This window comes from Bos indicus, chromosome 16 (assembly GCF_029378745.1).
Source record: "Bos indicus isolate NIAB-ARS_2022 breed Sahiwal x Tharparkar chromosome 16, NIAB-ARS_B.indTharparkar_mat_pri_1.0, whole genome shotgun sequence".
NCBI lineage: Eukaryota > Metazoa > Chordata > Mammalia > Artiodactyla > Bovidae > Bos > Bos indicus.
Window position 1 is genome coordinate 5303299 of NC_091775.1, and position 72089 is coordinate 5375387.

The following is a 72089-nucleotide window of genomic DNA, read 5'->3' on the forward strand; positions in this document are numbered from 1 at the left end:
ATGATGAAAATTGAATATTCATGTTTATTTTTACTCTTTCTCAAAATGCCACTAAAGTGACAAGAAAGGAATTTTTTTACAAGTTAGAAAAACACAAAAGATTCACAATGGGTGAGCAGAGGCACACAGGTGTCCCAATAGTAACTGATTTAGCTGAGAGTAGGAACCTAACTCCCTTCTGAGACAGAAGCCAGTATGTTTATGAAGAACCTTAGAAAAGCTGAGAACTGGAGGCACCAAGAACCTCTCAACTCATGGGAGTGAGTGCTTGGACTGAAAACAGAGAGTATGTTCCAAACATATATGAATTATACATGGATTCTTCTTATATACAGAGTATACAGGTGACTTATCTTGTCAGTAGGAAGTGGGTATTAAGTGGAAAAATTAACTCACAGTAATTTTCTACTTTAAGATACTTCAAAGTGAAAGAAGAGGAGTAGGAAAGGCAAATATTAAGATCCCAGGATATTAGTAGCCAGGCTTATGTCTCTCTGTTCCATCCAGGCAAGGCTTTGGAGGATTTCTTTCCAGAGAAACAAATGGACCTGTAAGAAATTATTTTCAGACAATAACATATAGAGCTACTTCCTCCACACAATAACCCTACAGTGAAGCCATCCATTCAGGAAATCAACCAGGACCACACACACACACAAACAGAAAAGTCTTACTCTTTGATATTAAAGGAAAATTACAAGTTATAAGAGAGTTGAGAAAAGACTCCAGCATGAGAAACAGAGGCCAAAACTAAAAAAGCAGAAAGGAAAAAAAAAAAAAAAAAAAAAACACACACACAAAAATTCGAACTCAGAAGACACATGCAGACAATGCAAATAGCAGAATGCTTATCCACCATCAAACCAAAATAAAATTTACATAATTAATATATCTATGAAATTAGAAAAGGATACTGGTAAAGGCAAAAAAATATTCAGAGAATAATTAAGAGATGATGGTAATTGAAAAGCCATAGCAGTAATACAAGTTCAATAGAAGAACTAAATGATATAACTAAGGCCATCTTTAAGAAAATATAACAAAAAGAAAAGAGATAAAAGATAAAAAGTTTAGAGAACTAACAGGAATCTCAGGACTAATGATCTAACTAATGGAAGTTCAAGAAAAAAGAATACAGAAAAAAAGTTATCAAAATAATAATGTGAGAATACTTCCCAAAACTGGAGGACATGAGTTTCTAGGTTGATCTGTCCAGCAGAGCGAATGAAAAAGTATAATACAAGGCATATTGAGATAAAATTTTGGAGATCCAAGTTCAAAGAAAAGAAAGTATAACTTTACAGAGAATAAAACTGGATCAGACATAAAGAGTTTGGAGTCAGAATGATATCTAAATTCTGGAAATTAGTAATCTTGAAAATAGAGATGCCTTTCAAAATTCTAAGGGAAATAAATTTCAATTTAGATTTAAAAAATGTAGACAAACTTTCTGTCAAGCTTGTAGGTAAAACCAAGATCTTCTCAGACATTAAAAAATTAAGAAAAAAACTACGTCCTATCCCCTCCTCCTTGTCCCGCATTTCAGGAAGTTAGCAAAATGAGGAGAAACACAAGACAAGAAGACAGGTACAGGAAGAAGGAAATCCAATAACAATAATAACATAAGAGACAGAGTTAATTCTCTCTTCTGGCAAAAGGAAGTCTCAAGATGACAGAAGTACAGATTGGCAGAAAATAATGAAGGACTACAAAAGTTTGTACTCCAAGAGGAAGAAAAAGTGGAACCCATAGTTTTATTTAATGTTTGACCATATTTTAGGGAATTTTATACTCAGTTGCTCAGTCGTGTCTGACTCTTTGTAACCCCATGAACTGAAGCCCACCAGGCTCCTCTGTCTATGGGATTGTCCAGAAAAGGATGCTGGAATGGGTTTCCATTTCCTTCTCCATGGGAATTTTACGGTACTGAGCAGTTAGTGAAAGGTACATAGGAAAACTGAGCAAACAGCAGAATGAGACAATTATCACTGGAAAGAAATGTTTTAAAAATTAATGCAAAAATTAATAATGTACTATATACCAATCTGTTAATGTTATAGTAATAATATATAAATATTGAATATTAATTCAAGTAAAGATTATTATATAACTGTATTGAGAGGCTGAGGGAGAGAAAAGAAGTAAGTATGGGAGGTTGGGGTGTAAGAGACTTAAATTCTAATCTTCCATAATAGGAAGTCAACAGATAAGGTCTAAAATTGATAAAGAAATAGTAAGACATGAAGAATAGAGTACAGAGGTATATACCAGAATATACATTAAAGACACTGAAAATTGCTACCTTTTAGAGGGACAATAGGTCAGGTGACTACTGTTTCATATCCTTAAGGAGTACTGTTTGGATTTTTCAATTGCATACACACACTCATAACCTAAAATTTGAATAAAAAGTCACATATGAAGCAATGTAGGAGAGAAGATTTATTGTGACTATTTAAAAAAATGTGTTATAGCATATAATATACTGTTGATACATATAGATTATTAATAAATTCCTAAAAAGGTTTACTAGTTGCTAATATAAAGGTTGTGTCATTATCAGAAAAATCAGCAAATACATAAACATTTTTACTCTTCATTCCCTAGTAAAACATTTTTTACTAAGAGTTGTGGATGATAAGAAATATGAAATATACTCCTTACACTAAACTAACAGCCATGACAGCTAATATTTAATTGGTATAAAATGTATACCAAGCATTATTCCAAGTACTTTAAATTATCTCACTTAATTCTGTGAGATGGATACTATTATTATCTCCATTTTATAGATGAGGCCCAGTAAAATGAAGTAGCTTATCCAGGTCACAGGACTTGTAAGAGATGGGGTCAGCATTCAAACCCAAGCAGAAGGCTTGAGAGCCAGTGCTATTACCCACGGTGTCACACTGCTTTATAACCTAGTTGAGGAAAAGAACAAACAGAACTAAACAACCTTATAAGATCTAAAAGAGTCCAACATAATGTTGGAAGAGATGTCTCAAATGCACGCAAGCATACTTTTGGGAAAATAAGTGTATTACTGTAGGATTCAGAAGAGATGGAGAATCTTTCTGGCTGATGGTCAAGGAAGACTTTTCTTGGACCAACCTGGGCAGGGAGGGCATTCTTTGAGAGAAAGTCAGGATGTAGAGGTAGGAACTGGATGCCAGAGATCAGCAAGGAAAGAAGTTTCACCAGGGCATTGCAAATTTTGTTCATTCATACATGACTGATGAGAACAAAGCAAGGAGGACCTAATGTCAAATTACAAAGGGACTTGTTGGTGTCAGGCTAAGAAGACTGGACTTGATCCTCTGCAAATGGGAAGTCATTGTTGAGCAGATGATAGTTTAATCTGGACATTGTACCCATAAGTAATGAAGAGGAGGTGACAAAAACAGGGAAGGGTTTATTGTGACAGTCTGGATGAGAGTGTTCGAGATCAGAGAGTGGTTAATGAGAATGCAAATAAAGGGCTGCATCCTGGATGGGAAGAATTTGACATGCCAAAAAATGTTGGAATTTGTCTTTTCTACCAAGGAGAAATTTTTTCAAACTAGAAAGGATGCAACTGATATGATGAAAATGGAATTAAATTGCACGAAGTTCAAGTAGAATGAATTCAAATCACTAGATTCAAACAAGTTACAACCGAGAGTGATCCAATCAAATACTGAGCAATTATGATCTTGAAGCAGATGATAGGATTTCTTTTAAAATAAGAAAAAATTTTCTAGAATTAATAGTAATGTATGCTCAATAGAGAAAATAAAAACAGAAAGAAGAAAAAATCAGTAAGCTTACTCCACAGGTATATACTTAGATGACATTTTGGGTTACTTTTTTCTTTTATTTATAACTTTTTTTCATGTTGATAAATAGTCAAATGGATGATGCTATTATATATAGAACTTATCATTTTTATCTTGCTCGAATAACATTGTAATAAAACATTCCATATTCTGTTAGAAATTTATTTGTATATATAATTCTTAATCATTATATAACGTTCAGTAATGTAGGTATACATACTAAAATATATTTAACCAAATATAGTTGGATATTTAAACACTTTCTAAAAAAATTTCTTTTTACGTAAGTGTAGTATCCTTTTATTTACTCTTTTCTGAATTGTGAACTGTGTCTATAGACTAGTATTCCAGATAAAGCTTTTTGGAAAAAACAGGAGAGTATGAAAAGAGCAGCCAGTTTAAACATAATTTCTATTTAGTCAGGGATGAAACAGTTAAACTGCAAAACCTTAGTGAGACAACAAAATGACCGTTTGTTTTAACCACACTGCTGCCCCTGAAGGACAACTGATAAAGACACATGGGAAATAGCATGTAGCAAACATCCACGGAGGCACAACTAGGGTTTGATAATTAACTGCAGAAGCACACTCTAGTTAGGTCTATATTTGTGTGTTTTCATATTCCATTTACATTTATTTATATGTATTTGAGGGTTTCTTGGACTGCAAGGAGATCCAATCAGTCCATCCTAAAGGAAATCAGTCCTGGATATTCCTTAGAAGGACTGATGCTGAAGCTGAAACTCCAATACTTTGGCCACATGATGAGAAGAACTGACTCACTCGAAAAGACGCTGATGCTGAGAAAGATTGAAGGCAGGAGGAGAAGGGGAAAACAGAGGATGAGATGATTGGGTGGCATCACCAACTTAATGCACGTGATTTTGAGCAAGCTCTGGGAGTTGGTGATGGACAGGGAAGCCTGGCGTGCTGCAGTCCATGGGGTTGCAAAGAGTAGGACATGAACAACTGAACTGAACTGATATATATTGGTTAAGTTAACTGGGAAGAAGAACATAGTACATTCTTAAGTATGGGTACAGTTATCCCCCAATTCATCCTCAGTTCAGTTCAGTCACTCAGTCCTGTCTGACTCTTTGCGACCCCATGAATCGCAGTACGCCAGGCCTCCCTGTCCATCACCAACTCCCCGAGTTCACTCAGACTCACGTCCATCAGTCAGTGATGCCATCCAGCCATCTCATCCTCTGTCGTCCCCTTCTCCTCCTGCTGCCAATCCCTCCCACCATCAGAGTCTTTTCTGATGAGTCAACTCTTCGCATGAGGTGGCCAAAGTACTGGAATTTCAGCTTTAGCATCATTCCTTCCAAAGAACACCCAGGACTGATCTCATTTAGAATGGACTGGCCAATTCATCATATTGTTGTTTAAAAACCCTGAGTTCATGGAAATGGTAAAGTTTATGGAAAAGTGATATCTGAGCCAGTTCATAACCCACTGACACTTACGAGTGAAAACAGCGTGTTTAGAGCAAGCAGACCAAATATACAGCACTCTGTGGTGTCTGCAGTTGTTTCATTCTGCAAGACTGTATATTGTGACGTGTGAGTGGTGTGATGATCACGTGCAAAATCTTTAGTACACTTGATGGATCAAGTGCAAAATCTGGTCATCACTTTTGTGTAACTTTGCGCTGGTTAGGTAATCCTTGAAATTCACTTAGGGGAGGATCATAACACTTTTGTCAAGGAGTGGATGGAAGACTAACTGAGATATCGGTGATGAACACACCAGAGCATCTGAATTACCTCCATATCATACTAGCACAAGATTTAGTGGGAACTCATAGGATAGGTCACTGGAGGACAGCCAGAAATCCTCCTCACTAACTCTGAGAAAACATTACTAGCTCCTCAGATGGAGCAGTGAGAATAAGTTGGGGTCAAAATTGGATGGATGATGGAATCCCCTAGGTTTTCACTTAATGGGAAGTCACACTTGGAACTTCCCATGGATGTACTGGTAATAATGAGCCCTCTGATTTGACCATCAGGCACCGAGAGTGCCTCTCAGAATATAGTAAACAACAAGGGTTATACTATCCAAATCAAAAGGTTTATCCAACATGCTTATAAGTGTCTATCATGTTGTCAGTTTTCTCACATATATAAAACACAGTTTTTTGGAAGTCAGCAAAGGTCACTACTGTTGTTCCTTATAGGCTAAGATTACTGGACAGGCTGAAATTATAGCACAAGTAAGGTTAACACTACTTAATTAAATCTGATCTATTAGATAAGGGGGCAAAAAGGAAAAAGATACTTTTGATTATAGGACTTCTATGGTGGCTCAGCACTAAAGAACCCGCCTGCAATACAGGAGACTCAGGTTTGATCCCTGGGTCAGGAAGATCCCCTGGAGAAGAAAATGGCAACCCACTCCAGTATTCTGGCCTGAGAAATCCCATGGACGGAAGAGCCTGGCAGGCTACAGTGCATGGAGTCACAAAAGAGCCAGACACACTTTGAGACTAAACAACAACACATTTGATTGTGCTGTTCTTGATATAATGACTTATTTGGTTCTTTGCTGCTAAAGCCCACCAACTCCAGAGCTGAAAACTCTGATCTCATTTTTTATCAACTTTATGGGGGTGCTATTTACATAAGCCAAATGGCATCATTTACAGTATTCTGTGTGATGAATTTTGACAAATGCATACACACAAAACCACCACCCCAATGGATGTTATACAAGCTTTTTTTTGTCGCTCTCAGAATTTCCCTGTTGCCCTTTTGCAATCAGTCCTCTTACCTCTTTGGCGTGCCCACTTTAGATGGTCATTAATTATATTTCTATCATAGTAAATATTTTGCTTGTTCTAGAATCTCACACAAATGAAATCATATAGTATATACTCTTATGTGTCTAGGTTCTCTTGGCCAAGCATGTTTTTCAGATTCATTCATACTGTTGACGGTAATCGCTGCTACTGCTGCTGCTGCTTAAGTCATATCAGTCATGTCTGACTCTGTGTGACCCCAGAGATGGCAGCCCACCAGGCTCCACCGTCCCTGGGATTGTCCAGGCAAGAACACTGGAGTGGGTTGTCATTTCCTTCTCCAGTGTATGAAAATGAAAAGTGAAAGGAAGTCGCTCAGTCGTGTCCGACTCTTTGCGACCCCATGGACTTCAGCCTACCAGGCTCCTCCGTCCATGGGATTTTCCAGGTAAGAGTATTGGAGTGGGTTGCCATTGCCTTCTCCCATGGTATCACTAATCTGTTCCTTTTGAATACTGAGCGCATATGAAAGTACAAGTGTATGCATGCACTACGGTTTTTTTAATCCATTCAGCTGTTGATGGACATTTGAAGTGTTTCCACGTGTGGCTATGATGAATAAAGCTGCTAGGAGCATTTATGTGCAAGTCTTTTGTAGATATGTCTTTCTTTTCCCTGGGTCAATACTTAGAATTGGAATTGCTAGGTCATGGGGTCACAAAGAGTCAGACACAACTGAATGACTAACATACAAGGTATCCATTTAACTTTTTAAGAAGTGACCAAATGTTTCCCAAAGTGGTTGTACTATTTTACACTCTCACTAGCAATGTACAAGAATTCCAGGTGTTCTTATCCTCACTAATAAAAGGTCTTTTAAAACTTTAGTCTCTCTAGTGGGGAGTTAGTAGTAACCTACTGCTTTTGATTTTCATTTCCTTGATGAATAATGATGTTGAACTTCCCCCCCCGCCCCATGCTTGTTTTGGCCATTCAAATATTTTTTTTTCCATAAAATGTCTTCAAGTAATAGGAGCAAGAGATGGGGAGGTACCTAGATCTGAATGGATAACGATACCATTCTTTGAATAAAGCAGATTTGAAGTAGAGAGAGGGGTGGCTGAAAGTTAAAAGAAGCTCACTTTCATGTATTTCTCAAATAAATTCAAAATCATCTTATCTTTTATCCTGGAAAATTCTTTACTCTCTTTTCTACCTATTGGGGTTCTAATCAGATACAGAGGTCATGGAAGATTTATCTAAATTATGGATTATGAGAGAGAAATGGCCAAAGTTGAATTAATGCTTTCAGTCCTTATCTTAGTGTATCTGCTGTGTTTATTAAACAAGTCAATAAATTCTAGGGTCATAAGGAAGATAGACTGGTAAATATAACAACCATGTATTCAATACTTACTCTGTGCATGAAATTGCACTAGGGAATAAAAGACAAAATGAAAAATTAGATCTTGTAATTGCCATAAAGAAGTTCAAACCTTCTTGCAATTTAGAGTTATCCTTCAGTGAGCCCATATGTGGCAGAATGTACTAAAAAAGAATCAGCAAGGAGAGGCAAAGGGCTTTGAAGCACAAGGATTAATATGTAGGAGGAAGAAGAAAGGATACTACAGAAGTATTAGAGGAGATGGTAAAAAATGGAGACCTCGAGGAAAGAGCATTTTCACCAGTGATTGCAGTCAATGTTTGTTTGAATCACCTTCTGTATAGCAGACTATTTGGGTTTACATGAAAAAGTACAATTTATTCCAGGGAAATGCTCATCTTTAGGTAATTGGCTTTTATTTGACAACTAAAAGTGAAGTAGTAAGAAAATATTTACCCACTAATGAATCCTTCTGAGAAATATCAAGGAACAGTTATCTTTAATTATGTATCAACAAATATAAAGTAATGCGTAGTGGACAGAGCACAATTTTAAAGCTACTGAGACCTGGATTCAAATCTTGGTTTTGCTATATGTATCTCTTGATCCAATCATTTTCTCCTTTGAGCATTTGTTTTGTGTGAAAATGGATGTACTAGTCGTTTGCTTGTGGCATTGCCAAGATGGCTAAGCAGTGAGGTTAGTCCTCAAACTAAGAGTAGCATATGTGATGTGATCCTTAAGTACACATTTCTTTTTTCTCTCCTTACCCTTGTGCAATTCTAATGAGCTCAGATTGTAATTTTGCTTTTTAATTTGCAAGATCATAAATCAAGGCAAACAAAATGCAGATGGGATTACAGGGGAAGTAGGGAGGGGGACAATGTTAAACAAATCTGAATCTTTGTAAATGACCTAATTTTGCCAATGGTGAAATTCTACTGGGTAAGGAAAGAAGAAGGGGAATAGTGGAATGGTCTCAACACTATTAGCATCTCCTTGATATTTCTGTTATAGATTTTTCAGATTCTCGGTCATGATTTTTTTGAAATACATTACATGAAAAGTGGGCATGTCCTGGTATATGAAGTGCTCATTCATGCCTGTCATTGTCACCGATTGTTGGTAATAGTCATTGAGTATTTACTGTGAGTCACACAAAGTACCAAGTGTTTTACATACATTACCTTACTTATCTTTCACAAAAACCCTATGAGGTAGGCAACATTATCACATTACTTGAGTTACAAATAAGTGATTTGTGTCACAGTGGTTGGCTACCATGCCACATAGAAAGTGAGGGAGCAATAGAGTCAGTATGTGAAATTAAGACAATATGACTCCCAAACTTCCCACTCAGCCTTTGTGCTGTGTTGCTTCCCATCACACATTCACACATATACACTAACACACATATACTCACACACACACATGAACGTACATACGCACGCATACACACACATACACGTTCACATACATTCAGAAGCACAGCCACACACACATTAATACGCATACACACATGTATATAGACACAGAGTCAAACACACAGATACATACACACACATACCACACAAGTTTCTGGTTCCTGCCACCACCTCTACTTTGGCAAAAATTCACTGTCGTCTTACAAAATCAGGGCTTGGCTAGAAACATTTGCTCATGTGAGTCAAGCATCATGTTTCCATCTGGCCTCTGAGCCTTTCCTCACACACAAGGAAGCCAGAGGCAGGGCAGGATGCCACCATGCCAAGGGCAAACATCACATGATATTAAGTCATTTTTATGGGGTACTGCTAAACCTGCCCCTAGTGGAAAAAAAAAAAAACAACTAAATTTGATGCAGTACACTGATATCTTGATTAGTGAATTCCTGAAGAATAAACTCCCCTTAAAAGAAGCAGGAGTCTGCTCTTCAGTTTTCATTTACTTTTTACAAATACACTTATTCTGTGCAGCACAGCTGCCCTGGTTTGCAACTGTGTGACAAAATATCTCAGAAAAAAGTTTTGATTTTCATTGGCGACTTTAAGATTGATGGGATAATTCTAGGCTGAGTTATGAATGCAAATATGAAATAGACTGATTTAGAATTGAGGAACTGAAAGATACTGAAAGGTGGTGGTCCTTTGGTACTGGGTCTGATTTTGTGAGCAGGGGGTTTTGCAGAGAGGGTGATGCTGAGCAGTGTAACAGAGGGGTTAAGGTCCTAAGCCCCAGCTCTACCCTTCACTGCAAAGTGATCTGGAGGCACTTAACCTCTGTAAACACCAACTGCCTCCCTGACAGATAGAGTGATAATATCTGGCTTAAGGTTTTGTGTCTCTAGGCTTCCAGGAAATGGCACTTCTTTTCTTTCCACTGTTCCCTCCTTCCCCTTTATTATTTGTACTGTATTGTGGAGGCAAGGGATTGATGGAGCAAGGCTTACACCTCAGGCCTCTTCGAGTTTCTGTCTACATTCTCTCCCTTGGTTACCATGCCTTCAGCCATATCATCTAAGCTCCAGCTCAGTTCTTATCTACATTTTCATCTTATGCTATAGACCTCCATGTGGACACCCTGTCAAGGCATTTTACTTTTAATAAGTGCACCGAATTTTTATTTCTTCCCTAAATTACCTCTTGACTTTGAAACAGTTCTTTCAAATAGGACCTCTAGGCTCAAACACCAAGGTGCTGAGTCAGCTTTAACACTTCCCCCACCTTGTTTCCTTATCTATGAGTCACCAAATTGTAAGTTCTTCCATTGAAACATGTTTGGTAAGAACAATCATAAAAATTCAAATGGCTATAATAATCATGTCAAGGGTTTTTTAGAGTAATAAGATTGTTTCCTTAACATACATTTATGAATCTAAAATTAAAGACATTTCTGTTTTCCAATCTTAAGTGGCTCAACCACTGCGCAGTTAGCTGTAAAATTGAGTCTTTGCTCAGTCACCCCATTGCAACATCCTACACACAACTGTGAAATTCACTCAACTTCCTGCTTAAAATCCTCAACAGTCCTCCAGTGCATCTGAGCAGCACTAAATGTGGAAAAGCCTTGCATTTAAGGTTCCCTCAAATCTATTGCCAGTCTATGTTTCAACCTTTTATTGCTCCAATTCAGTTCTACAAGCTCTCCTTAAATGAAACTCCTTACTCCTCTTGGAATAAACTGTGCTTTTCCTGACCCCAAATCTCTGCTCATACCATGCTTATCTATTTTCATATTTTCCCTATTACACTGATATTCATTTGTCGTATTTAGTTGAATCACTAGGATGTCAGCCTCCTCTGCGCCCAACAGCCATGTTCCTTTCTGTCTTCTCTGAACCGTCATAGCACATTGATTGTGGCATGCTCATGGCATTTATCACATAAAACCTCTCTCTTAGGTTACAGATTCTGGAACACAAGTATCACCACTTTCTTAGTGTGCTTCTGAGTACTAAGTGGCCCTCAGTGTATTGAAAACCTTTGATGTAGTCATTGAATGGTGCCTGGGACAGTGGTGGAAGCCATGTTTTCTAACCTCTGAGAAAATCATAGAGCTATTTTCTATTTTGTTAAATGTTTTTCAACCTAATTATATATGCTTTGGAATTGCAAAGCTCTGTAGAGCCTATTTTTGTCCCAAATCTTTCTTGATCAATGGGTACCTGAGTCCCTGAGAATACACAGATGGTTTTTTATGGATCAAGTATGAAGGCTCAGGACCACTGCTGTCATCAGATGTAGCTGGGTCTCAAATAATCTCCCCAAATTGCCTAATTCAGAGTCTTTCACATAGAAGAAAACTTTGCTGATTAATTCCGACAAAAAGAATATAGTGTGGTAGAGTAGGGTAGGTAAGTAGAGGTTTGGGAATAAGACAAACTGGATTTAGATTCTGGCCTGGTCACTTACTAGCTGCACAGATTTGGGTAAATTGCTTACCTTCTCAGCTTGCTTCCTCATCTATGAAACGTGGACAGTTATCTCCACTTTAAGAAGTTGTCACGGCAAAACAGTGTATAATGTCTATATTGGAACACAACAAATTGAGGCCAAAATAATCTTCAGTAAATAACAAATTTGAATATTTAATTTTTCTTAATCATGCATAGATTTTTATCATAAACCTTTTTCTAAGTTGAATAAGTGGATTTTTTTTTTTTTTCAACATTCTGAGGAAATGTTGAAATTTGGGAGTGTTGTTACTGAAAGTATTACTAGATTCCACTTAGTTACTTCTCATAAAAGTTCCTTTAAAAAAAGATGAATTATCAACTAAGTAATTTGGAAGGTAAATGCTTAGAGCATTTAGTGTGGTTAAGCTGGGTGATAGACATTTTTTCCCCTACATTTGCAGACTTCAATGTTTTCTTTGAATAAAAAGTTATCACATTCACTTAATAAACAGTTCTAACAGGCCTCATAGTTAAGTCTTCTAGCAACTCCATAACTGGCCTTGATCTCCAACTATTTTTTATGATGCCACCTTGCCTTTCACACCATTTCTATGAGCTCAAGCAGGAATGTACACTACCTGCCTATGATGGTGTAGCAAAAGGGAGTGGTAGTTAAAGTCAAGGGAGGCTCTTGGAAAAATAAATGAAGATCTGGTATAACTTCTAAAACACTCTGAGCCCTTATACACTTTGTGATTTTATGCCAAATATGGAAGTAAAAATAAGGTATTTTGGTATCAAGTTTGAGGATCACATTAGTTGGTTTTAAAAGCACTCCCTTCCCCTTCTAAGGTGAAGGGGAAAGGGTGTTTTAAACTCTTAAAACTCTAAGGTGTTTTAATACTAATTGGCTTCAATGAAAGCCTATAGGAGTTCCTTTCCTGGAATGGTCCTAGCACTGGGTGACACAGAGTTGTGTTCAGTACAGTAAGCATGAGTCAGAGAAAATACTGTTGTTGAAACTGTTGTTTTCCTCCTTGTAAAGCTCACACTAACCAATAAAGAGTGGTCAGAAAGCATTTAGGAAAGGATAAGAGGCATGGACTCCACAGCTGGTCGGCGGACCAAGGCATAATTTCAAGTTGGGGATTTCATTTAATCAGGTAAAGGGTCTGGGGGGATAGGAAACCCAGGCTAGGACTCTGCTAACCAGCTCAGTTAAACTATTGAAGGGAAATATGTTCTGAGTTGTTCCCAGGAAGGTTGAATAACTGACCCTTTCATCAATGTCCTTTCGTGTTTTTGACCAGCACTGTCATAGCTCTGTGGTTCTCAACCTGGCTGCAAAGTAGAACTACGCAGAGCGCTTTAAACAATCCTGATGTCCTCCCGGTCCCAGGGATTTTAACTTCAGGTGTAACTTGAACATTTGGATTTTAAAAACATCCCCATGTCATTTTAAGGTGTGGCCACCCTGGCAAATCTCTGGCATATACTTAAGGTTTTTCTAACAGTTTCCTCTTAAAATCCACCCTCTTACTATTTAGCTTTCGAGCGCTCCGTTTTTGTTTTTACAACTTTCTCCCAGCCGACACATGCTTACAGCACAGGACGGTGACTTTCTACTTGCAGTCACACTACAGCAGTCCCTAAGTAGAATCCAAGAGGTGTCCTTGGTTTATAAGGAATACCCCTGGCGATGAAAGCGATTCTCATGCAGACATGCTAAGAACACTGTTCACTCCCTGCTGTTTCTCGACCTGTTTTCTCGGATGGTTTCCCGTTTGCTGTTTTCAGATTACAGAATGTTCAAGGAGACAGAACGCGGTGGTTCTTCCCTCTCATCTTCTTGTTGCCACTTGACAGACCTCCAAGTTGAAGACGCCAGGTCCCTGGGTGGGTCCTGTTTCTCAGCTCCCGGGGAAAACTCCAAGCCTGCCGCACCTACCGCTCAGCTTTGCCGCACTCAAAGGCGCTTCATTAACACTTAAACTAATCCAGATTCCGGGAGGAGGAACGCCTACCTACGCCGCTTAACCATTCCTCTGGCCTCCTTTCCCCCCATTATTTTGTTTACGTAAGAAAGCAGATATTTACATTTCCACTCGGCGGCTCATAGCAGGCCCCACCCTAGCAAAGAGAAAGCAAGGGTCCCAGCGTCCGGCGCCGACGAGCTGCTTTCCCTGCCTGGGGCCCCTCTTTTTCCTCTTTTTCGGATCCCAAGGGCCCGTGAAGATGGGGCTCCCGCCCTTACTCCGCCCAGCACCTGGTGTGAGAAAAGCCCTCGCCCACTCATCTCGTTCTCAGTCCTTTGGTGAGTCAGAGCCCCGGCCCCGCCCAGGGCGCTAATCTAACTGTTATTGCTTAACTTCAGAGCGCTGCCCCGACTTCAGCTCCGGTTTTCAGCCCGCTGTGTCTTCACCGCGGAGGCCCACGCCGGGTCCCCGTCCCCGCGCGCCATGAGTCCCGTGCGCCCGCGCGCCCGCGCGGTGCTGAGCCTCCTGGGCGGGCTGGGCCCGCAGCTGCTGCTGCTACTCCTGCGTCCTCTGGCTGCGTCGGGTGAGTGGGGGTCCAGGGCCGAAAGCCCAGCCCTGCGGCTCAACCTTCGGGCAGGGTGGAGGGGGTGGAGGTCGTCGGCACGACAGCCGAGGAGTCCGCGGAACGCGGCGGGTGAGCCACGTGGGCATCCCTAATCGTTCCTGGAATCCTCCACCTGTAAGGGTCAGCCCTCCTACTGGCACGATCCCTGGGAACGGAAAGAGGCTCTTCGCTGCTCACCTGCCACTAGGAGGTTTACTATGCTGGACCCCAGCTGGCAGGGTTTTAGGAGTGAGCCTTCGCGGGGAGAGGGGGCAAACATGGAGAAGCCAAAAAGACAGGCAGAGGTCGAAGAGAGTGAATCTTTCGCGTCTCCTTAAGGTTGGGAAGCCAGATCGTTGACCACCACAGGGTCCAGTCGTGCACAGACTTGGCACTACAAGTTTGTGCGTCGTCTCCTCCAGGTGTAACGTTCCAAGGGGGCGTCTGTCTGTATTGTGTGCCTCGAAACAGTATCTCTGTGAAACTCTAAAGCTCTCTCTATGTATATGATAACGAGGGGCAGGAATTTCTTTTAGTTTTGAGTTAATTGACAGACAGGAAGCCTTGCAAGTTCTTGATGTGTCAGCTCAGCACTGGATGGAAATATGTAGGCATCAAAAGCCTTTGCTGCCTCCCTTATTTGTCTTGGAAAAGAATGTTGCTATGAATTGAAAAGTGGTATTTCCTTCAGTTTTGTTTATTCCTTCCTAGGTGACTGCAGCCTTCCCCCAGATGTGCCTAATGCCCAAGCAGCTTTGGGAGGTCTTACAAGTTTTCCTGAAAAAAGAACAGTAACCTACAAATGTAACAGAGGCTTTGTAAAAGTTCCTGGCAAGGCAGACTCAGTGATCTGTGAGAATAATAAATGGTCAGAGCTTGCAGTATTTTGTAATCGTAAGTTCTTCATTTCATTTTAGAAAAGTTATGGGAATGGAATGTTTCTTAAGTTTAATTTTATCCCTCTTTGGAATGACTGGTAATTGATAGTTTTCTAGCATTATTAATCACCTGGGCATACCTGTTGGCAATTCACAATCTAGCTAATTGATGGCATTACTTCCTGGAATAGGTCCTGCTCTTCATTAACAGGTTTATTTTTTTTTCCTAACAGTGTAACTCTTGAACTGATTAATAGCGAAAATAAACAATAGGTACTGTTTAGGGAGTAAATTATCTATAACTATGTTTGGTAGTTACCTTGAGACACATAAGAGAGTCCTCTGTAGGATTTGCCCAGTACAACTCTGTGGTGATATTTTTAAAAATTCTCAATCTTTAAATATAAATCTATCTTTATAGTCATTGCCCTAGTTTAGCCTTGACATGTACAAGTAAAAATAAAAATTTAATTCCTGTGTTTGAACAACTTGGAGCAATAGAAACTACAGTGAACATAGAAACTGCCACAAGTACTTTTTGAAATCAGGTGTGAAATCAGTGTTAACGTTTTGTTTTTATTTATCCATGATCCCAAGGCAGGAGGTTGAAGGACATGTCTCTACACATGTATCACGCTTTAGTGTTTACAACTGAATAGAGTTATTCTGCATAGACTACTTTGTCTAATTCTTCAAACAACTCCCTGAGGTTAGTTAAGGACTTATCCACACTTTACAGTTGAGAAAGCAACTCCCAGTTAAACAATTTCCTTGGGATCAGGAGCTCCTTATGCAGAAGAGCCAGTGAGTCTGTTGATCATAGATCTAATGCCCCTTACACTATATGATGCCACTATAAATTTGCATTTGTCTAGATGATTCCAGTTTTTAAATACTTCATGTGCTCCATTGGCTCATCTGATCCTTGCCTCCATAGGTTGTCCTGAGGATTAAATGAGTTTACATGTGTAATACATTTACCAGTACTCAATAAATGTTAGCTATCATTGTTAACTATTATTATTGTCCAGGACACTAGCCCAGGGATCTGGAAATGCTGGTTCTTATCTATCCCTATGATACATGGGACAGGGTAAGGGAATTGGCCTTCATTGAGTCAATGCCAGAATGATGCCAGGCAACTGAAATAAGTTACATTTTCTGAATTGTGGACATAGTGACTTTGGTGTACCAAATCTACTTCACAGGGCTCTAGTAATTAGGGAATGAAAATTTCTATGTGAATATGCTGATACACTATCAATGCCATAGTGACATTAATATGAATACTATGTACAAAGAAATACAGATAAAGAGTGATCTAAGGACCAGATAATTAGACATCGATTATAACAGCAAGTGATACTCATTTTTTGTTGTTGTTGTTTTGTTAATACTTTTAGGTAGCTGTGATGTTCCAACCAGGCTACTTTTTGCATCTCTCAAAAAGTCTTATAGCCAACAGAATTATTTCCCAGAAGGTACCACTGTGGAATATGAGTGCCGTCAGGGCTACATAAGGGACCCTTCTCTCTCAGGAAACATAACTTGTCTTCAGAATTTTGTGTGGTCCAAACCTGATAGATTTTGTAAAAGTGAGTATGGTTTTAAAGAGTAATCTTAATCATATGGTGTTTGGGGAAAATGATGTTTCTTCCTTCACTCATAGCAGAAGTCTATGTGTACATATTATTATTTAGAATGTTTCTTAAATGAACCATTAGAACCAATTTGTTTTAAATTAGGCAAACTAAATACTTGTGAGCCAGAAATATTACTTTGCTCACTGATTTCACATTTAAGGTTTCAGTTCAGTTCAGTCGCTCAGTCATGTCTGACTCTTTGCGACCCTGTGAACCGCAGCACCCCAGGCCTCCCTGTCCATCACCAACTCCCGGAGTCCACCCAAACGCATGTCCATTGAGTCGGTGATGCCATCTAACCATCTAATCCTCTGTCATTCCCTTCTCCTCCTGCCCTCAATCTTTCCCAGTATCAGGGTCTTTTCCAATGAGTCAGCTCTTCGCATCAGGTGGCCAAAGTGTTGGAGTTTCCAACATCAGTCCTTCCAATGAACACCCAGGACTGATCTCCTTTAGAATGGACTGGTTGGATCTCCTTGCAGTCCAAGGGACTCTCAAGAATCTTCTCCAACACCACAGTTCAAAAGCATCAAGTCTTCAGTGCTCAGTTTTCTTTATAGTCCAACTCTCACATCCATACATGACCACTGGAAAAACCTTTAACCTATGATTAAATTTAGTTTAAGGTTACCTAAAAATGCAATATTGGTAAAGAACTCTCCTGCCAATGCAGGAGACTTAAAAGACGTGAGTTCGATCCCTGGGTCGGGAAGATACCCTGGAGAAGGAAATGGCCCACTCCAGTATTCTTACCTGGAGAATCCCATGGACTGAGGAGCCTGGCAGGCTACAGTCCACAGGGTCGCACAGAGTTGGATGTGACTGAAGTGATTTAACATAGCGCAAAATAACTTAAGTGTATATTTTAAAGAAAGTGAAAGTTGCTCAGTTGTGTTTGACTCTTTGTGACTCCATGGACTAATACCTTGCTTTCTTGAAACTGATAAAATGAAGGTACAATTTTAATAGTTGGATAAGTAATAGCAATGGTTCAGATGGTGAATTTGCATAGACATGCCTGATAATTTAATGAAAAAAATAAATTTATATTCTTTCCTAGAAAAATCATGTCCTAAGCCTAGAGAAATAGAAAATGGTCATGTCAATATAACAACTGACATACTACTTGGTGCAACCATCTATTTTTCATGTAACGCAGGGTAAGTCTGAGCATATGAAACACTATATTTAACAACTGGAAAGACAAATTAGAATTTAAGATAGAAACTTTTAGATTTGTGACAAGCAATAAAACCACCCTCTGCTCAATGATGAATTCATTGCAGTTAAAGTTAGTAAAATGGGGCAAGAAAGGAATATTTTTTATAATACCACCAAAATTCTCTCAATCACTAGATTTCATTATAAAGTTTTAACTGTGACTTGTAGATGAAAAAACTTGTGATAAGTTGATGATCCTTGGAGAAATTAAATCTTTTCAGTGTTGAAACCAGTCTTTACCTAAATAATGAGTTTGCATTTGTTTGTTTTCTTTGTACGCGAACAATCCGTTATAAGATATCAAGGGTTAAAAACAATCATTCCTAGTGTAAAAATATCATTCTGACCTAAGATCTTTTGTGAGTCCTCTATGTATGGGAAAGGAGTATTATCATTGAGGATTATCAGTGTTTCAAGTGCTGCTAAAAGCTTTATGTTCATTTTCTCATTTAATATCTGTAAATTGGACTATGATATTTTATTCTGTGTGTGTGTCCCTGTTATTTATAAAGCTACCAGTATCATTTGTCTCCTGTACTAAACACAGATATTTGGATCATTAATAACAAATCTGGGGATACTTTGAACCCTTTAAATATAAGTACATTCTACTATTCTATGGAATCTGTATTGATCTTTTATAACTCAGAAATAGAAAAGATTTAAGCATCTGTATTCTTTAAAAACGTTTTAAAATATTTTAATATTTTCTAACATATGCCTTACCCAAATAAAAAATATTTTGCTTATCTTACACTTTTTTATCTTTGATGTCACCCTTTTAGATATAATTTTTTCTTTTCCTTTAAACTGCCAAATGAGCTTTTATCAACTATTGTTTTGTCTCTATCTACTGGTGTAACAAATATTGTAAGGCGCTATTCTGAAGGATTTAAGGGAAGTCAAATATGTGTGAGTGGAACTTAATGTTTTTTTTCTTCCCTCATTATTTTAGATACAAATTAGTTGGTGCAACTTTTAGTTTCTGTGCTCCTGTGGGAAATACTGTTGGGTGGACTAATGAATTTCCAGAATGCCAAGGTAAGACTGAAAAAATCTAAGCACTCTGCTGTGGGACTGAATAATCAATGATAAATTGCTTTTTGCTCTTTAGAATTACCGTCAGTATATGCTTGTAGTACCCTCACCTTCCAATGTGTGAATGTTTTGCCTAGTTTATATAACTCTATTAGTAATACGTCTTAATTTATTAACCATGAGGATAAAGGATTAAAAAGTTAACTAAGGTTTATATTGTGCTTGGTCATTTATTATCTTATCATTCCTTCTAACAGTCAAATAAAATAGATTTGGGATTTTTTTCCCCTCCTTCATAATTTTTAATTTTTTGGTGGTTAAATACTATTCATTAAAAGGTCTGTATGACTTGACCCTATATGCCAAAATAAGTGGCCAAAGTAGGCACTTAACCCAGACCTCTTGATTTCAAGCCCATCATTCTTCTAAGACCTAGTGTTACCTTACACTAGATTCCTTTAAGGATTGTTAACTGAGCTAATTATGTTGAAATGTTTTAAACCATGAAATACTTTTATCTTTGGAGAAATAAGCATATATCGTAATGAAGAAATATCTGCACTTGAAAATTCTGTCTTCTCAAGAGGGAAGAGGGCACAGAGGCTAGTTTCCTAAAAGGGTATATCAAGTTAAATATATGTGCATTAGAGACATATGTCTCCTGAAAACAGAGAAATATATATGTGCAGTGTTTTAAAAAGTAGGCTTTATTTCTCTCATCCTCATTGAAATTATTGCTCATTTCAAGTTTTGGTGTTATTAAGCGCAGGAAACTTGAGTAGAGGTAGTGTAATTTAACAAGCGTCATGCTCTCTGGTAGGGAATGTGTGGGGTCAACTGATAACAAGACAAATGAAATGAAGCCTTGCCAACAAGGAGTTTGCTCTTGCCACACCCGCCTTGGGCCCCACCTCCTATATCTACTATTTCTTCCTTTTTTTCATTATTAGTTTCAAATATCCATCCTTACTACCTACCATCACCTTTCCTATGTCATCCAGTTAGGAATGCTGTAACTGATACTAAAGCGAATATGGAAAGCAAGCAGGAGCTAGACAGTATCTTTTTTTCTGACAGAGGCAACAACTTGTCACAAAGTCTGGACAAGCAGTCTCCCAGTTGAGGCCAACATATTTACAAGCAACTGCTGTCATGAATTTCACAGAAATGTGTACACCAAGCATGCATTCCAGCACAGAAGAGCTTTTGCGCTGCAAACCCAGTTTCTCTTTGTGTTTGCTTACAGCTAGTCCAGGTCCTGCTCTCTGTCTAATATCTTCAATTCTGTGGTAAAACTCCTGATGTTCATATTTTTCACTCTGACTCTCTTACCTGGCTCTGCAACTCTGCAATCACTGACATCTGTATTCTGTGGGAAAGAGCCCTTTTCATTCAGCAACCCCATGTCTTCAACTATCCCTATTAAAGCCCTACTTCTCCTAATGTAGACTTTCCACCAAAGACTTCAAGTAGAAAGTATAAATTCTTAAGCAATGAGGTTTTTGACCTCAACTGAGCACACAGCATATCTCAAGTATGCACTCTGGGCTTTTATCAGCACATGAGGCAGCACTGATGTCCCTTTGTGAATGTGGATATGGAGGTGTGGATCTAAAGAAGGAAGGAACAATGGACTTATTCAGAACTTTTCCTCAGTCATACGCCAATCACAGGTGATACTTGTTCACCTCTGAAGAAAGCCTCAATGTCAGAAACACCTGTTTTCCTATCTCTCTGCCAATATTTTCTTTTCAAAAATAATTTTAGTTGACTGCTAGGACACACTAGCCTAGAATCAGTTGCTGCTCTATAATATCTGTCATTCCAGTCCCCTCTCTTTATCTTAACCTCTCACTTATAATCACCAAATATTTTTTCCTTTATCTCCTTAATATATTTCTCAAACCTGTATTATCTTCTATATATAACACTTTTAATATGGTTTACTAGCTTTCATTTAGACTTTGCAATAAGAGCTATTTCTAACATTTTCAGGGCATAGGACAAGAGTATAAATGGAGGTCCCTAATCTAAGATTCATCCATTCTCAAGTTGGTGCCCCCTTCTTGCACTGTGAGGGGTCTCTGATGCCTGTAAATGGATAGCTCAATCTACACACCCAAATCATATCCCCTATAACCCTTAGCCCCACTCCATTGAATTCTGGCCTAAAGGTGGACACATCAGCAGTATAGACTATTGTCAAGAATATGGACAGGGAGAAGCCCTGAAAGGAGTGTTGGCCCAGGGAGTTCTGGGCACCGGTTCCTGGAGCGTGATTTAGAATGGGGTGGGGAGGAGCTGTCGTTGAGCATACTATCTCAGCCCTGCAGATTCCCCATCTAATAGAGAGAGGCACACCCAGAGGAGGGCAAGAGCGTGGCCTTTCCATGTGGGAGCTAGGCAGGAGCTCCACTTGCTCAAGTGATGCTGACTGCAGTGGCCTCCAGCCTCCATTCTCACACCCCTTTAGTGTTTTATCCAGCCTCTACCCTGTCATGCATCTGAAACACAAATGTGACTGGTCTCTTCCCTTCTTGAAAGAGACTTGGTAGTATCTCCTCATCACGTCCAGCGCACCAGGTCTAAACCCCTGCATACAGTGTACAAGTCTAGCCACGGTCTATCCAATTCTCCACACTTTACGTCTCACCCTCCTCCTTCACAAACTGCTGAGGTTGTCTGGATACCTCAGACTTCTTCATGTCCCTGCATCATTTCTTACGATACTGCCTTTGCCAGGAAATCCCTTCAGCGCCCCCTACCCCTTTTATTTTATTTTTTAAGAGTTTGCTCGTGAATTTCTCCTCGAAGCTTTCCCTGACTGTAACTGTTCGTTCTTTCCACACCACTGCGCGTGCTTCTATGATAATCCTCACCATTTCGTATGGAAATGATCTCTTTGAATGTCTCTTTCCACTATAGTTTAAGACAGAGGAACTGTATCTTACTTGGTTATACTTCTATTTATAGAGCAATGACCAGTATGTATTAGATGCTCAGAAACTGCTGGGACTGAACTGCTGTAATGTGTGTTGTCAATACCCACTCAGCCCAGTGTAAATCAGATTAGCTTGTTTTTGTCCCTTGCTTTGATCAGTGGCCTAAAAGTAATTCATAAATAGCTAGTATTGTCTGGGTACTTAAGAGTATTTGATGTAATTTGACGTCCCCATGTGATCACATTGCTTTCTTGCTTAAAAAAAAAAAGACAAGAAAAACAGGTTCATGTCTCTAGAGAATGTGGAACCACTGAATCAGGGGAGCTGCCAGGGAGAGGCCTCTTTTTATAATATAACAATCAATACTTTGCTTGTATTTGTTTTACAAATTCAGCTGCTCAGTAAGATTTACTTCAAATAAAAGGCCAAGAGTCAACACATGCTTTAAAAATTTTATCCTGAAAATCAAAGTCTAATTTTGACTTTTAAAATCTTTTGCTCTATCCAAAATTTCTGTTTCCCATGCATGCCACTTACATTCCCAGCTCCTTTCATTCGGTATTGTTTCTCCCTGGAATCAAAAGCAGAGCCCTCTTCTCTGCTCTAAGGAGGGTACATCTTAGGTTTAAACTCAAGTCCTTTTACTCCTTAAATGGAAGCCTCTGCCTTGCTTTCTCTGAGATGAAATGTTTAATTTAAAAGAATGGTATATTTTTATTTTTTTAAATAAAATATTTAACATATTTTAATCTTGTTTATGAAATTATCTTGGGGATTTAATTAACTTAACATATGTTATGATGTTTTAAAAGAAATTTTATGTCCAGAACCACCAAAAGTTGACCATGGAATGATTCAAGAGAAACAAAACAGTTATGCATACGGACAATCTGTAACATATAAATGTATGGAAGGCTTCACCCTACATGGAGAGAGCTCTATCTATTGTACTGTAAAAGATGACCAAGGAGAGTGGAGTGGCCCCCTACCTCAGTGTAGAGGTAATCCATTTGCAAAGTTACAATTCTGTTTGTTCTTACCCTTGGGTCTGTATATGGGCTTCAGAGAGTATACAGACTCCCTGAGAAATGAATGTAAAGTGTTGTACTTAAGCATATTTGCATTTTTCTGGGGAATAGACTCTACGAGGGGGTCTATGACTTCCAAAAAGGAAGAAGCACTGATGTGGAGAACATATGTTATTGCTGCTGTTGTTTAGTTGCTTAGCTGTATCTTACTCTTTGCAACCCCATGGACTGTAGCCTGCCAGACTCTGTCTATGGGATTCCCCAGGCAAGGATACTGGAATGGGTTGCCATTTGCTTCTCCAGGGGATCTTCCCAACTCAAGAATCAAACTCGAGTTTCCACTTCTCCTGCATTACAGGCAGATTCTTTTACTGCTGAGCCACCATATGGTAAAATACAAATAATACACACATGACCTCTGTGAATATCTGTACATATATAATAGCGCAAGTATGTTCGTACTCAGTCATGTCTGACTCTTTGCGACCCTATGGATTACAGGCCACCAGGCTCCTCTGTCCATGGTATTTTCTAGGCAAGGAAGTGGGTTGCCATTTCCTTGGGATTGTCCTCACCCAAGGATCAAGCCCATGTCTCCTGTGTCTCCTGCATTGCAGATGGACTCTTTACGGCTTGAACTGCAGAGTAGGATGGAGATGTATAATTATATATATATATATGCACACATATATGTCTCATGTTTTTAGTGAATTAGCTTATATTTGCTGTTTCTTACCATGTTACTTTCAATAAGTTAATATAGATATATTCTTGTTTTTAAAAAAAGTGTATAAAGTGGTTTATTTAATTGAGAGGAAATCTTAGATTGAACTGAGAGATCTAAATAATGATCTTATATGTTGTGACAACAAAGAGAAACTCTTGCCCACCTGTTGACTTCATTGAATTGTATTGTTTTCTGCCTCCAGAATTTCTCTCTTATTGACAATGCTCTCTTGTTTACATTTCTAGAACTTTCCTAGGAGGTGGCATTTATTTAAGCAGTATCATATTCAAATGCCAGTATAATTCAAACAAATAATTACTTTTATAATTATACTTGAATTGTATTAGCATGGTTTTTAAATAGCATTGCTTATTAATAGTAGTTTTTTCATATAAGTGGTATACATGAATATTATGAAGTAATGTTAAAACCAGGCTTCCCAGGTGGCTCAGTTGGTGAAGAATCCACCTGCAATGCGGAAGACCTCAGTTTGATTCTTGGGTTGGGAAGTTCCCCTGGAGAAGTGATGGGCTACCCACTCCAGTATTCTTGGGCTTCCCTGGTAGCTCAGACAGTAAGGAATCCACCTGCAATGCAGAAGACCTGGATTTGATCCATGGATTGGGAAGATCCTGTGGAGGAGGGCATAGCAACCCACTCCAGTATTCTTGTCTGGTGAATCCCCATGGACAGAGGATCTTGGCGGGCTACAGTCCATGGGGTCACAGAGAGTTGGACACGACTGAGTGACTAAGCACAACACAATGTTAAAACCATGTTGATGATTATATAAAATGAAAAGCAAAAGTCTCTTCTAGTCCTATCCTCAGAAGTAGCCACTGTTTACAAATTTTTGTATTTTATTCTAAGAAATAAATATACATACACATATTTCTTTTAAAAATCATATTAATGATATGGATACATTATTTACTTAACCAGTCTCCTATTGAAGGGAATTTAGTATCTGTTATAGTTTTTTAAAAAAATATTTTAAAAAAAGTTCTACAGTAAATATTATTGTGTTCCTTGTATCTGTGCAAATACATTATTTGCAATAAATTCCTTGAAGTGTAATTACAATATCAAAGATATATGCATTTAAACTTTTGATAGATGTTACCAATATTGTTTCAAAAGAAACTGTACCAATTTACTGTCCTAGTAATATTGCACATTTGTTCTCTGTACCATTAATGATAATGGTTATTATGATGTAAAGATGTGATAGGTGTAAATTTCATTTAATGGTTTGAATTCATTTAAAGTGAGTAAATTTTGATATTTTAGATTTTAGCCATATGATCAATTCATATTTATTTCCCCTATTTTATTAAATAATCAGCTATCTAGAATTTACAACTCTATGGTAATGCTCAAGGATGTCATGGCAGGCCAGTGCTGGCATGACAATAACTACAAAACCTGGGTAGATTTTTTTAAAACCATATTTTAAAGGCAAAAATTGTTCCCTCAGGGGAATAACTAGGGCTGAATGACCTAAAATTCTGAATGAAGGCAAATGATTCTGATGTGCACCTAGCCTGAGGATCCATCTTGAACCAGATAAAAGACCATTGGTCTCAGCAGTTGTGGTTAGCTAGGATAACACACTGGAAAATGGAAATCCTCAAATGCTGACCCAGTTTTTCCTAAGAGCCATTTGCTGATTTCTAGGAATGCAGGTGAGACTGGGGAGCTAGACCCCAAGCTGCCAAAGTACAAAATGAGATCTTCCTGAAGCTTATGGTATTTGGACAACAAACCCATCACAAAAACAGGCTTGTATCAAACATACAGTCAGTGTCCTTCTTACAACATTTAAGCTCATTTTGAAGCTTTGTGGAGAGAGAGGGCACTGCTGAAGAATAGACTTGGATCTCCCACAGTCTCTCAGGGCTGAGGAAAAAAGATGCACTTCCAAGCAGCAAAAGTAGACTGAGTCATATGGAAACTGTAACCCAGCTCAGTCCTCATAGGCTGAGGATGTGATCACCGCAAACCAATCTGCCTATCAGAAAAGGATACCCTCCCTTTGGAAGATCATATCATCTGAATTTTATACAATGTATTGCATACAATAAAAAATTATTAGATATGGAGAGATGCAAGAAATTATAACCAAATTAGGAGAAATGAAAAGCAAATAAGAAAAATCTAGATAATTGAGTTAGCAGACAAGGATTTTAAGTGATTAATATATTCAAGATACTAATGGAAAAGATAGAGAACTTCAACAGAGATTTGGAGTCTATAAAATGGAGTAAAATAGACATTCTTCAATGGGAAAATATAGTATCTGAGCAGTACAGTAGACAGGTTTAACAGCAATTCGGACATAGCAGGAGACGGTATTGGGAACTGGAAGAAAGGTTATTTAAAACTGAAGAACAAGGAGAAAAATGAAAGTAAAATACAGACCAAATTTAAGAGACATTTGAGATATGACTGTTCTAATTATGATTAAAAAAATAGAGGAGAGAAAGAGAGAGAGGGAGAGAAGCATAAGAAATATACTAAGAGATAATGAATGAAAAATTTCCCAAAGTGATGAAATTTTTCAACCAAGAGATTCCAAAAACTTTCAGGACTCTAAGCAGAATAAAAATAAAATCATCTCCAGGCACCTCATTAGTAAAACTTTTTGGAAACTCATTCATTTTACAGATGAGAAAACTAAAGCTTAGAGAAGTGAACAGCAATCTCTAATATCTGGTCAAACAGGCTTACACACTACTCAGTACTGCCTTATGAGGGAGATTGGATCAGCAACCCAAAGTCAAACAGACCTAAAATTTTAATGTTAGATTGGTGACTCTCAGAATAATCTGCACTTCAGATATTTGTTATCTCACCTAAAATCCAAAGAGGAACTAAACTTTTTTCTGTTTAAGGTTGGTAACCAACACAAGAGGAGAAAAGGGATTTACTGTAGTCTGATTGAATTTATTGCTTTAAAAGAGAAGTGAAACAAAATAAGTTCCCAAGGTCACTAACATGTCCTGACCACTTTGGAAAAAGTGACTCTGTTGTGCTTATCTTTTTTGCTTCAAGGTTGCATCCTGTTCTTCTTTGGTCTTGGCATGAGGGAAAGAGGACACTTTATGAGAAAAACTCTTTATTTGAGGGGTATTAAGAATGAGATCACTGTCAGTTCTGACTTTGATTTCCTTTTTCAAATAGAAAACAGTTTTAGGAATCTCAATATTACTTTGGTGTAGATCCACTTTAGTTGCCTATAGGTGCAACTTATTTCAAAGCAAAGATAATATATAGCGTTTCAGTTCCTTGGGAAAGACATGAGAATACTTGGTTTCCTAAAAGTCATAGTTAGATTTTTGTGGGGAAAGAGAAGAGTCAGAGCAAACAATTGGTTCCTAAATCTTAACTTGGACAGCATTATTTACCTATTTTTATTATAAAATTTTTCTTCTACAGAAACTGATGTCACACCAACAGTTCCAAAATCCACTGAAGTAAATGTTCCAGGTACCAAAGTCCTATCAACTCCTCAGAAACCCACCACAGTGAATGTTTCAGCTACAGAAACCCCACCAACTCCTCAGAAACCCACTACTGTCAATGTTTCAGCTACAGAAACCCCACCAACTCCTCAGAAACCCACCACTGTAAATGTTCCAGCTACAGAAACCCCACCAACTCCTGAGAAATTCATCACAATAAATTCTTCAGCTACAAAGCCCCCACTAGTTTCTCAGACATACACCACTGTAAATGTTCCAGCTACAAAGGTCCCATCACCTCCTCAGAAACCTTCCACAGCAAATGGTTCTGCCACAACAGCCTGGAATTCCCCAATATCAAACACTGTCTCTACAGCCGCTCAGAATCTCCTCATGGCAAATGCTTCTGCAACCACACCAACAACCCAAAGATTCACCCCAGCAAAATCTTTACTTATACAGAATCTTAAAACTACACAAAAGTCCACTTCTGTACATACGACTAAGGGTCTCCATATAACACAAAGATTGACCTCTGCTCGTGTTACAGCAGCAAAAAGTACAGCTGTTCCCAGGACAACCCCACGTTTTCATGCAACAGGCACACCTCAAGGAAGAGGAAGCGCTCCTTCAGGTCAGTTGACTCAGTCCAGGTTTCCACATATGGATTTTATGTGCCATGGTAGAGATTTCAAATTCATCAGGGTTAAAAAATTAAGTAGCCTCTGGTTTATTGTAGGCAGAGTTTCTTCATAGCAATGTTCTGACTTTCTTCAGAGGCTAACTTTGGATTGTGCCAGAGCATACCTTTAAGAAAGAAATATTTTTGCAATGATATAGAAAAAGGTTGTGGTGTCATAAAAGCAATTCTAAATTAACGTCAGTAAAAAAATGCTGCTTTTCTTGTTAGCTTTAGGGAGCCACTGAATTCCTCATGATCCCTCAAAGAACCAAGTGTGTATAATCCTTTAGGTTGATTTCTAGGTCTGATTCAATGACAGAGACTCATCCCTCAAGCATGCTAAAGGACCTCTCCAGATTCCCTAGAGTTGCTGATTTGGTTAAGTACCTTAATAGTGTCTTCTAAGTAATTAAAAACACAGAGTTCTTTGAAAGCTTTCAGGTTAACTCTTTAAATGACTTTTCATAGTTTTTATGAAAGCAGAGTAACATATGCTTTAGATTTCAGGAAAACCTACTGAGTGAATGAAACCCATCTAATTAATGCTTTTTCAGACTACCAGGATGTCTTCTTATTTTACGACTTGCTTAATGAATAGTCATTTTTATAGACACTCTTGTTCTTTAATAGAGGTATGTGGATTTTTGGTTGTTTTTATCCGTTTGTTTTTATCTTTTTTTTAAATCTCAATACGACTAAGCCAAGAGGTAATTTTTAAAATTATTTTAACTTTTCATTGACATCAACACACAGAAAATTGTACAAAATATACATATAAGGCTTAATAACTTTTCTAAAGCAAATATCAGTGAACTACCACATATGTCAAGAAATAGAGCAGCATCAGCTGCTCACCTTCCAGATGCTCTGTGATTCTGAACTCTGTTCCCTGACTTCTCCAGCCAGTGAAACTGTGGCTTTCTGCTCTCTGTGCCAAGTGGCCTAGGGATTTCTCCCTGCTGTGCACAGGCAAATCGCACTCCCTGCAGCTCATCTGCTGCCTGAGCTCTCTCAGCTTTGATTTATTTCTGCCTGAGTTAGTTTGTTCTTCCATGTCTTCAAATAGTTATCATTGTTGTTTTTTCAGTACATTGTACAAATTTCATAAATTTCCATGCTCAAGCTCATTTGGCCATTACCCAGAATCTTTAAGAACTTAAAACATTACAGATATTATTGTGGAAATTTCCTTTGTATGTTTCTTTATCCTTTAGGTAAAAGGTCAAATACATAAAATCTCACTCCAATTAGTTCCCTTTTAAAAAAAGGGAACCTCAATTCCTGCCTGCTTTTTTTTTCCTGCTTATTTAAAAAATTTTTATCAAAGTATTATTGATGTACAATGTTGTGTTCATTTCTTTCATACAGCAAAGTGACTCAGCTTATATCTATAAATCCCAACCTTCTAATTTATCTCTCCCTCCAACCTTTTCCCATTGGTAACCATAAATTTTGTGTTCTGAGTCTGTGAGTCTGTTTCTGTTTTGTAACTAAATTCATTTGTATCATTTTTTTCTTTTTAGATTTCATAATACATGATATCACATGATGTTTGTCTTTGTCTGACTTACTTCACTCAGTGTGACAATCTATGTTGCTGCACATGGCATTGTTTCATTCTTTCTATGGCTGAGTGATACTCCATTGTGTATATGTACTGCATCTTCCTTACCCATTTCTCTGTTGATGGACATTTAGGCTGCCTCCGTGTCTTGTCTATTGTGAACAGTGCTGCAGTGAACATTGGGGTGCATATATCTTTTCATATTAGAATTTTTGTCTTTTCTGGATCTATATTTAAGAGTATTAGATCATGTGGCAACTGGACTATCTTGGTAGCTCAGCTGGTAAAGAATCTGCCTGCAATGCAGGAGACCCTGGTTTGATTCCTGGGTTGGGAAGATCCCCTGGAGAAGGGCTAGGCTACCTACTCCAGTATTCTTGGGCTTCCCTGGTGGTTCAGGTGGTAAAGAATCTGTCTACAGTGCAGGAGACCTGGGTTCGATCCCTGGGTTGGGAAGATTACTTGGAGAAGGGCATGGCAACCCGTGCCAGTAATCTTGTCTGGAGAGTCCCCGTGGACAGAGCAGCCTGGTGGGAGTCCATGGGTTCGCAAAGAGTGGGGCACGACTGACTGACTAAGCACACACACACAGCAACACTAAGTTTTTTAAGGACTCTCCATACTGTTCTCCATAGTGGGTGTACCAGTTTACATTCCCACCAACAGTGTAGAATGGTTCCCTTTTCTCTACGTCCTCTCCAGCATTTATTGTATGTAAACTTTTTGATCTTGGCCATTCTGACCGATGTGAGATGGTATCTCATTGTGCAAGCTCCCTCTCTGTGTTTTTATTCTTATGCTACACGTATGTCACCATAAGTAGTACATATTATAGCTTTGCATGTTTTTTTTTTTTATAATTTGCGTAAACAGTATGTCATATGTTTCATTACCTAACTTGACTTTTTGCACTCAACATTGCTTTGTGGCTTATATTGATCCAATTAGATTCAGTTCATTAATTTTAACATTTATATGTGGTTACTGACTTCTTAAAATTTTACAACATCTCTGGCCCTAAAAATTTTAGGTTGAATATATAGGTTTAATAGGGCAAGGTGAAGAGAAACAAGTTCACTTAGTATAAATTTGTTATACAGCTAACTGTGTTGAAATACTTTTTTCTTCATGAATATGATAATTTAACAAATTTAACAAACTTTTCAATTATTTTAAATTGATAAATTATGATAAAAATACAGTGAATATTTGGGATCAAATTTCTCTCTTATATACAATTAATTTATCCTTTAAATATTGTATGCCTTTTCTGCTTTTATTGAAAAAATAGTAGTAGCTACTACTGAGTGTAATCCATAGTGCATGTACCATGCACCTTCCATTTGTCATTGTTAGTCCTTACAGTAACCTTGACTTGCCATAAAGTCATATAACCAAATTTACATAGTATTTGTTTCACTATTCAATAACCCTTTAATCACATTTTATGTTTCTATTGTTGACTGACTTTGTTTAATAGAAAGAAAAGAAAGAAAGTGAACAGTCATGTCCAACTCTTTGCGACACCATGGACTGTAGCCTACCAGGATCCTCAGTCCATGGGATTTTGCAGGCAAGAGTACTGGAGGGGGTTGCCATTTCCTTCTCCAGGGGATCTTCCCAACCCAGGGATTGCACCTGGGTCTCCTGCATTGTAGGCAGACACTTTACCATCTGAGCTACCAGGGAAGCCCTTGTTTAATAGAGAGAGATACTAATGTGTGTTACTTGATTGTTAGTAATATGATTGCTTTCATTAATTTATTTATAATTGTTTCTTTTTAAGTACAGTTGATTGATAAACTTATATATTTATTAAATTGCTAGCAAATCAATGATTTTAAAACAGTTTTACTTTTGTAATTCTTTCCTTTTTTCCTTCTTTAGTTGCTAGCACCGTTGCATCGGGTAAGTGTGACTCTCTGAGAGTTCGCAGAATTTGTCATCGCATTCGGATATATAATTCCTGGAAAAGAATATTGTTTTTTTACTGTCTTTGTTGTTGCTGTTCAGTCACTAAGTCGTGACCAACCATTTGTGATCCCATGGACTGTAGCATGTCAAGCTCCTCTGTCCTCCACTATCTCCCAGAGTTTGGTCAAATTCATGTCCATTGAGTTGGTGATACTGTCTTAGGGATACTATCAGAATACAGTATGTGTGGGTGCCAAAGAGAAAAGAGGTAAAGGCATCTTATCGACATGTTTGTGGGCACCATTAGGTACTCAGTATGTTAGAGTACTCACTATGTTAAGAACATTTCCCACCATGTTCTTGTTCCAGGGTAATTTTAGGAGAACTTCAAGTCATTTGGCCAATCAATCAAGTATTATTGCATGCCTAGTGGCTCACTGCATCTCATTTTAGTGCCTAAGAATCACAAGAGGAGAGAGTTATCAGTACAGTTGCTATCTTCAAGTGTTTTATAATTAAATGTAAACTACTCATTGACTATTTCTAGATTTGTCCTGTCCCAAGTAAAACAAAGAATGTTACTTTTGGCTATATCTTCTTCCTTTTCCCTTCCCTGTCAGTGGTTTAAAGTAAAGTTTCTCCAGAAAATGCTCTGTTGCTGTAGGCATGAGACCAAAAACATACCTGTTGCAGTTTCTTCTATCATTTGGTCCAGTCCTTTTTTGTTTGTAAATATATCATCTGATGTTATGTATTAACAAGAATAATAAGATGGTAAGAGAAATGTCTGTTAAGAAGCTATACAGCTAAATTGGCATATTGATAAGTAATGTCTAATGGAAAATACACATAAAAATTTGTAAAAAACACTTTGATTTATGTGTTTATAAGCTGAAAGCTCATCTTATGCATGCATGAATTAGCCATGTGACTATGAAACTGAAAGTAATACTTGCTTTTATTATTTTCATTGTTACTTATTATAGTTTTTGTGTTTTAGGCAAAACTTTTTTAAGCTAAAAGATATATTTTGAAAGATTCCAACAGTTGCAATTCATTTTGTCCATTCTATATTTTAAATAAAAATAAATGTATTCTAAGTGAAAAATCTCATGATCTAATGGCTTAATGACATTTTTAATAGATGAAGTTAAAATTTAATAGATACACTTTTTCTTACCAGCTCAATGGCATTCAGTGAAGATTTGAGGTGCTTATTATTTTCCCTGAAATTCTTTAAGTATATATTGTGTGATTTTCCAGAAACTTTCCCTTAGGGTTAGTTGTAATTCCAACCTGTGCTCAAAAATAAAGAGGAATTCCTTCCCTCTTATATCAGACATATGGTAATATTTTTCTTTGGGATCTTACACTTATAAAACATAAACCTGAAAATTATCTTTACTTCTTAAAATGTATTCTGTGAATGAGGTCACTTTTCTCATTTTAAAGATAACCTCTACAACAAGGAAATTGCTTTTATTGATTCCACTGCAATGCACATGCGTGACACAAATGATACTAGAACTTTGCATTTGAATGCAAAAACTTTGAATTTTTTCCTGTTTAATTTTGCCAAGAAATAGACACTGACTGCTCATCTCAGAACTTGATCTGCTGTGTAAGTGAAGCCTGCCTTGTGATTTTCTTTAAAACATTTTATTTATTTATTTTTGACTGTCTTGGGTCTCAGTTGCCACATGTGAGATCTTCGTGGTGCAAGGGCTTTATAGTTTGCTGTCCATGGGCTGTCTGATTGAGGCCTAGTTGCCCCAAAGCATGTGGGACATTTAGTTCCCTGTCTAGGGATTAAATCTGCATCCCCTGCATTGGAAGGCATATTCTTAACCACTGGACCTCCAGTGATATCCCTGCAAGGTGATTTTTAAAGTTATTCTCTGCTGTGTATTAGTGTATTTTCCAAAAACAATGTTTTTTTTTTTTTTTTTATTACCCTCTCCCCCTCAAGGATCTTGTAAGGCATTTTTTCCTAATCATCCCTATAAAATATTAATATTATAGATATAATATAAATCTATTTGTGTACTGTATGCACATCTGTACTTTATATGTAAAAAGTAAAAAAAACAAAAACAAACTTTTTCCCCTTTAGGGATGATACCAACCCCACTGAGAATACATGCTGTATATAGTTGTGGGGTTTTCTGTTTGTTTTTGATGACAGTATTTTACAGAAGGATGACTTGTGCTTTGGAGTCAGTCAGATCTTGGTTTCAATCTTGTTTTGGACTTTTTTTTTCCATTTAATAATTACTCAACCCAAGTGGTTTACTTAATCTCTCTGAGTCTCAATTTTTTCATTTATGAGATGGTGATCATGATTCTTATTTAAAGTCTTGGAAGCTTAATGAAATATGGGTTGTGAAAACTATTGGTATAGTGCTAAAAATTGGGTAAATCTCAGCTTTAATAATTCTTTATTATTTTTCACTATTATCTTTCTGAGATGGATTTCTGACAATTTTATCGTTCCCTCTGGCCACACCAAAGAATCAGATAGCCCTTTATTAGAGTGACATGTGCATCTTGAGTCGGTGGTAAGGACTGCATTGAAACATGCCTGTGTATTATTTCATTTACTTCTCACAGCAGTCCTGTAATGTAGCTGTATCCCACCTTGTAGCTGAGAGGAACTGTGGCTGTGCAAGATTCTTAACTTGCCCAAGGTCACACTGCTATTAGGCAATTGAATAGAGGGAGATGATTAGTTTCTTTAGCACTCAGTGCTTGAAAGGGTAGAAAAATTCTTTTCCTAGATCTGTACAACTCAAATTTAACAATTTAGTCCTGATTCTTTATAAGTGTTGCTTTTTTTCCCTTCATTGCTGAAATCCTATGTTGTGACACTCATAAGCTGCTTGTAGGAATTAGTAATAGTAAAGAAAAAAAAATTAAGAGAATGCTCAGTGAAGTATCTAAAGTACTTTTTCTTTTAAATATCACATGCTTATTTACTTATGCTTTTATGTTAAATAGGATTATAAGGAAGAACAAAACCTGTTCACAGCTTTCTTAGTTTTTCACAGTACAGAGAGTGCATTTCCACTTTATGGCATGTGTGTAAGTGAGACCTTTTGAAATGACTTGGATGAATCCACATTTCTTCAGGAAAGGAGGCAGCTTCATTCTGATTTGGGTTGTTCAGGAATGGAGATAATACTCTATTAATGTAATACCCATCTAATACAAATTTAGTTTGAGTAATCTCAGGTATTTTTATGGAGAAGATTATGAACAGTTAAAATCATGGATTTTTACTATTGACAAGTACCATGCCAGTTATTGGAGATAATGTGCTAATATGTGACAAACTGCTCTGCACTGTTTTAAGGACTAGGTAAATATATTTCTACCTAGTGGGGAACATTACTAAAATACTCCTTTTACTTAGAGAAAAACATTTCTAAAATTCTGTGATTTTCCTACCCAAATGCTCCTTAATGACACTGGAATCATAATCTTAACTTCATTTATAATATTACAGTTTCATTTATCTCAGGTTGTTGTTGTTGTTCAGTCGCTCCTACTCTTTGCTGCTCCATGGACTGTAGCACGCCAGGCTTCCCTGTCCACTATCTCCTGAAGTTTGGTTTGCTCAAGTTCACCTTTATTTAGTCAGTAATGCTGTCTAACCAAGTTGGCCTAAATTGTTTTAGTCTTAAATCAGTACTGATTCACCTTTGGGTGAATTTTAGATCATAAACTATTGCCTTTATAAAGTTTTCTTTGTTTTAATTTGCAAAATAGTATTCTCATTAATTATTAATTGAGGAATTATTTATTTAGAATTATACTTCTCTCACGGAGAAGGTGATGGCACCCCACTCCAGTACTCTTGCCTGGAAAATCCCATGGACGGAGGAGCCTGGTAGGCTGCAGTTCATGGGGTCGCTGAGAGTCGGACACAACTGAGCGACTTCCCTTTCACTTTTCACTTTCATGCATTGGAGAAGGAAATGGCAACCCACTCCAGTGTTCTTGCCTGGAGAATCCCAGGGATGGTGGAGCCTGGTGGGCTGCCGTCTGTGGGGTTGCACAGAGTCGGACACGACTGAAGTGACTTAGCAGCAGCAGCATACTTCTCATATTTCTGTAGTTTGCATTGGTTTTCTGTTAAAACATAAATGTTCACACTTTCTTTTAGAATCACATATATGTGCTGACCAGTGTTCTAAGAATATTCCCACTTTTGTCATCCAAACATTTGGGATCACTTAAAAATTTTTCGATCTTCATTTATCATTCAAATTGAAAATGGGATTTTTCTGCAACATTTGAAAATGGTGGGATTAATGGGAAGTGGTAAATCAAAAAGAAACCCCAAATTTTAAAGGATCCATGACTTATTTTATTAGTGTAATCTTTCAAACTAATGCTATGGTGCTAAGGAATCAATTAAAGAAATTGGGTAAAATACTGTAAATTCTGTGGTAGAAACAGCTGTTTTTAAAATTATGTATCCACGTGGCAGCTCAATTATGCGACATTTATCGTATTTTGCTGATTTAAAACTGGACACACTTGTTAGTCACATTAGCTTCAGTTGCTTTTCTAGTATCATTATACTTTGTAGTACAGATCAATAAAATAGAGTTCAAGGATTTGGGAGGATGTAGACTTAGCAGCAGCAGCAGCAGCAGCAGCAGTAGGGAGGAAAAGGGATACTCAGGTGGTGAGGAGAAAGGGCAGTGACTGGTTTTAAGAAGAAAGTTTATGTGTAAAAATCAAGGTATAAAAATTTTTTTTTTTTACTGTTGATTAAATTATTTCATCAATTATTTGTTGTTGTTCCACTCAAAATAGTGCATTTAATATTGAAAGTAAATACCAGTTTCCCTAAATGAAATTTTATCTGCAATAGACTAAACACTGGAAAGCATTTCTGTAGTTTTACTCTCCGTGCCCCGATACTGATGCCTTTCCTATGATGGAGAAAGGCCTACATCTCTGTTACCTTTACTATGAACTGAGTAAATGGCCTTGCCATTAACCGCATGTGGAAGCTTCACCTTTCTCAGACTCAATTTAATTATCTACAAAATAAATGTGAACTCCAAGACATCTTCTAGTGCTGAAATGGTACATAGTACAGACAATGTTTAAATAATCAGTGATCAAATAATTTAAAATTAAGCATGGTGGGGTTGAAACATTTTAGAATCCTCTCAAATCTGTAAGATTTTATTTGAGCATTGTGATCTTCATTTTAAATATTTCATTTTCCCTTGAAATAAAACAGGATAAAGAACATGTAGATCTTACTGTCAAACTTGTGACATAAGCAAACAAGCAAAATATAATTCAAGTCTCCTGTTTTTTCTTTAACTTACCTGATAATCAGTATGTTTGTCATTGTGAATTACACTGTATATGTAATTGCTCATTTCTATATTGGTTAACTTACCATTTTTTCCCCCTCAAGGATGTGTTGCCGTTACTGTAATAATTGGTATCATAATTCTAGTCAAAATTTTCTGGGACGGTGGAAAATCAGGGTGAGCAAAAATTCTGATGATTTTAAAAAATTTGTTCTTACCTTTTTTCCAGTAAACCTTGACACTATAACAGTAGATAACTTTCTAAGCTTAATTGTATTTTTTGACATGCTATATCTTTATTCCTTTTGTCTGTATTTACTATCTTTGATGAATAGCCTGTCTTTTTAAAAAAATTTAGTTATCTCAGTATATACAAGAACATTAAGTGATTTGAAAGCCAAAGTCTCATCACAACCTGTTGATCAACTCATCTTTTTTCTCTACATAGTAAAATTTATGAGTATCTGTGTGTTGTACAGAAGTGAAAATGTCTAGAAAAAGAAACTCTAATGTATTGCTAAATTGCATATGATTAGGCCTATGAATAAATCGGATTTATTAATAGATGCCAGTCTAGCCAAAGTCAGCCCAGTGGTTAAGAGGGCAGGTTCCAGACCCTAGCTGCTTGATTCCAATTCAGGGTCTACTGTTTACATGCCATTTGACTGTGAGGAGCTTCACCTCTCTATGCCTCAGTTTTCCCATTTGTAAAATGGGGGAAATAATAGTACCCACTTCATGGGATTGTAGTATCTGATTTGTGGGATAAAATGAATCACCACCTGTAAAGGGGTTAGGATCTTACTTGGCACACAGTAAGCACTCAGGTGATAAAACAACACAGAAAGAAAAAAAAAAATCAGTACTTGAAACGTCTGATCTGCATTGAATATACATGTGTTAAATATCAAGTCACGGTTGGCTCTGATATATCCTGTAAACAGAGTACTATTTAAATTGACCTTCTGTTTCGTAGATTTTATCATTCAGAAAACTAACTGCGGAGTTCACAGAAACTGAATTCTTTCTGAAGTGCCCTAAAGCCTGTCTATTTTTTCATTGCTTAAGAACAATTATATTTTAATGCTGTTACTCAATTGCCTTTTCAATTCTTTGGATGATGTATCTCCTTTTTAGCCTTCATGGCTCTTTCCCTTGTCTTTAAGTGAACAATATTATTTAAGCCTATTATAAGCTAAAGTATGAAAACATTCTTTAAATCATTAAGCAGTTCAGTCTTTTGCTAAAAGCATTTGGCCACTAGGTCCTGTTTTTTTTGGCAGGTTTTATAGATATTTGCTTACTGTCGATAAAATAGATGTTTTAAGAGCAAATGTAGTAAAATATGACTTCTTCTTCAGATTTTTCTGAAACTTTTAAAGAATGTGCTTTATAGCTCAGTATAAATAACAGAATTCTAAGTCATATAAAGTGAGTTAAGTTGATACAGATGCCTCCTCAAGACTATTTTGGAAAAAAGAATAAAGCATGTATTTTCTGTACTTCCTTACATTTAGTCCAGTCTGCTTTTGAATTGGAGCATTATCAATATAATTCTCAAGCCAATATTCCAGGGCTTGTTAGGTTGAGGGGGAAGGAATGGAATGAGTTTTCTGGGGGCTTTCTCTTGGCTATCATCAGTTTCTTCAGATATTTTGGTAAAATAATTGACCATGATATTTTTAATAGAATGAAAAGTGCTGAAATGTAGAAGGAGGGAATATTTATGTTTTATTGGGATTTTGCTGTAAACCTAATTTTTCTATTTCTGAATGAGAGAAAATTCATGCAAACCCCTAAGAAAGAATTTGCCTTTTTTTTTTTAATGTCCACTTAAAAACACTCCACTTGCCTTATTTTGAAAGTATAAGCTGTTGAGAGTAAGAGCTAACTTTATACATTCTTTGTTATTCTCTCAATTTTATGCTGATTTAATAAAATTTAATTTTCAACGAGACAGGGGAAAGAGCAAGTACGTGTGAAGGTGTCTCGTACCTTACCTGTTGATCTTTTGTGTTTGCCTGTCCAAGGATTTATTTACATCTTTTAGAAGTGTTGGTATATATGATACATTTTAGCTTATAAAAAGAATGTGATTATAAACAAATGCCCATGTTGCTTTTTAATTGAGCTTTAAACTTTCATAATCCAATCACTATTTTCCTTCTCTACTATTCAGCTCTTACTACACACATGAGAACACCACAGCACTTAAGTTTCATGATTCACTGTAACTGGTGATGCTGCAGAAGTAAGACCTCTGGTAATTTACAAAAGGTATATGGTTCAGTAAAATTACATTTCTGTGTCTTGGAAAATGTCCATTAACACAACTGGCTTGGTATCTATCTGTGACTATTAAAGGATAATAGAGGTTTAAACCTCTATTATTGTTAGAATTGTTTTTCTTTGTTGAATGATTGACTAACACATTGATCTTTGTTAATGTGACATGTCTTCAGCCTTCCACTCTTCAGCAATTTACCTATTATCTCATTCTGTGGTTTTTACTCAGTTGATTGAAATGTTTGGATGTTCACAATCCTGCAAATAATCTGGAAAAAGCAAAAGATTGATACATTAGGGCTTACAAATGGGAATGTTTTCATTGTGACTACGTGCGTCATGAGATGGTTGGCTCATACTGTATTTGTTTCTCCCATTTGTAATATTTAAGAAATATAAAATCTATTTTAAAGAGTCTTTTATAAGTCATGTTTATAGATCTTATCTCTATTATGTTGAGTCAAAATTATCAAACAAAACTGACTTAATATGTATGTGTGAAACTTTCTAGGTATCTTCTTCTTTTGATTAAACTTTCTTCTATTCTAGGGACTTTTCATTGATTTTTAATCTGAAAGTATCTTAGTTGAATTTAACTTGGAAATTAATCACAAGAAAATAAAAACTCAAGTGTCATATTTTAGTTGGTGTTGCTTAAAGAATCCACCTGCAATACAGGAGACCTGGGTTTGATCCCTGAGTTGGGAAGAACCCCTGGAGAAGGGAATGGCTACCCACTCCAGTATTCTTGCCTGGAAAATTACATGGACAGAGGAGCCTGGCAGACTATAGTCCATGGGGTCACAAAGAGATGGATATGACTGAGTGACTAACACACTTTCATATCTGCTGCTGCTGCCGCCTAATTGCTTCAGTCGTGTCCAACTCTGCAATCCTATGGACTGTAGCCCACCAGGCTCCTCTGCCCATGAAATTCTCCAGGCAAGAATACTGGACTGGGTTGCCATGCTGTTCTCCAGGGGATCTTTCCAACCCAGGGATCAAACCCAGGTCTCCTGCACTGCAGGCAGATTCTTTACCACTGAGCCACCAGGGAACTATACTGGGTGGGATTGTCCATGCTCTATAACTTACTAACTTTGCATTTTTTTTGTACCTCAAATTAACCAACTATTCTAGTTCATGATTTATCACATAGTAATTAAAAAATGAATATATATAACCAGTAAGTAATTTTGGTTTTAACTTTTTTTTTTCTTACTTTCAGGACATATGTGTATAACATTGACAATTTTGCTTATAATGCTAGAAACCATGGCTAACTGAGCCAAAGAAGTTGAGAAGAAAGTGTTTTGCATATTATCTTGTTTTTAAGATGCATAGGAATGTCCACGAAGCAAGGAAAGATGAATCTGTCCTGGAATCACATTCTCAACACTCCTAAGACCCTTGAAAATAGAACAATTCATAAGATTAAGAGTGATTACTTTCATAAAAGTGTGGGAAAGTGGAGAGATTTGTTCATGTTTAGAATGTGAGAAAGAAGAAAAAAAAGAATTTTTTTTCATCAAATATGTAATGTTATTTTTATTTATAAAAGACAAAAAATTAAAACAATTGGATATTGAAAACAAATGAACCAGTCTCTTATAAGGAAAACTGTCAAAAAGATAAAACACATTATACAATAATTTTCCTTGACTAAAGGGCATTTTCTACTTTTCTTATTCTACTAAAATGAGCCTGAATTAGTTGGCAAATTTTTTTAAAGGAAAAACATGATGATGATCCAAGAGTGTTGAGTTTCTTGGGTTAGTTGGTGACAAAGGAAGAATACATAATGAAGGAATAATTCCTCCTTTTTCATTAATTGCAGATAGTGAATTAGCCCCTTATTTGTAAGATAGTTAGAACAATTTTTTCTATTTAAAAAAATGCCCCCATGAAAGAGTGAAAGTTGTCTTAGATTGACTTAATGTCTTTAAAACTCTGTAGAGATATTGTAATATTAGTATAAGAAAAGATGCTATATTTTTGAAGTGAGATATTCATATTCAAATTGTAAATCTTATTCTTTTGTAATATTAAGTTTAATTTATATTTATTTATGTTTTACATGTATATCAGAAAAAGTTCAAGGAGATATGTAAAGCAAAATTTATTTTCCCTAAGTAGCAATAACCACATTTTTGTCTCATGTATTATTTGACATTTATTTTCTTGTGTAAATTATTTATAAATAAGGGAGCCCCTTCCTGCCTTTCATAGGAGTTTAGAATGCTGCCCTTTGGCCTAGTGAGAATCACTTTTAATGTGTTACTTGTTGTTGATTTAACTAAAGGCAATCACATCAGTTTCCAGATTCTTAATATGTTCTTGTCGTCTTGCCACTTACATGTTAAGTGTTGGAATAGACTAGAATATATACATAAATAAATTTCACAATAATTATATTGTCACATTGCTTCATTGACTTTGTTGTTCAGTTCAGTTCAGTCGCTCAGTCGTGTCTGACTCTTTGTGACCCCATGAACCGCAGCACGCCAAGCCTCCCTGTTCATCATCAACTCCTGGAGTTCACCCAAACCCATGTCCACTGAGTTGGTGATGCCATCCAACCATCTCATCCTCTATTGTCCCCTTCTCCTCCTGCCCTCAATCTTTCCCAGCATCAGGGTCTTTTCAAATGAGTCAGCTCTTTGCATGAGGTTGCCAAAGTATTGGAGTTTTAGCTTCAACATCAGTCCTTCCAATGAAAACCCAGGACTGATCTCCTTTTGGATGGACTGGTTGGATCTCCTACAGTCCAAGGGACTCTTAAGAGTCTTCTCCAACACCACAATTCAAAAGCATCAATTCTTCTGTGCTCAGCTTTCTTTATAGTCTAACTCTCACATCCATACATGACCACTGGAAATACAATAGCCTTGACTAGATGGTCCTTTGTTGACCAAAGTAATGTCTCTACTTTTTAATATGCTGTCTGGGCTGGTCATAACTTTCCTTCCAAGGAATAACCGTCTTTTAATTTCATGGCTGCAATCACCTTCTGCAGTGATTTTGGAGCCCAGAAAATAAAGTTTGTTACTGTTTTCATTGTTTCCCCATCTATTTGTTGTTAAAGTGTTTTAAAATAAATTCCATAAGCATCATGACATTTCACTATAAATATTTAAATATGTATTTCCAACAATGAGGACTTCTTCCCTAACTAGCCACATCATCACAACTAACAAGATTAATGGTAATTTCCTAATAGTTTCTAGTATTAGGAAATTCTTTTAACTTCCTTAGAAGTTCTGCAAATAGGCCAATGTCTATCTACTAATTCATTCATTTGTTAAATAGGAGAACCTACTCTACCTGCTGTGACAGCCTGTGCTTCCTGGGGTAGTAGCAAGGATAATGCTGATTTAGTTACTCAGAAAAATACCTAAGAGCCTACTCCATGCAGGTTATCATGTGCTAGGTGCTGCAGCTACCAAATGACTGTGCAGTATCTACCGACTTATCTACATAAAAGAAGACCAAAACCATACACTTATTGAGAGAAAGAATGTAAAGTTATAAGTGTTACACTTGTACAGAATATAAGGAGTGCCTAAGCTATTTTTGCTAGGTGGTGGGCTGGGATCATTCAAGACTGTGCAAACTGAGAAAGGACAAATAGATGAGATTCACATGGCAGGATTGGGGACTGCAAACAGTGTAGCAAGCTCAAAGTAGGAAAGGCTTAGAGAGAGGACTATGGTGTGTCATATGTTTAGTGTAAAATAATAAATTCTGGCTAGTTTATTTTGATGTGATTAAATTAAAAGTTGGAATCAATGGTCACAAGTTTGTAGCAAGAGTTTTAGATACTGGGAAACATTAAACTTTGACAATAAATTATACTGAGTTAGTCTTTACATCTTATTACTTAGATAAAGGTATAAGCTGAAAAATATCTAACAACAAGTTACACGAAGAAAATAATAATAGAAATAAGTATGTTAAGTATAATGGGATTTTCCTGTATGACTTATAATTTATATCCTGTAATCATGAAGGTGAATAGTTTTATATTTTCCCAAGGTAAGCTCTTCTATAATATTATACTTTAATTGCCAAGATTGTATTATTGCTTTTACTCTTGAGACTGGTGCTTATTTGTTATAGGAAATTATACTTGCTCACCACAAGAAAGTTGTGTTTTATAGTATTTAACCCACAATTGCTATCAAATTTCTTGGAACATTTGAACATTAATTATTTTTGTCTTATCACACCTTGGCACTGTTTTTTAGTCAATGCCCAAAGTAGACATGCCTTATTTTCCACACACCCACTTTGACTGTTCCCTTCACCCCCTTGCCTAAGTTAAAAACTGCCTCTTCCCTAAGGTTGGTGAGTCCTTTGCAGCCCACTGCAGTGGTGGCTGGTTTATTTTCAGATTGCAGATGCTTCAGTGTGCAGAGGTCATGGTGTTTTCCTTGCTTCCCCTTGCCACTACTTCCATCTAAGGTCTCCCATATATTCTTTAAAAAATAATTATTCTTTTTACTCTGATTAGGTAGTTAACTAAAATGTTAACTTTTTTACCTGTAGTTTTTCCTCTCCCAATTTCAAACAGCTAGCCAAATTTCAATCTTCCTTGCCACAGGGAACAACATGGAAGCAGAAAATGTAAAGAAGCTTAAAAACAGTTTTCTTTCTTGTTTTGTTTTTTTCTCTGAAATTCTGTGTTTGCATCATAGACTAAGTTGTGTGAAGGAAGGTAGAATCAGAACCAGGAAGAGAGAAGATCCTTGTAAACAGCAAAGAAGACAGATGTTGCTCACAATCTAAAAGTTTCCAATCCAAGCATCCTGATGGTTTCTGGGGTGGGGAGGTAGGGGCAGGAAGTGAACCTTTTGAAGTTGGATATTTTGAAGTTAAGGTTAGCAGAATTTCTTAAAGGATTAGGTGTGCAGTTGAAAAAAAAAAAAAAAGGAGTCAAGGATGACACCAAGATTATTAACCTGAGCAAAAGAAAGGAAGGTTGCCACTTACTGAGCAAGGAAAGATTTTTGTAACAGATCAGGAGTTTGTTTTTATACATGGTAAGTTTGAGATGCCTTTCAGACATCAAAGTGGACGTGTATGAATAGTCCAGTTCAGTCACTCAGTCGTGTCCTACTCTTTGCGACCCCATGAATCTCAGCATGCCAGGCCTCCCTGTCCATCACCAACTCCCGGAGTTCACTGAGACTCGTGTCCATCGGGTCAGTGATGCCATCCAGCCATCTCATCCTCTGTCGTCCCCTTCTCCTCCTGCCCCCAATCCCTCCCAGCATCAGAGTCTTTTCCAATGAGTCAACTCTTCGCATGAAGTGGCCAAGTGCTGGAGTTTCAGCTTTAGCATAATTCCTTCCAAAGAAATCCCAGGGCTGATCTCCTTCAGAATGGACTGGTTGGATCTCCTTGCAGTCCAAGGGACTCGCAAGAGTCTTCTCCAACACCACAGTTCAAAAGCATCAATTCTTTGGTGCTCAGCCTTCTTCAGTCCAACTCTCATATCCATACATAACCACAGGAAAAGCCATAGCCTTGACTAGAGGGATCTTTGTTGGCAAAGTAATGTCTCTGCTTTTGAATATGCTATCTAGGTTGGTCGTAACTTTCCTTCCAAGGAGTAAGCGTCTTTTAATTTCATGGCTGCAGTCACCATCTGCAGTGATTTTGGAGCCCAGAAAAATAAAGTCTGATACTGTTTCTACTGTTTCCCCATCTATTTGCCATGAAGTGATGGGACCGAATGCCATGATCTTCGTTTTCTGAATGTTGAGCTTTAAGCCAACTTTTTCACTCTCCACTTTCACTTTCATCAAGAGGCTTTTTAATTCCTCTTCACTTTCTGCTATAAGGGTGGTGTCATCGGCATATCTGAGGTTATTGATATTTCTCCTGGCAATCTTGATTCCAGTTTGTGTTTCTTCCAGGCCAGCGTTTCTCATGATGTACTCTGCATATAAGTTAAAAAAGCAGGGTGACAATATACAGCCTTGACGTACTCCTTTTCCTATTTGGAACCAGTCTGTTGTTCCATGTCCAGTTCTAACTGTTGCTTCCTGACCTGCATACAGATTTCTTGAGTCAGGTCAGGTGGTCTGGTATTCCCATCTCTTTCAGAATTTTCCACAGTTTATTGGGATCCACACAGTCAAAGGCTTTGGCATAGTCAATAAAGCAGAAATAGATGTTTTTCTGGAACTCTCTTGCTTTTTCCATGATCCAGCAGATGTTGGCAATTTGATCTCTGGTTCCTCTGCCTTTTCTAAAGCCAGCTTGAACATCAGGAAGTTCACAGTTCACATATTGCTGACGCCTGGCTTGGAGAATTTTGAATAATACTTTACTAGCATGTGAGATGAGTGCAATTGTGCAGTAGTTTGAGCAATCTTTGTCATTGCCTTTCTTTGGGATTGGAATGAAAACTGACCTTTTCCAGTCCTGTGGCCACTGCTGAGTTTTCCAAATTTGCTGGCATATTGAGTGCAGCACTTTCACAGAATCATCTTTCAGGATTTGGAATAGCTCAACTGGAATTCCATCACCTCCACTAGCTTTGTTCGTAGTGATGCTTCCTTCCTTCCTTTCTTTCTTTCTTTCTTTTTTTTCCCCCCGTAGTGATGCTTTCTAAGGCCCACTTGACTTCACATTTCAGGATGTCTGGCTCTAGGTCAGTGATCACACCATCGTGATTGTTTGGGTCGTGAAGATCTTTTTTGTACAGTTCTTCTGTGTATTCTTGCCACCTCTTCTTGATATCTTCTGCTTCTGTTAGGTCCATACCATTTCTGTCCTTTATCGAGCTCATCTTTGCATGAAATGTTCCCTTGGTATCTCTAATTATCTTGAAGAGATCTCTAGTCTTTTCCATTCTGTTGTTTTCCTCTATTGATCGCTGAGAAAGTCTTTGCATTGCTTTCTTATCTCTTCTTGCTATTCTTTGGAACTCTGCATTCAGATGCTTTTATCTTTCCTTTTCTCCTTTGCTTTTTGCTCCTCTTCTTTTCACAGCTATTTGTAAGGCCTCCCTAGACAGCCATTTTGCTTTTTTGCATTTATTTTCCATGGGGATGGTCTTGATCCCTGTCTCCTGTACAATGTCACGAACCTCCGTCCATAGTTCATCAGGCAGTCTATCTATCAGATCTAGGCCCTTAAATCTGTTTCTCATTTCCACTGTATAATCATAAGGGATTTGATTTAGGTCATATCTGAATGGTCTAGTGGTTTGCCCTACTTTCTTCAATTTCAGTCTGAATTTGGCAATAAGGAGTTCATGATCTGAGCCACAGTCAGCTCCTGGTCTTTTTTTGTTGACTGTATAGAGCTTCTCAATCTTTGGCTGCAAAGAATATAATCAATCTGATTTTGATATTAACCATCTGGTAATGTCCATGTGTAGAGTCTTCTCTTGTGTTGTTGGAAGAGGGTGTTTGCTATGACCAGTGTATTTTCTTGGCAAAACTCTGTTAGTCTTTGCCCTGTTTCATTCTGTATTCCAAGGTGAAATTTGCCTGTTACTCCAGGTGTTTCTTGACTTCCTACTTCTGCATTCCAGTCCCCTATAATGAAAAGGACATTTTTTGGGGGGTGTTAGTTCTAAAAGATCTTGTAGGTCTTCATAGAACCGTTCAACTTCAGCTTCTTCAGCGTTACTGGTTGGGGCATAGACTTGGATTACTGTGATATTGAATGGTTTGCCTTGGAAACGAACAGAGATCATTCTGTTGTTTTTGAGATTGCATCCAAGTACTGCATTTCGGACTCTTTTGTTGACCATGATGGCTACTCCATTTCTTCTGAGGAATTCCTGCCTGCAGTAGTAGAAATAATGGTCATCTGAGTTAAAATCACACATTCCAGTCCATTTTAGTTTGCTGATCCTAGACTGTCAACATTCACTCTTGCCATCTCTTGTTTGACCACTTCCAATTTGCCTTGATTCATGGACCTGACATTCCAGGTTCCTATGCAATATTGCTCTTTACAGCATTGGACCTTGCTTCTATCACCAGTCACATCCACAGCTGAGTATTGTTTTTGCTTTGGCTCCATCCCTTCATTCTTTCTGGAGTAGGAATAGTAAAAAATACAAATCTGGAGCTTGGAGGAGGTGTTCAGACTCGATATGTTTGGGAGTCATCAGTTGGAGAACATATGCTAGGGAACCAAAGAAAGGAAAAGAAAGACTAATAGTCAACTTCTGGGTTTACAATACACAGGCTATTGGTGGTCTTGTCCAAAATTATTCCAGGACAGTTGTTGTGGATAAAAGCCTGGATTGAAAGAGAAACCTGACAGACACCATGTTAATCAACTGATCAAAGGTAACATTACCAACAATAGGACAAGTAACATGAAGTTGCTCCTGACAAATCACCTTGGGAAGAGCTCAGTATCATTTGCATGGTAGTCCTTTTAAAAATGCTTTTAAATCCTTTTAAAAATCTAGGTCAATTTATGAGAAAGCATCAGAGAAAAGCAGTTCAAGGAACATTATACAAAATAGCCTGTACTCTTTCCAGAGTGTCTAGGTCATGAAAATCAAATACTGCTCCCTGCCCCCTGCAAATAATAAAGTGCAAAAATCTTTGAGATAGAATAGCAAAAAGTAATAGGGAAAAAACAATGAAATCAAAAGTTAAATCTTAAGCAATACAACTGAGAAAATTCCATTTTGACTGATAAAGAATAAAAGGAGAAGACAAGAATTACCACTATCATAGTATCAGAATGTATCACTCACTATAGAGCCTGGTCATTAAAAGAAAAATAAGATAATACTCATTTCATGCCAATAAATTCAACATTATACCAATAAGTTCAACAACAACAAAAAATAGGTACAATGAATAAATTAGTTGAAAACACAAATTATATAAAGTCTGACCCAATAAGAATACACAACTTGAATAGCCCTATGTTTAAAAAAAAATTCAATTAGAAATCTTTCCAAAAAAGAAAACTCTAGGCCCAGATGGTTTCACTGGTAAATTCTAACATTTAAGGAAGAAATTAGACCAATGTTACACAAATTATTTTAGAAAATAGAGGAAGAGAGACTATTCCTAAACTCATTTTATGAGGCCAAAGACATCAGAAAAGAAAATTATGAACCAAGATCCCTCATGAAAATAGACACAAATAGCCTTAACAAAATTTTAACAAACCTAACAATACATAAAGAATATGGTGCATCTTAATCAAATCAGTTTTATCCCAGTAGTAAAATGTTGATTTAATATCCAAAAATCATTCAGTATAATTCACCATATTAATAAAATGAAAAAAAAAAAAAAAGATCAGTTCAATGGGTGCAGAAGAATTTTGAAAAAGTCCAACATCAATTCATGATAAAATCTCTCAGAAAACTAAGAAAAGGGAAATTTGTTAACCTAATTAAGAGCATCTTTAACAAACCTACTTTCTACTTTCTATCTAAGGAAAGGAAGAAAGCATGGATATCTACTACTTCTATTCAGTATTTTATATGAAGTTTTAACCAGTACCATAAGGCAATAAAAAGAAGTGAAAGTCAATGAATTGGAAAGATAGAAGCAAAGTTGTCTTCATGAGCAAATGGTATGATTATGTATATAGAAAAGAGTCTACTAGAATAAGTGAATTTAGTAAGGTCACAGGATACAGTGTTAATACATAGACAATTATAATTTTATAATTCATGTACCAGTAATGAATAATCAGAAAAAGAAAATTTAAAAACAATTCCATTTCCAGTAGCATCCAAAACATGAAGTATTGAGAGATACATTTTGCAAAAATGTGAAAGAACTCTATGAAGAAAACTATAAAACTTTGCTGAAAGAAATTATACATCTAAACAAATGATATATCATTTTCATGAGTCGGAACAGTTAGGGGGATTAAAATGGAGGGAACCTTGTTTGGGTTTCATAAGCAGGAGAACAGGCCTCTGATCTTGTTTCTGACCTACCTGGACACTGCAGATTCAGCAGTGCCTGTTCACTAGGACAGATAGTCAGGCAACACTTTAGATAAGAAAGGGAGTGGGTCTTGGAATTCTTGAGCCCCTGGAGGTCTGGCCAACTGCACCCAGGGTTTAGTGAAATCCTATGACTCAAAAGATAAACCAAAATTTACACCATTGTAAAAATGTTAAAGTAAAACCAGAGCTGCATTTTTGCATGCAAACCGATGCTGATATCTGTTTGCAGCCTGGGATTATAAGTGGGAATCCCTGAAACTGCAATTTGAAGTCTCACTCATGAAGTAGACACACCAACTTGGATCTTTTCCAAACTCAAACTCCAGATTACTGTTAACAAGGGAATTTCCAGTGTGTTGTTTAAGTCTGGATATTAGTCAGCCCAATCTGTTGATGTTTGTTTTGTTACTCTTTTTTTATTGTTTTTATTTTTCTTTTCTTTTAATGTTTGTATATTGAAGTTAAGTTAAAGAACCCTCTATTAAATGTTGAATTTATTTATTTTGTTTGTGATTTTTTTTTTTTTTGGTTAATAAATTCTTCAAATCTAAAATGAAAGTAAAAACTTCAGCAAAACATAAATTGGTGCTATGAGCAGGATTTGTTAATAAAATGCCACTCTGTAAAAAGAAAGAAGTTAAGACTAACCAAGTTTTTATTCCCAGATGAGAAGGTTTGCCTTACTGCTCGTTAGCTACTGAAAGGGACATATCACTGGATTGTGTGAGAACTGGGACCCCAAATTAAAGTGGGCCAAACCTTAAGTTATATGGAATGGTTGTGGCTTATGCCAATTGAGAAAGGACAAGACTGTAGCTTGCTGGGTCCAAGAGGCTGGATCCTCTTCTCTGCCTAATGTAAGATATATGAAACCAAATTAAAATTGGTTGAAGATAAATTAAAATTAGAGGAAGAGTTATGTGACTTGCAAGGATGATTGTCCATGTTACAAAGTCAAAATTGCATTTTAGCTGACTGAGTCTCCATCAGTCAGTAGCCAAAAAGGCCTCTCTGTAAAGATTGCACAAGTTAAATATGGAAAGCAGTTTGGCAAGGTTAGCAAAAAAAAAAAAAAAAAAAACTGAAAGAAAAATCATTGGCAATAGCTAAAGCAGAGGTAGATCGGAACCCCAACTCTTGGGATAGGAGATCAATCTCTCCAAAATCCAGGGACCTGCCCAAACTGTAAAGCTTTGGGGAATAAAATGGGCTAAAGGACATAGAGAGATTTTACCTAAGGCTAAACAAAATATAATGAAATTTACAACTTACCAGGCAAGAAGGGAGGCTCAAAAATTTCTAGGGCTATTTGGTTTCTGGCAACAGCATATTCCACATTTGAGCCAGGTATTGAATCCACTTTAGAAAGTAACTCAATATTATCTTTTAAGGAAAGAAAATGTAAGTAAGAGCTTTTCAGTTCAGTTCAGTCACTCAGTCATGTCTGACTCTTTGAGACCCCATGGACTGCAGCACACCAGGCCTCCCTGTCCATCACCATCTACCAGAGCTTGCTCAGACTCATGCCCACTGAGTTGGTAATGCCATCCAATCATCTTGTTTTCTGTTGTCACCTTCTCCTCCTGCCTTCAATCTTTGCTGGCATTGGGGCTTTTCCAGTGAGTCTGTTCTTTGCATCAGGTGGTCAAATTATTGGAGTTTCAGCTTCAGTATCAGTCCTTCCAATGAATATTCAGGACTGATTTCCTTTAAGATTGACTGTTTGATCTCCTTGCAATCCAAGGGACTCTCAAGCATCTTCTTCAACACCACAGTCAAAAAGCATCAATTCTTCTAAACATCCAAGCATCTAAGAGCTTTTAGATATCTATTAAGAATAATTATGCTTTAGGAATGTCTGCCTAAAATAGTTTCTGCAAATGTTGGTAACTTAAATTGCTAGGGCTGTGCTAAATTGAGTGATGGAAGTTTATTAAATAGCTAAGCCACTCCCATATAAGATACTGAAGCTAATTGCTGAACACTGGCTTCCTCTTACATTAAACCTGTCAGTGAATGTTTGGTACCATCCTGAGATGTTCTCTATAAGAAAGCAAACATTTAAAAAATCATCACTGGTATTTATGTTCACCAATCTACAGAATGCTAATATAAAGGACAGTTCATAGTTGCTTAAGGGAAGTAGGAATACTTTAGTAAAGAAAGTATGAGGAATAAAATTGCATTTAGTTAAGAGAAAAGGAAGTAGGTCTTACTTATAAGTGTCTATTTTTGAGTGGGAACATAAAATAATGAATATAAAAAGTGATAAGAAAGTTTTGTGAAAAGTGGACTCTGAAAAAAGAGTTTTATGCATCGTACAAGTTTTTCTTGGGATGTTGTACAGCCTTTGATAACACATTTTAAGTTTCTTTACCTCTTAAAAGGGGCCTTCCTGGTGACTCAGCGGTGAAGAAAACACCTGCCAATGCAGGAGACAAGGGTTCAATCCCTGGGTTGGGAAGGTCCCCTGGAGAAGGAAATGGCAACCCACTCCAGTATTCTTGCCTGGGAAATCCCATTGACAGAGGAATCTTGCAGGCTACTGTTCTTGGGGTCAGACATGACTTAGTGACTAAACCAACAACTAACAACGTCTTAAGTGACCTATATTTGCTTTTGAAATCTGTTATTATTACTTTGGCTGAGTGAATAACTATTGTTTCATAGTGACCTATGGTCTTATCTGACTGAGTTTTCTAAAGCCTTTAATATTTTTGACCAACTTCCTAAAATCAAATTCAAATGAAATTCTTTTGACCTCTAGCTATCTTTGAGATGCTTCAGAGGGCTCCTGAGGCATCCCAAAGAAAAATATAAAGCTAATTAGGTTCATTTGGTAGGTTAAAGGTACATGGGAAGTATTGTTAATAAGTAATAAATCTTCTCAGGTTGCATTGTATGGTAAATGGTACTAATATGGACATTCTGGAAATTATATAGAATTCATGAAGATCTGATACGTCCTGGTAAAATATTATCAGTCATAATTCCAGTTACTATCTTAAAGTATTACATGTCACAGCAGTAACCAAGTTACTTTGTCAATTGCATTGTCATCAGACTTTAAACATGCCTTCTTAAACCTTTTTGTCATTATAGAGAGCTATGGTTTCATTCTAATGCCTTAACAAAAAAACCTGCCTCTTCAAGATTTATAGAAAAGACTTTTTAAGATTAAATTAAAATTTAACTAGATAAATAAAATTCTGTTATCAACAGTAAGCTGGTATCAGACTGGAATTTGGCTTTCTCTCTTTGTTAAGAGAACAACGTTTTCTTGGAATGTGGCTTTTGATAACAGACTATGCATATTTCTTCACCTTTAAGTAATTTACATTTGTTTTTAGAATCTTTTGTTACTTTGGTAAAGTAAATATTATTTCACAATGATCTATGAAGATTGTGGCACACATAGATAAAGCTTGTTCTGCTTCCACAAAAAATTAACCACTCATTGTCAGACTTCCACTATCCTGATGGTCCATAAGATATGGCAACAGTCTACTCCTAAATCAAGGAATTTAAAATGGGTAAATAATAGCTGTAAATCACACAGCTAGGGTTATGGGAAGTCCAAGATGGCTGCTTGGCTTTTCCCAGATCCCTGACAAACCTCATTAAAAATTTTTTTTAATATAAATTTATTTATTTTAATTGGAGGCTAATTACTTTACAATATTGTACTGGTTTTGCTATACATCAACATGAATCCGTCATGGGTGTTCATGTGTTCCCCATCCTGAACCCCCCCTCCCACCTCCCTCCCTGTACCATCCCTCTGGGTCATCCCAGTGCAGCCCCAAGCATCTTGTATCATGCATCGAACCTGGACTGGTGATTCATTTCATATATGATATTATACATGTTTCAATGCCATTCTCCCATATCATCCCCCCCCCGCCTCCCACAGAGTCCAAAAGACTGTTCTATACATCTGTGTCTCTTTTGCTATCTCGCATACAGGGTTATTGTTACCATCTTTCTAAATTCCATATATATGCGTTAGTATACTGTATTGGTGTTTTTCTTTCTGGCTTGCTTCATTCTGTATAATAGGCTCCAGTTTCATCCACCTCATTAGAACTGATTCAAATGTATTCTTTTTAATGGCTGCATAATACTCCACTGTGCATATGTACCACTGCTTTCTCATCTATTCATCTGCCGACAGACATCTAGGTTGCTTCCATGTCCTGGATATTATAAACAATGCTGCGATGAATATTGGGTACACATGTCTCTTTCAATTCTGGTTTCCTTGGTGTGTATGCCCAGTAGTGGGATTGCTGGGTCATAAGGCAGTTCTATTTCCAGTTTTTTAAGGAATCTCCACACTGTTCTCCATAGTGGCTGTACTAGTTTGCATTCCCACCAACAGTGTAAGAGAATTCCCTTTTCTCCACACCCTCTCCAGCATTTATTGCTTGTAGACTTTTGGATAGCAGCTGCTATCCAAATCTCATTTTTTAAGTTGAAGAGATAAAACCTTCCCTGGCAGCAAGGTTAACACCCTCACAAAACATTTTTTATGCTTCACTGAATAAAAATTCTAGTTTTGTTAATTGAGATCTATGTTGACTAGGATTCACTACCCAGATAGTTTCTCTCTCTTTGGATAGAAATTAGTTACCTCATGAGCTACAACCAAGGAACATACAATTATATATGTTAATTGGCAAAATTATATATGTTTATGGCAAAAGCAGCAAGGCAAAAGAATACCTTTGGGCTTCTGGAGTAGGGAAATTTCCAGAGGCCAGAAGAAATTACACTACCTTTGAAAAACAGTAATTGGCTTATTATTGGGCTTTGATTGATATGGAACAATTTACTATAGATCATACTGTAATATTAAGGCCTCAAGTGCCAATCATGCAATGGGTACAAATTTTCCCAGCATCTACAGGATTGGGCAAACCTAGGAGTCCAGCATAATAAAATTGAAATGGTATATTCAGCACTAAGCCAAACCATGGCCATATGAGTTCACTGCCTTATATGAAAAGATTTCTGAAATTTCAACTGAATGACTCAAGCAAGAGGTTATAATTAAACTAGTGATAACTGTGTCCCTTGTAAAATGGGGAAAGCGCTTTGACACTTGAACTATACAGGAAAAATTGTATGCATTGTTCACTGATGGATCAGCTAAATATATAGGATCCACTCACTATTGGAAAGCGGTGGCATATAATTCAGTGGCTACTAAATTGCTAACAACTACTGGGGAAGGTAAATGCAAAAAGTTGCCTGAGGAGGCCTTACAAATAGCTGAGAAAAGAAGAGACACTAAAGGCAAAGAAGAAAAGGAAAGATATACCCATCTGAATGCAGAATTCCAAAGAATAGCAAGATGAGATGAGAAAGCCTTCCTCAGTGGTCAATGCAAAGAAATAAAGGACAATAATATAATGGGAAAGACTAGAGGTCTCTTCAAGAAAATTAGAGATACCAACAGAACACTTCATGCAAAGTGGGCACAATAAAAAACAGAAATGGTATGGACATAAAAGAAGCAGAAGATATTAAGAAGAGGTGGCAAGAATACACAGAAGAACTGTAGAAAAAAGATCTGAATGACCCTGATAACAAACGAAGGTGTGATCACTCACCTAGAGACAGACATCCTGCAATGTGAAGTCAAGTGGGCCTTAGGAAGCCTCACTACAAACAAAGCTAGTGGAGGTGGTGGAATTCCAACAGAGCTATTTCAAATCCTAAAAGACGATGCTGTGAAAGTGCTGCACTCAATATGCCAGCAAATTTGGAAAACTCAGCAGTGGCCACAGGACTGGAAAAGGTCAGTTTTCATTCCAATCCCAAAGAAAGGCAATGACAAAGAATGCTCAAACTACCACATACCAGGATCCAGCCCCGGTGGATCCAGGGAATTCGAAGGGGAGACCAGCTTTGGCGATCAGGATACAATAGAATTAAACATATAAAGAGTGGTTAAATAGGGATAGCTCAGTGAAGAAATTTAGTGAAGAAAAGAGGCTGAATAACTTGGTTTACATGGAAAGCTAATAAAATTCCAACACAAGGAATTTGCGTCACCTACATAGGCCACAGGTGTCCTCCTGTTCTTCCGAAGGAGAGGAGACACTAAGGCCTCCCTGGTCAGATCTTAGAAGCCCAGGCATAATTAGTAGGCTTGACAAGCCTCCATGCTCCAGATGGGAATTCAGCCAGAAGGTGAGAGAAAGAACGACATGGGGAGACCAAGCTTCGTTGAACAAGGCCCGCACTTTATTTTCCAAAGTAGTTTTTATACCTTAAGTTATGCATAGAGGATAAAGGGGGAAGGGGTAGAGTCAGCAGTAAACCAGGCTTTCTTCCTGCAAACTTATCATATGCAAAAGTTTAGGTGATTTACATCATCTTCTGGCCAGGAGGCCTGTTAACATTTTATGACCCTTTCTTCAGAAAACTTATTTTTCTTTCAAGGTGATTATTCTAAAGTCAGGTGCCATCCTCCAAAAGCATTAGATAAAGTTGCATTCCTATAGGGCAAAGGTGTGGTGGGCTATAACAAGAAAAGAATTAACTCAAGGGTCCAAGGTTACAAACATTAAAGCTACTACTTACATTCCTATACACCAATTATATTAATCAATACACTGCCAGGGACACAGTAGGTAAGGGATATAGAAACTTAGCAGCAAACATTGGCCCAACAAATGAAAAACCCTTCACCAATACAATTTCTAATCAATCTTTTAACTGCTCAAAGGAATCTGTAGTTAGACAATTTAGAACATCTCATGCCTCTCACGGTTGGGAGGCTGTGAACAATCACACGTGGCCGGAAGAACCTGTTCAGGCAGGCTAGAGGACTTCCAAAGGAGTTTGTAGGTTGAAACACTCTTGTCACACCCAGGAACTTTATTAACTGGAGCTGTAAGTTAACTCTTTTTCAGAGAGAGGTGGTGGGGGACAGCCCCCCGTTAAGTCAGAGGTGTAGGTGAGAGCACAAAGCAGTAAAGTAGGCAGACTCTGGTTTTGAGGGTAGATGCTCGAGAATTTCCAGGGGGACTCCTGAGGCTCGATTCTGCCTTTGTGTATGCCAAGCCTCCTTCCTCATGACTTTTGCCACGGGCGGAGTTCCTCACGCTGGCTCCCAGCAACCACACAACTGCACTCATCTCACGTACTAGTAAAGTAATCCTCAAAATTCTCCAAGCCAGGTTTCAACAGTACATGAACCATGAACTTACAGATGTTCAAGCTGGATTTAGAAAATACAGAAGAAGCAGAGATCAAATTGCTAACATCCATTGCATCATTAAAAAAGCAAGAGAAGTCCAGAAAAACATCTACTTCTGTTTTATTGACTATGCCAAAGCCTTTGACTGTGTGGATCACAACAAACTGTGGAAAATTCTTCAAGAGATGGGAATACCAGACCACCTGACCTGCCTCCTGAGAAATCTGTATGCAGGTCAAGAAGCAACAGCTAGAACTGCACATGGAACAGCAGACTGGTTCCAAATCGGGAAAGGAGTACATCAAGGCTGTATATTGTCACCCTGCTTATTTAACTTCTATGCAGAGTACATCATGTGAAATTCTGGGCTGGATGAAGCACAAGCTGGAATCAAGATTGCCAGGAAAAATATCAATAACCTCAGATATGCAGATGACACCACCCTTACAGCAGGAAGCAAAGAAGAACTAAAGAGCCTCTTGCTGAATGTGAAAGAGGAGAGTGAAAAAGTTGGCTTAAAACTCAACATTCAGAAAACAGAGATCATGGCCCCTGGTCCCATCACTTCATGGCAAATAGATGGAAATGATGGAAACAGTGAGAGACTTTTGTCTTGGGTTCCACAATCACTTCAGGTGGTGATTGCAGCCATGAAATTAAAAGACCTTTGTTGCTTGGAGGAAAAGCTATGACCAACCTAGACAGCATATTAAAAAGCAGAGACATTACTTAGCCAACAAATGTCCATTTAGTCAAAGCTATGGTTTTTCCAGTAGTCATATGGATGTGAGAGATGGACTAGAAAGAAAGTCTCGCACTGAAGAATTTTTGCTTTTGAACTGTCATGTTGGAGAAGACTCTTGAGAGTCCCTTGGACTGCAAGGTTATCTAACCAGTTCATCCTAAGGAAATCAGTCCTGAATATTCTTTGGAAGGACTGACGCTGAAGCTGAAACTCCAATACTTTGGCCACCTAATGCGAAGAACTGACTCATTGGAAAAGACCCTGATGCTGGGAAAGATTGAAAGCAGGAGGAGAAGGGGACGACAGAGGATAAGATGGTTGGATGGCATCACTGACTCTATGGACATGAGTTTGAGTAAGCTCCAGGTGTTGGTAATGGACAGGGAAGCCTGGCGTTCTGTGGTCTATGGGGTCGCAAAGTGTCAGACACGACTAAGTGACTGAACTGAACTGGGGAAGTTAAAAGTAGCTGATTTTCCAAGATGATAATCCCATGGATTGAGGAGCCTGGCAAGTGACTGTCCATAGGATCACACAGAGTGGGATGTGACTGAAGCAACTTAGCACACATGCACATCTATTTATCAGGTATTAAAGCAAGAGAATTTATCTGAATGACATCTATTCACAGATTCTTGATTGGAAGCCAATGATTTGGACCTGGTTTCCCCTATGGCTAAAGAATAACTGACAAATTCACTCCAAGGAGCTATGTAGAAATAAGTTATGGTCTGACCTTCGGGAAATTGTTCAAACTATTAAAGTTTCGGTCTTCTTGTAGATGCTCACAGTGTTCCAAATTCTAAAAAATAATGGCATAACTCTATTACAGGTAAACAAACATTAACCAAGCAGTAGAAGTCAATCCAGACTCCAGTGACTTAAAAGGCTTGACTTTTGGGGCACACCAAAAATGTGGCCATCTGAGAGAAAACGCAACATATGGGTAGGCTCAGAATCAAGGTATTTCTTTAACTATGGATCTCATTAAATCTGTTATTTCACAATGTCCAATTTTTTAACATATTAAACAGGAGCTTGCCACAATTAGTCAAAGGACAATTGACACGTGACAAGCTGCCTGGGCACATATGGCAAATTAATTATATCGGTTCATTGATTTGAGATAAAATATGCCAATATGTATGTACTGCTGTGGACACCAATTCTGGATATTTAGTGGCCATGTCTTTTGGGAAAGTTAATCAGACTAATATAATTAATTTATATTATGGTGTTCTACTTCAAAGTCAGTGTAGCAGTGGATCACATTTTAAAGGTAAATTAATACAAGAATTTGCTCAGAAACATAATATACAACGGATTTTTCATATTTCTTATTGTTATCAAGCTGCTGGCTTGATTGAAAGAATGAATAGTTTGCATAAACAGAAGTTAATTACACTTGGAGAGGGCTCTTACAAAAATTGGAAGACTAACTTTATTACTGCCCCCAAATTTTAAATAATAGACCTATAGGAGAATCAGAAACTCCTTTGAGAATGACTATTCCAAACTTACAAATTCATAAAATAGACTTCCAACCTGAAACAGTTGAGTATTGGGAAATCAGTCTAGGAGCAGCAGCTCTTTTCTGAGCTACTCCTGAGGCTTCTGAACTGGATTTGTACTCTATATCTGAATATAGACTTACTAAAAGATTGATATGTATTATTTCAAGTGTTGGAATTAAGATGTCTCCTGGACACCTTGGATTAATTAGAGAACATTCCAGTTTAGCTTTAAAAGGGGTCTATGTCTGTGAGGGAGTTATAGACCCAGACTGCCAAGGAGAAATATGGGTAATTTTACAAAAGGAAAAAAAAGGATGATCTATTTATCAATAGACATGATTTGTTGTTGTTCAGTCACTAAGTTGTGTCCAATTCTTTGCAACTCCATGTTCTGTAACTGCGAGGATCCTCTGTCCATGGGATTTCCCAGGTAAGAATATTAAAGTGAGTTGCCCTTTCCTTCTCCAGTGGATCTTCCTGACCTAGGGATCAAACCCACATCTCCTGCATTGGCAAGCGGGTTCTTTACTGCTGAGCAACAAAGGAAGCTTCAGTAAACGGGATGGAATTGCTGAATTGCTGATTCTTCCATGTGTAATTGGCAAAGCATGAAAAAGAATATCTCTCATCTTACTAACAGTGAGGAGTGATGGCCAGTTTGGGTCCATAAGTGAAATGCTTGCAACTGGAGCTAAAGTCTGGGTGAAGCAACCTAACAGCCCTCCCATGCCTGCTGATATGATTATGCGGGGAAAGACAATAGCATGTTAGTGATAATCCCCTGACAGGAAAAAATGGAAATACTTATCATTAAGCTGGTGTTATTTTCATGAATAGATTATTCTTGAAAGCCTGACTGTAATGTGGATTGTCATTCATGCCTTAACATTCATGGATATGCCAATTAAAGGAAAAATATGAAGAAAGCAATTAAGAAATTTTTAGCTGGAGAAACATGAGCCAGACCCGAACTCAGGATAACTTCACCTGCCCTGCAAACAAGGCCTGTATTTTCTGACCTTTGCCTTTCTATCTGTCTGCTAATTTTATCTGTCTGCTAGATTTTACAGCACTGGTAAAAATATAGCTCAAGCCTTTAACACAAGTATTATGTGCCAATTTTGTGTGTTAATTTAATAATCATACTCACTTACTGATAGACTGTGACAAAGCTATCAAGGGACTGCTATATGGATCAACTTCTTTCATTTGGGAGCCCTACTTATTGGAGAACTCCATGAATATATCCTCTTAATCCTTTAATGTGTGTGTGTGTTTTTTTTTTTTTTTTTTTGAAATTGCTCCTCAATTTGTGTGGATGTTAACCAATGACTGTAGAAAATACTAAAAACTAGTTAGGAATCCCTTTTTCCAGAAGCCTAACACATTCTATCGTTTATATTGGAAAGGGACCACATATTACTTTCCCCTCATGAGAACTCAGGTATGGTGACCCAAATATCATTCCCTACTCTTTCTGTTCCAAATTTTAGCCTCCCCTGAGAACCCTTATGTAAAATTTGGCAAAAATCCAGAGTTATAAATTTTCATCAGTTCAGTTCAGTTACTCAGTCATGTCCAACTCTTTGCAACCCTATGGACTTCAGCACGCCAGGCTTCCCTGACCATCACCAACTTCTAGAGCTTGCTCAAACTCATGTCCATTGAGTCGGTGATGCCATCCAACCATTTCATCCTCTGTCATGCCCTTCTCCTCCTGCCTTCAATCTTGCCCAGAATCAGGGTCTTTTCCAATGAGTTAGTCCTTCGCATCAGGCGGCCAAAATTTTGGAGCTTCAGCTTCAGCACCAGTCCTTCCAATGACTATTCAGCTTTTTTATATGTTGTCTAGGTTGTCATAGCTTTTTCCCCAAGGGGCAAGTGTCTTTTAATTTCATGGCTGCAGTCACCATTGGCAGTGATTTTGGAGCCCAAGAAAATAAAGTCTTTCACTCTTTCCATTGTTTCCCCAACTATTTGCCATGAAGTGATGGGACTGGATGCCATAATCTTAGTTTTCTGAATGTTGAGTTTTAAGTCAGCTTTTTTGCTCTTCTCTTTCACTTTCATCAAGAGGCTCTTTAGTTCTTTGCTTTCTGCCATAAGGGTGGCATCATCTGCATATCTGAGGTTATTGATATTTCTCCCAGCAATCTTGATTCCAGCTTGTGCTCCACATTTCACATGATGTACTGTGCATAGAAGGTGAAAAAGCAGGGTGACAATACACAGCCTTGACGGACTCCGTTCCAAATCTTGAACCAGCCTTTTGTTCCATGTCCAGTTCTAACTGTTGTTTCTTGATCTGCATATAGATTTATCAGGAGGCAGGTCAGGTGGTCTGGTATTCCCATCTCTTTCAGAATTTTCCAGAGTTTGCCGTAATTCACACAGTCAAAGGCTTTGGCATAATCAATAAAGCAGAAGTAGATGTTTTTCAGAAACTCTCTTGCTTTTTCAATGATCCAACAGATGTTGGCAATTTGATCTGTGGTTCCTCTGCCTTTTCTAAATCCAGCTTCAACGCCTGGAAGTTCTTGGTCACATTCTGCTGAAGCCTGGCTTGGAGAATTTTGTGCATTACTTTGCTAGTGTGTGAGAAGAGTGCAGCTGTGCAATAGCTCAAATATTCTTTGGCATTGCCTTTCTTATGGGTTAGAATGAAAACTGACCTTTTCCAGTCCTGCGGCCACTGCTGAGTTTTCCAAATTTGCTGGCATATTGAGTGCAACACTTTCACACCATCATCTTTTAGGATTTGAAATAGCTCAACTGGAATTCCATCACCTCCACTAGCTTTGTTTGTAGTGATGCTTCCTTAAGGCCTACTTGACTTAACATTCCAGGATGTCTGTCTGTAGGTGAGTGATCACACCTTCGTGGTTATCAGGGTCATTCAGATCTTTTTGTACAGTTCTTCTGTGTATTCTTGCTAGCTCTTCTTAATATATTCTGCTTCTGTTAGGTCCATACCATTTCCGTCCTTTATTGTGCCCATCTTTGCATGAAATATTCCCTTTGTATCACTAATTTCTTTGAAACTCATAGATAAATGTAACTATATCCTGATAGGTTTTCAGGCTACAGTCCATGGGGTTGCAAATAGTCATACAGGACTTAGTGATTGAGTACATACCTTGATAGAATATTCTATTGTTACTACTATTGCTGCCAATGAGTTATTGGATATAGGAGCAGATGTACAAAAACATACTTCTCATTCATGGTAGGACTTTTTCTTTACTAAACCCCTTACTGTCAAAAAATCGTTTCCTTCATTGCTTAACCTATCACTCATTTCTTTGATCACTTTATTTATATTGACAATCTAGAATTTTTATTTGGCATATACAGTTAAGAAGGCTGCTTACGTTATCTTGGCCTTATTCCCATGCTCTTCAGCCTACACAGTCCTGAGGCTGTTAAAGGAAATTACAATGGAGGAAGTCTTGTTCAGGCTTCACAAGTTGGGAGAGCAGGTATCTGATCTTATTTCTGACCTGCCTGTACACTGCCCAGATTCCGTTCCTACCAGCAAGCACATTTAGTCAGGCAGCACTTTAGATAAGACAGGGAGTGGGTTTTGGAATTCTTGCGCCCCTAGGGGTCTGGCCAACTGCACCCAGAGTTTAGTGAAATCCCATGACTCATAAGACAAAACAAAGAGCGTTGTAAAAATGTTAAAGTAAAGCCAGAGCTGTATTTTTGCATCCAAACTGATGACAATATCAGTTTGCAGCCTGCGATTATAAGCAGGAGCCCCCAGCACTGCAATCTGAAGTTTCAAACAAAAGTGAAACTTTTGGCAAAACAGGAACACACAACGTTAAGGAATCAGTTTTCCACACATGGTTCTATAATCCCAGCAGTGATTTTAAGAACTTGATCCTAAATCTAGATCAGAAGTATATATTTTTTTCTCAATCCTCCTTTCACAGTGTCATTTTTTAAAAGGGTCAGAAAATGAAGACTGGACACACTAGAGGTAATATAATTAATTGAGATTGCAATTTGAAATGATTCCATTGTCCATTTCCAAGATAAGTTGTTTTATATCTGACAGTCTGTATTTCATATCTGCCTTACTTAGTTTAATTATTAATGAATGTTTATCCTTCATTGAATTCTCAAAACACTTATTTTGGTGTTTCTATCATAGTTTTTTTATTAAAAAAAATTTCACCCATAGTGAATTCCTGTTAAAATGTTGATTTCTATTGGTTGTTTCCTACATTTTTTCACATATTTTATACTTTTGATTTGCAATTTAAGATAGCCTCCCTTGATCTAACAGCAAGAAGGGATTTCTCCCTCTTAATTTCTAAGCACTCTTTTTATGGAAAGCTAAAATGCATTGTTAAAGTGCTTCCCTCAGTATGTTAACATATTTGGAAAACTCAGCAGTGGCTACAAGACTGGAAAAGGTGTTTTCATTCCAGTCCCAAAGAAGGGTGCCAAATAATGTTTAAACTATTGTACAATTGTGCTCACTTCACATTTTAGCAAGTTTGTGCTCAAAATCCTTCACACTAAGTTTTAGCAGTACATAAACCAAGAACTTCCAGTTTTACCAGAACAGAAGAACCAGAGATCAAATTGCTGTTCGTTGGATCATGGAAGAAGCAAGGGATTTCCAGCAAAACATCTACTTCTGTCTCATTGATTACCCTAAGCCTTTGACTGTGTGGATCAAAACAAATTGTGGAAGATTCTTAGGGATGGGGTCTCCTGAGAAACCTATATGCAGGTCAAAAAGCAACAGTTAGAACCAGACATGCAACAACTGATTGGTTCCAAATTGGGAAAGGAGTATGACAAAGCCATATATTGTCACCCTGTTTATTTAACTTCAATTTGCCTGGAGAATCCCATAGACACAGGAGTCTGGTGGGCTGCTGTCTATGCGGTCGCACAGAGTTGGACACGACTGAAGCGACTTAGCAGCAGCATGAAGAGTACATGGTGCAAAATGATGGGTTGGATGAATCATGAAGGTTGCCAGGAGACATATCAACAACCTCAGATATGCAGATGATACCACTGTCATGGCAGAAAGTGAAGAGGTACTAAAGAGCCTCTAGATGAGAGTGAAAGAGAAGAAGGAAAAAGCTGGTTTGAAACTTGACCTTCAGAAAACTAAGATCATGACATCTGGTCCCATCACTTCATGGCAAATAGAAGAGGGTAAAAGTGTAAGCAATGACAGGTTTTAATTTCCTGGATTCTAAAATGACTGCAGATGGTGATTGTAGCCATGAAATTAAAAGACACTTGTTTCTTGGAAGAAAACCTATGACAAACCTAGACAGTGTATTAAAAAGAAGAGACATAAATTTGCTGACAAAGGTCTGTTTGGTCAAAGCTATGGTTTTTCCAGTACTCATGTATGGATTGAGAATTTTACCATAAGAAGGCTGAGCACTAAAGAATTGATGCTTTTGAACTGTGGTGCTGGAGAAGACTCTTGAGAGTCCCTTGGACAGCAAGGAGATCAAACCAGGAAATCTTAAAGGAAGTCAAACCTGATTATTCCTTGGAAGGCTGATGCTGAAGCTCCAAAACTTTGACCACCTGATGGGAAGAGCTGACTCATTGGAAAAAACCCCTAATTCTGGGGATGATTGAAGGCAAAAGGAGAAAGGAGCAGCAGAAGATGAAATGGTTAGATAGCATCACTGACTCAATGGCTTGAATTGAGTAAACTCTGGGAGACAGTGGAGGACAAAGGAGCCTGGAGTGCTACAGTCCATGGGGTCACGAAGAGTCAGATAGGACTTATCAACCGAACAACAGTGACATTTGCTTTTATTATTTCTTTTACTTTTTTGTTGACGTCCACAGCATGTATAACACATTTAAATACAATTTATAAAAGTTGCTTTGTTTTTGTTGTTCAGTCACTCAGTCGTGTCTGACTCTTTGAGACGCCAAGGACAGCAGCATGCCAGGCTTCCCTGTCCTTCACTATCACCCAGAATTTGCTCAAACTCGTGTCCATTGAGTCAATTATGTCATCCAACCATCTCATTCCTCTGTCTCACCCTTCTCCTCCTAGGAAATAATTTTTCAAATAATCATTTAGATATTTTATTTATAAACTCATGGGTATTTTTCTTGTCAAAATGTGTTAGCAACATTTTTGTTATACCATTAACCAAAGGTTTAAAACTCAATTGAATAATATCTTTTTATTATTAATACCATTTTAAAAATAAATTTGAAAGGTGTTATTTCTAAGGAAAAAACAACTTTGAGGTAAAATTCTCTGACTATTAAATTCATTAACTTATTTCATATATGAATATTACAGTTACCAGGTGACTGTAGAACCTTCAGTTTTCCCTGAGTACATGAATTTTTAAAAAATAGGAATATCACATAGAAAGAACTGGAAAAAAATTGTCCACTTTCTTATTTTTTCAATTTTTATGGTTATTTCATATTTAGATAACTACTTAGTGACTTTTAATATTAATTAAAATAGAGATTCTGTTGTTTGAAATTATTTTGCCTCTAAATTACAAAATTATCTAAAAGCAAATAAAGCAGTCTATACAAAATAAAATCTTCCAATCAAAGCTTACAAATTGGAATTATTTCATTCTTTGAGAAGTGTAGACAGCCATAGCGCTTCATCATAAAAGGCAGAAATCTATTTTGGGAGTTCTGGGAATCTCCCATTCCTCAGGGTGAATTTAGATTTTGTTGAGACTAGAAAATATACAGCTGTGGAAAGGAATGATGCCTTTTAAGAAAATGAATACAAAATGATGAATTCAAATGTAGTTACTAATACTACCACCTTGGAAAAGACCATGCAAAGGAACACCCCTGAGCATTAGCTTCATTGATGAAAATAACCAATAAATAATCTATAATAGGACCCTAAAATAGAAGTAGAAAAGAGTTTTATTTGAGCCTAACTGAGGACTGTAGCCTGAAAGACAGCCTCTCATATAACTCTGAGGAGCTGCTCTGGAGAAGTCTGGGTTTCAGAACAGTTTTGTATCTTGTCAGAACAAAGAACATTTAACAATATATCAGGGATATATTCCTTTAAGATTTCAAAAATAAAAAACAAAAGCCCACAACAGATTAGCAGGTACACGTAAGCAGTCAGCACAGCCTTGCACCTGGGGAGGGAGTTTTATTATTGAAGGAGTACTTGCCTTTCTGTCCCAGAAAAAAAAGTAATTTAATCTTTGTTTTTTAACATGAACATTCTTTACTTCTGATCAATGTGCCTTTTTCCTAATAAAGTAGATGTATAATATAAGTTTCATGTGCCACAAACTGGCTGTTTCAGTTAGCATAAAATTGAAGTTAACTCATGTAGAATCTAAAATTAAAATAGGTGGGAAGGGAGCAGGGCACAACCTTTCAAAGAATGACATAACCTGAGGACACAACATAAACTGCTTAGAACCAAATAGGTCCAAGATGGTAGAAGAGTTGACTTCCACTAGAACTTGAGCCTCAGTATATGCTCAATGTACTACATCAGCAAGCTAAATGACTCACCTATAGGTGCAGGTCCAAGGGGACCATAAAGTCAAAAATTGGGTGATGGCCCAATTCCTGAAAATCCCCATCCCTCTCCCCAAATAACTGGAATAATCTTTCCACTCATTAGCCTATGAAATTACCCAACTCTTTAAGAACTGACAACCCCATATCCTGGGGCTGCTCTCAACTTCTGAGATGGCCCACAGTCTGCCTGTGAAGTGTGTTTCTCTCTAAATAAATCTACTTCTTACCTGTCACTTTGTCTCTCACTGAATTCTTCCTGTGATGAGCCATCAAGAGCCTGAGCTTCATTAAGTCCTGAGACCAGGTGTGTGATCTCAGTTAAAGGAACATGCCAGGACATGGAAGCGACCTAGATGTCCATCAGCAGATGAATGGATAAGAAAGCTGTGGTACATATACACAATGGATTATTACTCAGCCATTAAAAAGAATACATTTGAATCAGTTCTAATGAGGTAGATGAAACTGGAGCCTCTTATACAGAGTGAAGTAAGCCAGAAAGAAAAACACCAATACAGTATACTAACGCCTATATATGGAATTTAGAAAGATGGTAACAATAACCCTGTATACGAGACAGCAAAAGAGACACTGATGTATAGAACAGTCTTTTGGACTCTGCGGGAGAGGGAGAGGGTGGGATGATTTGGGAGAATGGCATTGAAACATGTATAATATCATGTATGAAACGAGTCGCCAGTCCAGGTTCGATGCACGATACTGGATGCTTGGTGCTGGTGCACTGGGACCACCCAGAGGGATGGTACGGGGAGGGAGGAAGGAGGAGGGTTCAGGAGGGGGAATACATGTATACCTGTGGTGGATTCATGTTGATATATGGCAAAACCAATACAATATTGTAAAGTTAAAAAATAAAATAAAAAAAAAATTCTTCCCCACCCCCCCAAAAAAAGAACATGGGTTCAAGTTCCAATCTGAGTTGCATGGTTTTGAAATTATTTCTCCAGACCTCAATATGTGAAAATATCTGTTATAAACTTTGGACACAGTCCATGTCAGTTCATGTTGGCTTTCACCAAGGGTAGGGAGAAAATGACCCTCAAATTGTGACTACAATTTTCTTCCACAGGAATAAAAAAGAATCTGTATATATTCTGAACACGTTTAGGTAGGCAGATAAAAGATCATCTTTCCATTTGCCTGCTTGACATAGATTTAAGAGTGAAGCATATATTTAGAAGTAAAAATACAAACATATAACTTTCCTTTCACTCAGCTGCCCTGGGCTTCCATTTCTGCTAAACCAAATCTTCACCTGCCTTGCATTCTCATCCTCCTAATGGTGGCACTTTCTTGTCATGAGGAACAGCCTTCTACTAAAGATAGGAGTTCACCAGAGCTTCAGTTCTGTACTCTGATCTTACCTATTGTTGTTGTTCAGTTCCTAAATCATGTCCACTCTTTGTGACCCCATGGACTGCAGCATGCCAGGGTTCCCTGTCCACCATCAACTCCCAGAGCTTGATCAAACTCATGTCCATTGAGTTGGTGATGCCATCCAACCATCTCATCCTCTGTCATGCACTTCTCCTCCTGCCTTCAATCTTTCTCAGCATCAGCATTTTTTCCCAATAAGTCAGCTCTTTGCATCAGGTGGCCAAAGTATTGAAGTTTCAGCTTCACTATCAGTCTTTTCAATTAATATTCAGGGTTGATTTCCTTTAGGATTTACTGGTTTAATCTCCTTGCAGTCCAAGGGACTCTTAAGAGTCTTCTCCAGCACCACAGTTCAAAAGCTTTAACAGAACTATTTGTTAAACAAAAACCAACAGGATTATACTATTTCATTGTAACTTCCATGTTGAACAGGGGACTTAAAATGGTATTGTGTGCTTGTTCTCAAATCACTAGTTTATCAGAACTGATTTCTCTTCATTTCTTTATCTTTCTGGGACTTGTTTCACTGACAAAATTTTAAAATTAAAGAGTATTAATATTTTAAACATTTTCTTTACCAAGTCTTAATATGTATTATATCTTCCTACAGAAATTTTAAAATTGCATGCTTTTGTCCACTACACCATCCACTTGCCCCTGAAAAAATAGATATGTATGTCTATTAAGCAGCAGCAAGATTAGCTCATACTGTTTAAGAATATATGGCAATTATTTATTTCAATAATTGTCTTCACTTTTCATAATTTAATATATTTATGTGTGTATTTCTATTGAATTAATCTTTCATTTTAATAACTATTTTTCTCATAAGGAGAATTCTTAACACTGCTTTTATGTATTTTAGCTAAGCCTCTTAAGAATTCATTTCCACGTTTATTCTCACTGCAAATTTGTATTAAAATTAATAGATAAACCTTCTATGACTTCTGAACTGCCTTTGGACCTCTAGCCTTAATTACAGCCTGCCCACCAATGTCTGAATCATTGAATTTTTATTATTATATATTCCCATCAATTTGTTATTTTTTAAATCTAATGTCTGTTTTATGTGGTAGAAGTGAATATAAGCTTATTGAAAAATGATTTGAAGTTGTTTGGTTGATTTAAATCTTGTATTAGATCATTCCAAGACAATTGAAGTTATTATCTTTTAGTGCCAAATTAAAACATCTGAAAATTTTCTAAAATGTTGGCTACAGTTATGGACATTTTTCTTAGCATTACTATGGTATTATTTGTTCAGATTTTAGTGAAGTTTTAAAATAAATGTTTTTAATGGAAACCATTTTTATCAAGAAATAAATATAAAATGTTATGTTTGCTTAGATGTTATGCTAATTCTAGCTGTACCAAAATTATTATAGAGTTTTATATTTTAAGTAATTAGATAAAATACAAATTATACTTATGTCAAATAATATTTAGGAATAGACACAGTTCTATGAGGGATCTTAATATATGACTTAGGTATCATATATTATTGTGTGGAAATTGTAGTTTATTAAACTAATAGTGCTGTACCAATAGTCAATTGATTGAAACAATAGTGTTTACTTTGTAATTTTTCCTAAGAGTTATCTTTTCATTTTAGTAGAATATGTGGTGTGATAAGTGGTCCATAGCACTGGGTAGCAATCATAAGACCAATATTATTTTTTTGAGAATGTATTAAATATTTTACCTGAAAATGCTTCATTATTTTATTTGATCATAAAAATTAAAATTATCATTTGTTTTAATTTCATTTATTTTTTCCCACATACTGAAATAAAATTTTTTTTTCAGAAATTTTACTTCAAATATTTCAAGGTAGAGTATAATATGTGTTTTCAATTTTTCTTTTTGAGGATCACAGCTTTTCTTTGAGCATGAATTTTAACAGAACATTTTAGTCCCATCTTGATGAAATATATGAGTATTTCAGCTTTTAAAGTTTACTGTTAGTTCTTTTCCTTCTAATAGCCTTCACACAAGATGCTAGTTTTATTCTGTAGCTTTCAGTCTTAACGACTGTTGTGTATTGGTTGGATATTATTTCAAATCTACTTATTTATAATTTAAGCAGAGTTGCTTTAATTCACTTGTTTGTGACCAAAAAAAAAAGTTGTTTTTATAAGTAAAGTTGTTTTGATATAAGAATGAAGTTAAGATGTCATCCTCTCATCTGTCCTGGTTGATTAGCACTGCAGCTCAGATGTTGAGGGGGCCCCCTTGGGGCTTATGGATAAAAATGTGTGGAGAAGCAGGTAAGAAGAGGGCACATTTAGACTGTGCCTATGGAGAGTTTGTGAGGAATATTCCAGAGTTCGGGTCAGAGCAGAGCTACCCTTTGCTGGTCTAGCTTTCTGAAGATTCTCAGACATATGCTTCTGCTGTAGCCAGGCTACTCTTGCTGGGCAGTGGTGGTAAACCATAGAACCGTCTCGGGAAGAGAAGGGACATGAGGGGCTCAAGCCAGCACAAGCCCCCGTAGTTAACCCCCGGAAGCAGCTAAGCTGGCCGACCAAACTGGCGCGTTAGTCCCCTAGCAACAGTGTTCTAGCAATAAGGGACTTTTATTTTGGCTCTGGCAGCCGGACTCCAGTTGGTCCTGGTTAGAAACCAAAACTCTGGAACTAAATTTGGACATTATTCCTTCCATCTCCCCTTGCCTGAAACAATAGTATGATTAACTTATCATTCGTTGGTTTGGAGTATGTTATTGCTTGAGTGGCTTATTATTGTACGCCGTTGGTTTGTAAAATTACGGCAGTGAATCTGTTAAACTATTGGCAAAGACAGTCTCAGTCTCTGAGCATAATTTGCTGCTCACCCAAAGAAAACATTATGGTGCCCTCCGTTCTACCGACACTTTTCACTTCTCTGTCTCTTAATTTAGGTTGCCTCAAAAGCACACTTTCACACACATTGTTCCATAAAACTTTCCATATTACTTATCTCTCTTTGTTATCATAATTGCATGTCTTGCATAATTTTATGTCTTATCACTCAGCCCTAAACTCCAAGAAAGCGGAAACTATATTTAGCCTACTCAGCATTGTATTTCCGCCCCTTTCAATGGCCGGGCATTAATTATGGGTGCTTAGTACATATTTACTTAAGAAAAATAAGCAAATAATGACAAAATAAACAATGTGATATGATTTTTATCTTGCTTTATTGTCGACTGAAAATGATAGTTTTATGGTTGAAATTATTGGAGAGTGTATTTAAATTCTTGTGGTAAGAGTAACTATTTTATGAGCTAGTTTTGTGAGTGATAAATAGATCTTAACTTGTTACTCTTTTTATATTAGATTCTGAATTCTACTGCTGGTTTCCTGAGAAATATTTTTTTGCTTTATTTCTTAGGCTTATCATGTGTTTTTTACAATTTGTCTCCTCAGATTTCTTCTCTTTCTCTTTCTCTGTGTTAACCTTAAGACCAGAATCAAACAATTGATGATGATTCAAATGAAGTGATTATAGAACATTAAAATTTTATTTCTTCCTACCTTTGAGAAATATTCTACTTTAAAAGATGAAATATTTCTCATTTAAAAATATCAGTGAGTTTCATTTAACTGTCACAAATCATGTTTAAAGGAACACAGCATAGTAAAAAATATCCAAAGCCCATTTGCAACTTCGGTGGAGGTTTTATCTCAAACTCTGTCTTTTATCACATAGTGGCAAATAATCTTCCTCATTTACCAATTTCCTAGATGTCCTAGTAAAAAAATGTCTGAGAACATATACTATTCTTTTTTATATTTAATTAAGAACCAAATAGAATTAATTGCTAATTTCTTTTCACACATAATGCTTGTATATTTACAAAATTACTGGACAGTGACAAAGCATTCTGTAAGGTACTCAGTAATTTTGTCAGTTGGCCATTTATCAAACTCACCACTTCAGTAATACAGGTGCCTTGTTATAGATCCAGATAACCTGAATTAGGTTTTCCAGTGGTAAGGAATGGAATCTGAATTTGTAAAAGATCACAGGTGACTGTTATATATAGCTAACTGTGAGAACCACTGTTTTAGACAAAAATGTATTTACAGAATAAGTAGCTAGATATTTAAGTGTCTTCTATAAAGTCTGGGCTTCCCTGATAGCCCAGTTGATAAAGAATCTGCCTGCAATGCAGGAGACCCCGGTTTGATTCCTGGGTTGGGAAGATCCCCTGCAGAAGGGGTAGGCTACCCACTCCTAGGCTACCCACTCCAGTATTCCTAGGCTTCCTTTGTGGCTCAGCTGGTAAAGAATCCACCTGCAACGAGGGAGACCTGGGTTCGATCCCTGGGTTGGGAAGGTCCCCTGGAGAAGGGAAAGGCTACCCACTCCAGTATTCTGGCCTGGAGAATTCCATGGACTGTATAGTCCATGGTATCACAAAGAGTCGGACACGACTGAGTGACTTTCACTTCACTATTAAAGTCTGAAATCTATCTACATCAGTCTCTGGGTACAAGATGCTGAATCACAATATATTATTATTTATCAAGTTACAATAATTGAGTTTGAAATCTAATTTAATTTACAATTATCTACATCATCTCCCTATAGTTTCCTATTTCTCTGGTTTCCTATGTCTCTGGTTT

General features: G+C 37.3%; 1 protein-coding gene across 13 annotated transcripts; it reads left to right on the forward strand.

The window, feature by feature from the left end:
- The first annotated feature begins 12869 nt into the window (after nt 1-12869).
- On the forward strand, nt 12870-41544 carry CD55 (CD55 molecule (Cromer blood group)). Of its 13 annotated transcripts, none has more exons than XM_070767884.1 (12): nt 12870-12981; nt 14193-14377; nt 15110-15292; nt 16680-16871; nt 17980-18079; nt 19096-19181; nt 22933-23121; nt 27314-27973; nt 31473-31493; nt 36943-37015; nt 39018-39115; nt 40353-41544. In XM_070767884.1, exons 2-11 carry the CDS (start codon nt 14278-14280, stop codon nt 39070-39072), a joined length of 1659 nt encoding a protein of 552 aa, XP_070623985.1. In that variant the 5' UTR covers nt 12870-12981; nt 14193-14277; the 3' UTR covers nt 39073-39115; nt 40353-41544. The 13 variants fall into 13 exon arrangements, 12 of the variants coding, with proteins under 12 accessions (XP_070623985.1, XP_070623987.1, XP_070623988.1 ...); XM_070767886.1 differs by lacking the exon at nt 12870-12981 and adding an exon at nt 13617-13714; XM_070767891.1 differs by lacking the exon at nt 12870-12981 and having other exon boundaries at nt 14139-14377; nt 27314-27364; nt 27890-27973.
- The last annotated feature ends 30545 nt before the right edge of the window (nt 41545-72089 follow it).

Coding starts and splice junctions, on each gene's coding strand:
- CD55 (XM_070767884.1), top strand. CDS start 14,278: ATGAGTCCCGTGCGCCCGCGCGCCCGCGCGGTGCTGAGCCTCCTGGGC. Junction 14,378..15,109: donor GCGTCCTCTGGCTGCGTCGG/GTGAGTGGGGGT, acceptor ATTCCTTCCTAG/GTGACTGCAGCCTTCCCCCA. Junction 23,122..27,313: donor CCCCCTACCTCAGTGTAGAG/GTAATCCATTTG, acceptor TTTCTTCTACAG/AAACTGATGTCACACCAACA.